At 48.7% G+C, this 70,579-nt stretch overlaps 1 protein-coding gene across 4 annotated transcripts; it reads left to right on the top strand.

The window, feature by feature from the left end:
- The first annotated feature begins 19,157 nt into the window (after nt 1–19,157).
- PDGFRA (platelet derived growth factor receptor alpha) lies at nt 19,158–69,409 on the top strand. Of its 4 annotated transcripts, none has more exons than XM_055340933.1 (23): nt 19,158–19,179; nt 32,460–32,520; nt 34,150–34,467; nt 37,668–37,928; nt 39,127–39,257; nt 40,860–41,031; nt 41,124–41,313; nt 44,848–44,963; nt 45,913–46,039; nt 47,087–47,280; nt 47,973–48,067; nt 48,284–48,416; nt 50,992–51,096; nt 51,597–51,707; nt 51,971–52,124; nt 53,016–53,182; nt 55,474–55,589; nt 56,088–56,210; nt 57,628–57,739; nt 59,054–59,153; nt 59,269–59,374; nt 60,659–60,900; nt 66,313–69,409. In XM_055340933.1, exons 2-23 carry the CDS (start codon nt 32,472–32,474, stop codon nt 66,458–66,460), a joined length of 3,270 nt encoding a protein of 1,089 aa, XP_055196908.1. In that variant the 5' UTR covers nt 19,158–19,179; nt 32,460–32,471; the 3' UTR covers nt 66,461–69,409. The 4 variants fall into 4 exon arrangements, with proteins under 4 accessions (XP_055196908.1, XP_055196900.1, XP_055196892.1 ...); XM_055340925.1 differs by lacking the exon at nt 19,158–19,179 and adding an exon at nt 22,586–22,813; XM_055340917.1 differs by lacking the exon at nt 19,158–19,179 and adding an exon at nt 25,714–25,831.
- Nucleotides 69,410–70,579: the final 1,170 nt, after the last annotated feature.

Raw genomic sequence — 70,579 nt, 5'->3', positions numbered from 1 at the left:
GACTGCTGACTAAATACGCTCACAAAAGTTTAACCAATAAAAGGCTGCTCTTGTGTCTTTTATGCCCTATTTGATCGAGTAAACCTTGACCGAATGCAAATCACTGTAATCACAGTTAATATGTATGAAACATTCAGTGTACGTCAGGCATTTTTCTAGACCCTTGATGCGTAGTAATTCATTTATTCCTCATAAGACCCCTATGAAACAGGTACTTGTTTTACAGATGAGGAAAATGGCTATAGAAAGCTTAAGTAATTTGTCCAAGGTCAGAGGACTAAATAAGTGGTAGAGTCAGGATTTGAACACACAAAGTCCAGCTGTAGAGGCCACACTCTTGACAACTCTGCTAATGTAGGAAATGTGGGAATAAGGAGACGAATCAACTCCTTTAAGGATAGTTCAATCCATTAGGATAGCCTGCACAAATTCTGCAAGCAATAACAGAGGCCTGACCTCTTTCCATTGGAATGCTCACTTGGGGCCAGCCCAGATTGGCCCGTGTGGGGCCACTGGGTTGTTTCTCTGTGTCCTGAGCTTGGTTTTCCCATTACGTACTATCACAGTCAACACTCTAGAGCTATTGACATTACTAACTAATTGCTTCCTCTAGTGTTGTCTACCCCCAATTAAACTCAAACTCCTTTAAGTTTGGGGGATAAATTTTTATTCTTCACTGCATGTTAGGTGATTAATAAATACTTTTGGGTTGATTAAGTGCTGGGAAAATGCTCAGCAAGAAAACAAATTCAAGTCCAACTTTCAATAAAATTGAGTTCAAAAGTTATCGTGTGTGTGTGTGTGTGTGTGTGTGTGTGTGTGTGTGTGTGTTTGCTTGCTTGTTGTTTTAGGACTTTTGGTGGCCAATTTGCACTTCATTTACATTTAATTCACTGTGAAAGTCGTGGTCTTTGATATTTGCCATATCTCTGATGGCCCATTAGAGGGCAAAGTGCTGGAGTAAACCATTAACATACAGGTGGGGAGGAGCTCACCTTTGGATTCCAGAGTCAGAGGTCAAGCGTCAGAAAGGTAGCCAGGAGTGCATCTTGGGGAATTGGAGATCAGTGTTAGCCATGATACTGTCCCAGACCGTGTGACAGGGGCAAATCATTTAAATTCCCCAAGCCTCAGTTTCCTATCCATTACAAGAAGCTAATCCTATGTGCCCTGTCTACTTCTCCAGGTTTTCTGTATCAACTGAGGCTCTGGTGAGCCAAAGATCAGGAGGTCACATAACTTGAAAGAGAGAAGGTGGTGGGAAAGGATAGTGATGAACTGTTTTGTGATTCATCTTCATTATATTCTGCATCAGAGACTTATTGTTTGCAACAAGGCAGCATAGAAACACTTCTGCTTGCTGTTTTCGATTCTGCAAGAGTTTGTACAGGAGGGTTAACTCATCTGGGTCAAGATCTGCTGAAGGACACCAAGTTAATGCCCTGTTTCAAGATTTCAAGCTTGAAATATTCATAACTGCTCCACTATTGTGGAACCGAGTAGTGAGAACGAGTGCATGCTGGCTACTCATAGCAGGGGTTGTAATAGTAGGTCTCCTACGGGGGGAGAATTTAAATGAGGGCAGAAGCATCATTCCACAATTTTCCTACCAGTTAATCAGTGGTTACATAAAGACCAACAGCAAATAAGTGCTACTCAGTCATCCACATTCTATTTCATATTTGCTGACGGCCACCAGAGCCCTTTCACCATCATGGGTAAGCATCAGAAACAATTACTGGGCTACCCAAGAAGAATTAGTATGATGTCACCTTGACTGCCCCCTTTGGAACTGGAAATCAGCGAATAAGGTTTAAGAGTGAGGTCTAGGCTCAAGTAAGGGGTATGAGAATGGTTGAAGCAAGGATCTATGAGTCCCTTGCCACCTCATGTTCTCCTCCTCTATTACCTCCTGCGATTCCATCTGTGAGTATGAAGGTGATGGACAGAGAGCTTGTCCACTGTCCAACCATCTGTCCTTTCTTCTCATGCCCAGAGAATAAGGAAGCCAAACAGCCTTGGCAAGAAGTGCCATGGGCAAGCTCCACCAGTGTGGAGATTGCCAAGAACGGTCCGGCTCAAGACACAGTTGAGCAGTCTTCCGCCCACCGCCTCCTCAGCAAAGAGAGGTGGTACCAAAGAAGAGAGAGGAGGAAGCCTCATAATTAGGAGCCATTCCAATGTTGAAATATGCCCACTGTCACTAACTACCTTGGAGCAGACGCCCAGGGAGAGATTGAGCTGTGTGTGTGTGTGTGTGTGTGTGTGTGTGTGTGTGTGTTTCCAGTCTAAGGAGAGAGGCTTCAGAAAACCACTTTGCACTTTGGGGGTGGGAGACACTTTGGCCCTCAGAAGACAGTTTATCAGACACAATGTAATTGTCTGAAAGTAAGCACTCTAAGTGAGATATGGGAGGAGGGTGGGGCAGAGGGGAGAAGAAAATAGTTGGGGGGAAGAATTCGTTTTGGTGATTGCAGCTTCCTGAATCACACTGATACCAAGCTCTGGGATCTTTCTAGGCAGGGCTGCTGAGTAGGGGAAAGAATTGCAGTAGGGACATTGCCCAGAGCAGTGGCTGAGATAGGAGACACATCCAGGAGTAGATTCTGGAGCACCCCCTCTCCAGCAAGATGCTGTTTGGGTTTGCACCCTCTGTATTTTTGAGCCTTTGGTGAGTCACTTCAAAGCGACCCCGATACACACCTGGTGCACCATTAAATGGTAAGAGGCAAGGAGCTGGGGAAGGTGGAAGCTGTTTGAGACTTCATCTCTCCAGGCCTCATCTTCAGCAATAGTGAAATAAATAATAATGATAATTCCTGACTGGCAATTCTACTCAGTGTTTACTGGAAGAGAATGAAAACACTGATTTGAAGAGCTATATACAGCCTCATGTTCATTACGACTTTATTACAATAGCCAAGGTACAGAAGCAACCAGTCTATAGACTAATGAATGGGTAAAGAAGATACAATACATATACAATGGAATATTACTCACCAGTCAAAAAGAATGAAATCTTGCCATTTGCAACAATATGGATGGAACTAGAGGGTATAATGCTAAGAGAAATAAGTCAGACAGGGAAGGAAAATTCCATATGATTTCATTTACATGTGGAGTTTAAAGAACAAAGCAAATGAACACACGAAACAGATTCGTAGATTCAGGAAACAAACTATTGGTTGGGGTGGGGAGGTGGTTTGGGGGAGCAGGGGAAACGGGGAATGGTATTAGAGGTATAAATTTCCACTTTTAAAATAAATAAGTCACAAGGATGTAACATACAGCAAAGGGGATATCATCAATAATATTGCAATAAGGACAGATAGTAACTAGACTTCTTTCGGGGATCATTTCATAATGTATAAAAACGTTGCATCACTATGATGCACATCTGAAACTAATGTAATAAAAAAATAAGAATCCCTACCTAATAATCTGCTGAGGGGAGGGATAAATAAAATAACATGTGTGAAGGATCTAGCATTAGTGTCTCTCATGTAGTAAGAATTCCATTATTGCCAGTAATTATTGTTTTACACAGTAACTTATTATTTGCATATATGCAAGGGACTCCCATTTGATTGTAAATCTCAAAAGGGCAGACTCTGAGCATACTCATCTTTGTTTTTGTTTTTTGTTTTTCTTTCAGGAGCTGAAAACCCCTTGGAGGCAAAGACCTTTGCTTATTCCTCTAGATATTTGTTCCTAGCAAAGGGCCTAGCTGGCTCATGGTAAGCAACGTAGTAACTACATTTGTTGAATGAATAAATGAATTAGTGCGTGAGCAAATGAATGGAGAAATGAAAAACACAGTATAGTGAAGAGAATGGAAACCTGAGAACAAAGGGTGATTCCATGTGCCTGTTATTTTTGCTTGAAGTTAATTCTCCGATCTCTGCTGGGATCTTGGCTGACATACATTTACTGGGGTTGACTAGATTATATAATTGCTGTTTTCTGTCTCGAACCACTGTGATTATGACTCAATGAGTGGATACATTTACGGTGCTATGTAAATAATAATTATTTTAATTATGGTTTGACCTGTACAATATATTCTAACAACGTAGCTGACTGTGCATTTGTGTATGTGTACTCTCGAGAGTGGTGGAAAAATCTCCTATTATGAAGGTACAAAGGAATCTCCCCTCCATGCACATGGTAATTTTAGAATTATAACATAGAGAAGTACAATGCCACTGTAATTATAGCAAGTTTGCAGAAAGAAATGGCTTTGAAATAGTATATAATCTAAGTGTGTTGTATTTAGATAATAGAAATTTTAATTTTATTGACGCTATTTTGTTTTTGGTGCCAGGAAAAAGGGGGGATGGCAATTTTTCAGGTCTCCTGTAAGACTACAAAAGTGCCTTCTAGGTTTAAGTGTGATGTAAGCGACACACCTTGTGTAGCATGCTCAGTCAAGTGCCTGGCATGTAGTATGTGCTCAGTAAGTATCAGATGTCATTATCTGGCAACTCCATATACGCAAGTAAGCATTTGATGTCAGTGATGCGTTGTATGCATTTTAAGAATGATCTCCAAGAGGAACTCAAATTTGATCCACGTGGTACCTGGTAGACCTTGATCAACCATAGCAAATGTTATTTTTGGCACCTGAAATGCACAAGGGACCATTTTAGACTCCTGATAGAGCGGAGAAAAGTTGGGGCCTGTGGGTAGGACACAAAGATGAATATCATAGGTACCTGCTTCTAAGGAATTTAAAATGGGATGAAAGAGGCATAATGTTCATAGGATAATAACAGAACCCTAACTGAGCACTTACTACCTGCCTGGCGGTACCTAGGAACTCTTACAATCTTCACACAGATGACATCAGTTGAGTAAGATGTCACAGACAGCAAGCACCTGACAAGATTCCAGTCTGGGCTGTCTGACCCCAGTCCACACTCCTGACTCCTCCCTTAGATTGTCCCTGCTAAGGGTCTGCACATAGCAGGCACACAAGTGTAATCTTCAGAAAGGGGTAAGAAAACCCCTATAGGAACATTCCAGCCAAGAGATTGGGAAGGTAGGTGTCTCTGAGGACCAGCTTTGAGTTGAATTTTGAAACACAGGGGAAGGGAATGTCAAGCAAGAGAGAATAGCGTCCTAGAGTCTCTGACAGTCCCCACCACACCCTGCAATTCTGGAGTCAATTCCTCCACTGGGCTCCTACATCAACTACAGTCCCCTGCTATACCCCACGTAGTACATTTGACTGCAATGGCCCCCATTAAATGTACACGCTGGAAATCTCTGTATCCTGAGCACCTAGGAGACCCTCCAGGGTTTTACTGCTGTGATCTACACCCCACTCCTCTTTTCCTGAAGTTAGATATTTTACACAACAAAATGACATTTGATTTTGCATACCACGTGCCCCCACAGAAACGCACATTTGTAGGGCATGAAGTTACGTTGACCACAAAGCTTGTTCCTGGACAGAGTCTTGTGGCTAAATCAGTAGGATTACTGGAGCCAAAGTAAACCTTTTAAATGCATATGTCACGGAGGACGAATGCCTTCCAATTATCTGGAAGTTAATAGGGCATTTTAGATGAAAATGACAATAAATCCTACTCTTGTTCTCATCTGTATTTTTCTATCCTACTCACACACAGAAACTCTCTAGGCCAGTAGGAAAGATACAGCAGCAGTTGTCAAGTGGGTGCTATTTGATGGAATAGACAACAGAGGAAAATCAGGTTAGCACAAGGGGGGGCTGAACGTATTTAAGAAATGCACAAAATTACCAACTTATAATAATTAATGCATTCTTAAAATTCTTGCCAGAAACATTACTTTTCACATTATCAAGTTCTGTCCAAATTGTTATTGAAATGGTGGACTATTTGAAGCATATTCTTTCTCACTCTAAAGTCATAGGCTTTAGGATCCGAGCCAGCTGACCCCAACGCCTACATCACCCCCTAGGAATGATTTAGGGCCTCAGAAAAGGGCAATCTTCTTGGAGGACATTAGAGTGCTTCCTGGGGATATGGAAGGTGACTTGATTATTAAAAAATTCATTTCCTAGGGGTGTCTGGATGGCTCAGTCAGTTGGGCGTCTGCCTTCGACTCAGGTCATGGTCTCAGGGTCCTGGGAACCAACCCCCCATTGGGCTCTCTGCTCAGCAGGGAGTCTGCTTCTCCTTCTCTCTCTGTGCTTATGCTCTCTCTCTTTCTCTCTCTCTCTCTCTCTAACAAATAAATAAAATCTTCAAAAAAAATTCATTTCCTGGAATACCCAGACCTTCCCCCAGGAACTACAACATTTCTTCCTTCAGAAAACCTCTTTGGATTAACTCTGATTCTGCTTTTTTCCCCAGAGAGTCCTTGCTCATAGACAAGCTCTGGGCTTCTTGTCTAAGCCGCTGCTTCATCCCTTAGTTTCTCTGTCCACTTCTGGCCAAGGGTTTTCCAGGTACCTAGGTAGAGAAACAAACAGAAGAAGAAAAAAAGAAAGAAAGAGAAATATGTAACCACAAACTGTGATAAAGTGCTGTGGGATTAGTTCCGTGAAGGGAAGTACAGGAGGGAGTGATTAGGGTTCTCCTCAGGACAGACTTAGCATCTGTTAAGTTGTTAAGAGATAGGAAGGGTGGGAGAGAAGGCGGGACAGAAGGAACTTTTCCCAGGCTAAGGAAGAGGTGTGTGCAGGTCCAGAGGTGGGAAAGAGCTTGACAGATTTTCCAACCAGTGTAGAAAGAGGAAGAGAGTGATAAAGGGTGACATTGGAGGGCTAGGCAGGGCCACCTTTAAGAGTCTGGATTTTGTTTTAAATTCACCTATAAGCCATTAAAGGTCATTAAGTAGGAAGAACATTGATCAGATTTATGAAAGCACACTGTCCGTGACAATGACTAAAATAAAAAAGATAGGGTGCCTGGGTGGCTTAGTCAGTTAATCATCTGCCTTGGGCTAAGGTCATGATCCTCGGGTCCTGGGATGGATCCCCACGTTGGGGGTCCCTGCTCAGTAGGGAGTCTGCTTCTCCCTCTCCCTCTGCCCTTCCCGCCCTCTTGTGTTCTCTCTCAAATAAATAAAATATTTAAAATAAGTAAATAGACAAAGAGTTGGCAAAGATACAAAGCAAATGGAACATTCACACATTGGTAATGAGAGCATAAATTGGTACAATTACTTGGGAAATTGGCAGTATGTACTAAAGCGTGCACATTGCATGACCCAGCAACTCCATTCCTAGGTATATTGCCAACAGAAGTGCATTCACAGGCTCACCAAAAGACAGGCATCAGGATGTTTATAGCAGTATTATTCTTGATCGCTAAAAGCTGGAAACTATTCACGTATCCAACAACAATAGAATGGTTAAATAAATTATGAATTCATACAATGGACTACTTCCCAGAAATTAGAATAAACAAACTGCAATTACAGGCAACATGTGGATGAATTTCATGAACAAAATGCTGACTGGAAGGAGTCAGACACAGAAGAGTACACCCTGTGTGATGCTATTTATCTATGATTCATATTGAATCTATGATTCAATTATAAAACTTTAAAGCAGGCAAATACCAATCTACAATGTTGGAAATTAGGACACTGGGTAACCTTGGAAGAGGCTCTTGTAGAAATGGCATGAGAAGATGTCTGGGATACTGGTCGTGTGTTCATTGTACATAAAATCACTGAATTATACACTATAGTTTGTGTTCTTTTTGTATATATGTTATATTTCAACAATATCTATTTGACTTACATAAAAAATATGTCTACATTTTAGAACGAGCACCCCGAGTGCTGTGTGGAGAATGATTGACAGTTGGCAAGAGTAGATGTAAAGAAGCAACTGGAAGGTGACTCCCGGTGAGAGGAACCTCTTGGCACCAGGGGGATTGGCACAGAGGAGAGGGAGAGGAAGGGATAGATTTTACATTTTCCTGGGAGGTAAAATCAATGAAACTTGTTAATGGCCTGAATATGGGGGGTAAGGGAGAAGGAAGAACAAAGAAGACATCTAGATGTGGGGCTTGGGGACTGAGAAGATGGTGGTATCATTACCCGAGATGGGAAATACGGGGGGCGAATCCATAGTTTGTAAATCAAGGCTTCCTAGCAGCTCCATTGGTACAAGGTTGATCTCAGGGGAAGTGGAGAAGGGCAAAATGACTCAGAACACCTACAGCCTTGCCAGACCTGAGATAGAGTCTGTGGACAGAAAAAGAGGGGACATTCTTATTCAGAATGAGAACATTCCTTCCTAGGATTTTACTGTCTGTCTCCAACTGCTCCCTACTCTCTTAGCTCTGGATCTTACAAGGTAACCTCTGCCACCAGGAAGGCAACAAAGATATCCTATTCTTTTTCTCACCAGAAAGTAGAAAGTTCCCATCTCCTCCCCTTAGGTCATAGATAACTGCCATTAAAGACTTTTTCTAGGAATAAAAGGAAAGGAAGCCAAATACGAACCAGAGAATGCCAAGAGAGGAGGAAAGTAGGAGTGCGTTCTGAGTTGTCTAGGGTCTGACCCAAACAATGTGGCACTGAGAGCCTGTAATGCTGAAGCTGCTGGACACAGGCAGAGGTGTCACATCAGGGCGAGGCTGGGGAGGCAGCCAGGACCCTTTATGGTGGGCTTACAGGCTGTGCCAAGGGTTCTGGAACTTTATCTGTTTGGAGTTGGGGTTAGCAATTGGGGGGCTGTGATCAGTCTGGAGGAGAGATGCTGAGGACTTGAATTGGGTGCTGGAGGCAAGAAGGGAGGAAAGGAGAAGAGGTGGGGCCAAGAAGATTGGAAGATCAATCTGAAGGTCTTAGGGAGGGACGCCTGGGGGGCTCAGCGGTTGAGCATCTGCCTTCAGCTCAGGGCATGATCCTGGAGACCTGGGATCAAGTCTCACATCAGGCTCCCTGCATGGAGCCTGCTTTTCTCTCTGCCTGTGTCTCTGCTTCTCTCTCTCTCTCCTCTCTCTCTCTCTCTCTCTCTCATAAATAAATAAATAAAATCTTAAAAAAAAATGAAGGTCTTAGGGATCGAACAGATTCAGATGGGGAAGGAGAGGGCTAGTCAAGGATAATGCCCACGCGTGAGGGACCCTCGGGACTGTGATGTCAACAAGTGAAAGAATACAGGACAGGATCTGGTTTAACATTTTTTTTATTTTATTTTTTTTATCTATTTACAATAGTCATACAGAGAGAGAGAGAGAGGCAGAGACATAGGCAGAGGGAGAAGCAGGCTCCATGCACAGGGAGCCCGACGTGGGACTCGATCCCGGGTCTCCAGGATCGCGCCCTGGGCCAAAGGCAGGCGCCAAACCGCTGCGCCACCCAGGGATCCCAGGATCTGGTTTAGAGGAGTGGCTTGAGATGGATCAGTTGAATCCTGACCTGGTCACAGCCTAAATCTTGCTTCCTACAAAAATCCCCATTGTTCCCACTGGGTCCAAGGGCCATTCCCAGGCGCTGAGTGACTGGTTGGCTGCATTTGTTCATATGCTAATGTTTGCTTCTTAACAAATAGATTTTAAACTTCTGGGAAATAGCTATTTCTTGTCATTTCTACAGTGTCTCTTCCTGGCCACCTAGCACCCAGCCTTGCACATATGTAATGTGCCTTTTGAATTTTGTGGCATTTATATAGCGTGAACCATAGTCCTAGGAAAAAAGGCATAGGAAACGTGAAAACCTACCCCACTCAGATTACAGGAGGAAAAACACACATTTTACTTCTGAGTTCCTTGATCCGCAACTCTAACCCCATTATCCTAACTGCAAAGAGCATGATGGTGGGGGGCGGGAGACCATTGCTGGGGGCTAGGAGGGCACCAGTCCCCCCACCCCGAGAATGATGGGGGCCAGGAGGGCACCCAGTCCCCCCACCCCGAGAATGATGGCTTGTCCAAGTCAGTATCAGTCCTATCCAGTGTCTGCGTCGCTGCCCTTACGCTCATGGCTGTGAGGGACACCGGATGAGCTTGCACATCCAGAAACACTCTTGGAAGGTGTAGAATGGCATAGGGGTATGAGCTCGTGGAAAATGGAAGAGAAAAACTGAAATTAATGGAGTGACCTGTACTTCCAGGGGTCGGTCTGGATTCAAAAGTATCCGAATAATTGCATTGTCTTTCATGTGTCCTTCAGGTCATATGTAGACATGACTGGCCTTTGTCCTCTGGATGGTAGGAAGTGACAGTGGCATGAGGATGAGCTCTCTGTCACAGCTTTAGAATGATTCTTACAATGGTCAGGGAGAGGGCCGTGCATATGAACCAAGTGTTGTGGCAAGTCTGCGCTCAAAGACCAAGTATTAAGCAGCACCCAGCTGACAAGCTCCTCCCTGGTCGACCAGGTGGGGTGGGAGCAGGGAACTCTTGAACAGCCAATTCCACTTTCTCAGATTTTATTGGTGGCTTGAGGGAAAGCAGACAACACTCGGGCAGATAAGACAAATAGATAACCACTATCTGAAGTGTGAGTCTGCAGTTTTAGATCGTCTTTTATTTGGAAATACATTCAATCTCATTTCAATGCCAGCACAAAACTTAAAGATTCAACTCCACAGTCATAGACAAATTATTATTATTTTTTTAAGATTGTCTTTCTTATTTATTTGAGAGTGAGAGAGAGGGAGAGTGTGCACGCTCACACATGCCCGAGCAGGGGTTGGGGCAGGGGCAGAGGCAGAGGGAGAAGCAGACTCCCAACTGAGCAGGGAGCCAGATGTCCTGGGCTCTATTCCAGGACCCTGAGATTATGACCCGAGCTGAAGGCAGATGCTTAACAGGCTGAGCCACACAGGCGCCTCAGACAAATCATTTTTTAAGTGTGGAGAATAAACATATAATGTGAAATTTTTACCTGCAATAATAAAGTAGTTCAGTAGGCTAGGTATTAGGTTACACCACATGAATTGCTGATGCTTACCCTGTTTGAGACCTACAGCAACAGCAGTTACATGTGCCAGAGTTGTCAAGGGGACTCCAGATTCCGTCATTGGAAAATCCAGATGGCTCACGCGGATCTTGGACAGAATTTATATATAAGTTATTCTTCACCTTTTGCATGGCTGACAGTCTGGTGTGTCTCTGATTATCACAAGTTATACTGAAATGTGTCTTAAAGTAGGCTTTTGTGTGTTTTTACAAATAAAACCATGCAATCGCACCCTTATTTAGCAGAAGATGGGATTGCAGTAGAGAATTAAATGCAGAGACTGGAAGTCATCATAATCTTGCCTGAATCCGACTAAAATGGAAAGAAGTGTTGGATCTCAATTATCAAAATTCTTCTGAAAGATGTGTCTGAAATTCTGTGTCAGTCGACTGTTATCTGTATCTGTCGTAACACGACCTGACCATAAAAGCATGCGTGTTGTAGTTGGATAAATCGCTCTGGCTCAATCGGCGTTACTGTTCCCCAGTGGAATAACACGGCTAACCAACAGTAATAATATCAGGTTGTTCACAGGGCTGCCATAGTAAACCATTTGATAAGAAATATTTTCCATGATGCCTGCCCGTTTTGGAGGGGGAATTCCATAGGAGAATCTGAGAAAATTCAATCTGGTAGCTCCACAGTGCAGGCCCGGCTGTCAAAATACTGGCTTTATGGTAATGAATGCCAAGTGTGCCGTGGTATTCCTTGCCAACAGGTAAAATTTATGTTGTAATGTTTGAGAATTCCAATGATCAATGCAGACTAAACGTTAGGATGCCCTGTTATTTGCTATGGGAGCCAATTCTAGGCATTTTTTAAAAAGATTTTATTTGTTTATTCATGAGAGACACAGGGTGGGGGGGGAGGCAGAGACACACACAGAGGGAGAAGCAGGCTCCATGCAGGGAGCCCGACGTGGGACTCGATCCTGGGTCTCCAGGATCACAGCCGGGGTCAAAGGCAGGTGCTAAACCGCTGAGCCATCCAGGGAATCCCCAATTCTAGGCATTTTGATGTGAGTTGAACTTCAGTTCAGGTCCTGAGTGATCTCTGTGAAGTCCCTGCCTTGGGGCCTTGAAAACTTCTCTAGAGTAGCCCAAGAGGCGAGGGCTATCGCCCCTGATGCTGGCGGACAGCATGGCCTCCTCTGTCTCCACTCTGGCCTCTATGCCTTTGCTTAAACCCTTCCCTCTGCAAGGAACCCATCTCTCCCCTTTCTACCGTGGGCAGTCTACTCATCGTGCTCGGGTCTTAGCTCAAACACTGCCCCCACAAAGTGTTCCCCAACCTGTGAGGTTGGGTAAAGCGCCCTGATCCTGTGCTTTCAGTGCTTTATGTTTCTGCCTCTACGTTCTCACCTATCACCAGACTTTTCGTGTGGACATGACCCAGCACAGAGCCTGACGTCTGGTGGGGGGTTGGCAACTGGCTGTATCTCCTTAGGGTTTAGTTTTAATTGCATCATGCGCCCTCCTCCCCTCCCCCTTGCCCTGACACACAAACCTAAGTGCTGTGAGGATGTCTCCAGGCAGGGTCAGACATTCAAGGCGAAGCTCAAGCCTACCCAGGGCAGCACTGGAACTGAACCCGTTTCTAGGGGTGCAACGGGAGTCTTAGGAAGGGGAGAGACCCTGACTTGGGTCCTCTCCAAGAACAGTTGGGAACACTCGGCTTCTTTTTACACACAAATGTTGGCTTGCTGAGTGGACTTAGATCCTGAGCTGGCCTCTTGCGTCCTCTAGTGGTTCAAAGTCACAGCCCGGCACAGGGAGAACTCCAGGACAGCTCAGCGGGTTTTATTCTTTCTTTAATCCGAGTTAACCATTTATTTAGACATCTCCCAGGCAGTGAAGTCATTTCATAAATACACTTGGGGAGGAACACAATAATTAACCACATTCACACACAATGAGGAACTTGTGATATCTTGTGGAATCCTTGAAGGGCCCTGAGTTCTTTATTTTGTAGTACAAACTCTTAATCGGCTTTCTGGGCCCAGTGGATAATTGAAAACGTGCTTTAATCGAAGGCAATCGTTCTGTCATTGTCAGCCTGTGAAACATTAGCTCGGGGAGCTGGATGACAGCACGCCTTCCTCTTATCTCCCTGAGACTGCCCCACCCTGAGGACCAGATCTGGTGTTGTCTTGGTTATATTCAAATTTTATGATAGGCAATCTCTGGGGAACCCGAGTAGTGTCTCCTTCGAACAAGGACAATCCCTTAGATGAGCATGTTCGATCATGCTGTGGTTCGATATCAGAACGTTACAGTTCCTTGGGGGGCACTAGAAACTGCCATTTCCAGAAACAGGAGGGTGCGCTTTGCTATCTTTGCAACTGCCGCAAACCCATACTTCTTGCGGGACCTAACTTTTTGAATGGCTTAAAATATAAAAGCCGAATGGGGGCGTGTGGGTGACTCAGTCAGTTAGGCGTCTGCCTTCGGCTCAGGTCCTGTTCCCAGGGTCCTGGGATCCAGCCCCACATTGGGCTCCCTGCACAGCAGGGAGTCTGCTTCTCCCTCTCCCTCTGCTTGTGCTCTCTCTCTCTTTCTGTCAAATAAATAAAATCTCTTTAAAATGTAGCAGAATATAGCTACTTCCCTCAGAATTGCTCACAGCTTTAAATATCACCTCCTCGGAGGACTATTCCTTGAGGATTTGGAGCAGCTCTGGCTTCCTGTGATAGCCTCCCGCATCACTGGATGATGGAGGAGCACTTGTCACATGTGCCAGTTAACCAGGGCCTGGGTTTGCTTTCCTTTGGTCTCCCCCCGCCCCCCAAAGCTGAGCCCCATAGTGCAGAGGTCTTGTTTGTTCCTCTACGACAGCATCCCCGAGTCTAGCACGATGCCTGGCACAGGGGGTGTCAGATAGACACTTGTCAACTGACCAACAGAATCCAGAGAGGTAAAAGCTAAGGGGGGGGGGGCTGATTTTGCTCCTTAGTTTAGGTCAATGAGGACCCCCTTCACTCGAATTCTGAGTGGAAAGAATTTATGCTGCAAGACTCAGTGATAGCTGAGTTGGGGGGTTGAGGTCAGCCCCCAGATGTCACATCTGCAGCTGCAGATGGAAGGCAGGGGGAGGAGAGACCTCCTGAAGCTTGCTTCAATGGGTGGGCCGGCCTCTCTCTGCCGAGGGCCAGGTGGGAGTTGCCCTAACCTCCCTGCAGGTTTACCTTCAGGAAGCTTTTATTATCTGGAAATGTGGGCATAAAGTTCAGCTTTCTGAAAGCGTATCTGTAGAGTCCTAAAAATCAAACAGGAATGGAAATATGTTGAGGACCTGGAGGCAGCAAAGAGAGAGGGCCAGAAGTGTGCAGACTGTGAGACTATCCTGAAGGGTAAGAGCAAGAATGTAATGAAGAATGAAAATAGGAGACCAGGAGAAAGGATGGGGGAAAGGGAGCTAATTCATACCCTGTCTCTTTGAGAGTCTCCTTTTCATTACTGACTATGCAAAGACAAATAAAGTTGAATAAGCACCATGCCTGAATTGAACATTGTAGCGCACACACACACACACACACACACACATTTGTGCTCAGATCCCCCCCCTTTTTTAAAGATTTTATTTATTTTTGTTTTTTTTTGTTTTTTTTATTATAAATTAATTTTTATTGGTGTTCAATTTACCAACATACAGAATAACACCCAGTGCTCATCCCGTCAAGTGTCCCCCTCCGTGCCCGTCACCCATTCACCCCCACCCCCCGCCCTCTTTATTTTTGAAAGAGAGAGAGCGCATGAGCAGAGGGAAGGGGCAGGCGAGGGGTAGGGGGAGAAGCAGACTCCCTGCTGAGCAAGGAGCCCCACGTAAGACTCAATCCCAGGACCCTGAGATCATGACCTGAGCCAAAGGCAGATGCTTAACCGGCTGAGCCACCCAGGCACCCAGGAATACTGTCCATGTGAGCAGGGCAGCAGGGAGACATCCAAGCCTTGGTGGGCTTGATGGGGATGTCACCCAGCTGTGATGTGTTTATGCTCTTCTATCCTCAGACAGTTTTCATTTTGGGGCAAAGGTGATTGTGTTTGAAGTTAGAATGGACAAATATGTTCGGATTTTGTTAGCACCAAGCTGGGCTGCCAAGAACAAAAAAATTCAAAATAAGAGACTTCATGAGAATGACTAATGATTTCATTTTTTCCAACATTTTCAAGAAGACAGTAAGTAGTCTTTCAGGGTGTTTGGAGCTTGGCAGGTCAGGGGGCCTTCCATGTATTGCACCATCATGCATGGTTTCCATTTTCAAGGTTGCCTCACAGTCTAAGATGGTTGCTGAAGCGCCAGTCATAGGTCTGCTTTCCATTTGGCAAAAAGACCAGGTCAAGAAGGATGTGCACTTTACTATTAAGGACATTTGCTGGCAGCTGCATCCACGACTTCTGCCGATATACCATTGACCAGAGCTTTTTCTTTATGACCAGATCTAGCTACAAGAAAGAAAAGTTGTGTCCCAGGAAGAAAAAAAAAATCAGAGGCTTAATTACGGGGAGAAGGAAGGGAGAATGATTACTAGGGGACAATATGTAATCTTTGTCACTGAAACCTTACTTTTTTTTTTTTTTTTTTTTTTTTTTTGTCCCTGAAAGTAAGCCCTGCCTCAATCTTTCCAGTGCATGGGTGCATGGTCAGGGGCCAGGAGTGAGGGGTAGAGAGCTAGTACTAGTGCTTGAGTACCCTTAGGACAAGGATCTGGCTTCAACCCCACTTGGGTCTTTGGGTGATTTGATTCCAAACGCGGATACAAATGTGTATTTAAGAGTGTGAATGACAGAAACAGTAATCTGGTAATAATTAAAGTTCTCATAAAGAATGTGTATCACCACTTGAACTCAAAACTACCCGATATGTCCGGCCACAATTTATAATGCTGAGCTTAGATGGTAAGTGTGGACAGCGCTTCACAATCAACTCCCATACAACCCATTGTATGGATTCAGAGATGACACCTGAATATTCAGGAGATAAAGATTCCTGGCTCTTCTTTCTCAGCCTCTTCTCTGTCCCCCGGGGCGGGGGGTGGGCGTGGGGTGGGGGTGGTAGTGAGGGTGGGGGTGGTGGTGGCGCAGAATGCCGCTTTACCCACAATTCTGTCCTGGATTTTCTCCTAGTTTGACTCTTGCCTTTGGAAGCGTTTTCCAACATATCATTTTAAGACCGGGCTCATCATTTTCCTCCCCAACTTTGTGTTCCTTGTGTCCCCCACCTGAGCACCAGCACCAGCGAGGGCCTAAACCTGGGACTCCATTCTCCCCGGGGGCTCCCATTCAGTGGGGAAGGGGAAGGGTGTGCACTCTACTTTCTCCTTTCAGATGCACTTTCTCCCAATCCCCGCCCCCCCTGCTGTGAGCCCTGGGGCCAAGGAGGCCTCCACCTCAGCCAGTTGAAACCAAGGTGGGGGGCCACCCTGCCTCCTGGCACCTTTCTCTAGGATCTGGCTTAAAATCCAACTCTGCTCCAGTCTTGTCCTTCCTTGAACCAATTGTGGAGCTTCCCTACAATGAAGTCCAGACTCAGCACAGCCTGGAAGGCCCCATGATCTGGCCTCCCTCTTGCTCCTCCCCATCTGGCTCTTTCCATGTTCCAGCCATTCCAAACTTTTTTTTCACTTCTGATGACCTTTCACTTCTGATGACCTCTCTCTCTCACCTCCAGGCTCCTGCACAGGAGATTCCACGCCAGCGAGACTATTATCTCTCTTAGGTTCAAAAAATGTCCCTCTCCTCTAAGAAGTCCCCTGCGATTCCCAAGTTGGGTTAGGCACCTCCTACATGATCCACATCACTGCACCCCTCTAAAATTTGAGTATAGCACTATGTAGTGCAACTGTATGTTTAACTGATTGATTGTTTAACCCGTCTGTAAACTCTATGCAGGCAGGGCTGTATCCTCACCACTTGGCACAGAATCTTGGGCATCGTAGGTTCAGCAAGGATGCCTTGTATTGAACTGGAGCACCTCCCAGCCCAGGCTGGAGATCCCAGTTGCACACATTCTGGAAAGTTTGGGAAGGTCCTGTGGCCCACGATTCAAGACTATGCCCGGTGTGCCTTCGCTAGCCATCTTCTTCTTAAGAGTCTCACAAAGCAATGATTGTTGCCCCAGTGGGTGTGCTCTCAACGCTCTGCAGTGAGGCTACAATGGGGGAAACTTGGATGGCCAGACAAAAATCTTCTAGCAACTTCCCTGAAGGCAAGGACCATATCCATTCTGCTCACTGCCGTATCACTAATGCCCATAGACCCAGACACGAGGCAGATGCTTAATGAATGTTTCTTGACTCAATGAATCACTCTCCAATGTTGAGAAGAAACTCTGATTGGCAGACACCATGAGTTTTTGATGAATTAAAAAATGGCAAAAGAGGGGAAGTCTGGTGGGGGAGGGTAGCCATGCCTGAGGTGCAGGCCTGGGGACACCTTGCTTTACCAGGTGCATCCTCTCAAAGTCAGGGCGTGTGGTGCACAGCCCCATAAGAGAACCTAACTGATCCCTACCCCAAACTCCACATGCTGAGGCCTCCTCAGCCTTCCTTCTTCCTGGCTCTTGTGTGGCGAGGCCAGGCAGGTCTTCTCATTTTCAATTCCTTTCTTTACCCTTCCTGGCTCTACCTCCTCCTGCCCTCTTGCCTGGGGCTCATTTTCTTTTCTTTCTTTTCTTTTCTTTCTTTTCTTTTCTTTTCTTTTCTTTTCTTTCTTTTCTTTCTTTCTTTTCTTTCTTTCTTTCTTTCTTTCTTTCTTTCTTTCTTTCTTCTTTCTTTCTTTTTTTTTTTTTTTAGAAGGGCCTGAGACTTTGGGGAGTGATCTCTCAGAATCCAGACACTGCTGCTCCCATCCTTACTTGAGAATATGAAAGAGAAAGCTAGACTGGCTTTCCCCCAGCACTTGAGGCCCATCCAAGGGAACTGGAGATGAATGTGACAGTGACAATGTCTGTGGAAAAGCCTGAAGAAATGAGAAAAGGATACCATTTATTTAGCTCTTTCCTGGGCTTCACATACCTCATCTCACCTGATCAGCACAACGATGGGGGGGGGGGGAGGGATGCAGACATCACAGGCATTCATGTAGGTGAGGAAACAAGTTCAGAAACATGACCTGTCTTGACCAGATCAAGCTGTACCTGGCTCCAGGACCCGGTGAGGCAGATGGAGGCACTGCTCTATGCAATTTCTTAACCCCTCTGACTTTGCTCACAACCTACAGGGTTGCCTTGGGGATTAAATAACACCCCGATTAAATAATGGGGCCCCTATTCAAATTTATGTGCTATGCTTAACGCAATTGTGGAACACAGGTCCCAGTGGCTTTCCACTTCACAACGCCTCGGCTGGATTTTTTTTTTTTTTAAACATCACAGAGCCTTGCTGTACTCCTGGGACTTCCACAGGACAAGGCCCTTTCTTCAGTCAGGCTGACCTACACGCAGCCAGCCCTCCCAAGCCACAGCTGTGTGTTGGAAAGCTGGCTGCTCAGGCCCCTAATAAAGAGCAGACCTCCCAATCTCTTCATTCCCTCTCCCTCCCCTCACGTAGGTTTTCAAATTAAAAGTAACCCAAAGCTAAATCCTTAAGAGAAGGCAAGGGGGGTAAGAGGCCCCAAATCCTGGGAGATGGAGAAAGCTTGGCTCTCTCAAACAGGATCCTGAAAATCCAGACCCAGAGGGAGTGCAGTCCTACCACATTTTTTCCCAATTCTGAGGATTGTGGGCCCACCTGGGCTGGGCCAGGCCCCAAAACAGAGTTCCCAGTCTCTGGTCCTCTGGGAGGTCTGTAAGCAGGCTGCGTGGTTAGGCACCCTAGGAGACCTTGCAGCTCTGGTCTCCAGCCACAGGGAATTGCTGCCTACCTCTCCTTGGACACAACTCCTGGGAAAGAAAGACCCAAGGAACCCAGAAGAGACGCTGCCCCCTTAGCTAGCCAGCAGCCGCCAAGGAAGAGGAGGTATGAGCGGAGTCCTGGACAGAGAACCGTCACCCCAAAGGCACACACTTAGCCAGTCCGGACCCCTTTGGAGAACCCTTCCTCCTGCGCTGCCAGGATTTGGGCCTCTGCATCCTGAACGTGCACAGAGGCTCAGAGCAAGTTTCCGAGTCTGGGCTGGGGCAGATCCGAGGCAAGGGCGGAGTCCGCCCGGCTCCCCTGCCCTCTCCGCGGGGACCCCACATCTGGGCGCCACATCCACACGCCTCCTCCGAGCCTTCCCTAGGAAGGTCCCTTTGCGAGGCCCAGGGAGGAGGCTCTTCCAGGCGCAGGCAAGTACGGAAGAGGTGGGGGGGGGGGAAGGGGTAGTTAGAGCCGCTTTCTTTCGCCAACCGCCAAACGGTTTGCATTTTCAAATTGTGAAGCTAGAGATGGGCCCCCACCCCATCAACTTCATCTTGGGGGGGGGGGCAAATATATCACAAGTTTGTTTCACTGCGACGTGCACAACGAAGGGCTTTGGTAACCGCTGCAACCCTAAGTCTTCTAAAGCAAAAGGACCTTCTGAATTCTCCAAGGAAAGCAGAATTGGGGGTGGAGCTGTAGAGCAGGGGAGTAGGGAGAGGAAACAAAAACCCCCAGCTCAGCGGGGAACGCCCCCCCCCCCAGCCAAAGGTGTGCGGCCGGAGCTGGGGCCCAGGGTGCAGAGCAGCGGGGGCCGCCGGGGCGAGCCCTGGAGCAGGCCGGGGTGCAGGAGGGGCGGAAATTTTGTTTTTGGGGGCCGTTTTGGCTTGGGTGTGCAAGGCTTGCGGGGCCCGCTCTTTGACGGCTGGCCCAGCTTCAGGGCTTTGATGCCCTTGCATCCACTTTTCTGTCGCTCGCGGGCCTAGACGAGCGAGGCCACCACGCCAGAACCGCCGTGCCCCCTGCGGCTGTCCCCAGACCTCTCGGCGCAGCCCCGAACTCCGGAGTTAGGCCTCCCACCCCGAGGGTCGCAGCCCCCAAGACTCGCGGTCTGGGGAGGAAAAAAAATCCTCCTTTTTAACCCCGTGAGGTTTGCTCAAGGGAGAAACGCAAGAGGTTAAGATACGAGGCGGGGTGCGGGCTGGGAGCTCCACGTCGGTGAAAGTCACTCCAGGGCGCGCACGGGTGGCCTGGTCCCCGGCGGTGCCAGGGGCCGGAGCCGGGGGTGGGGGTGCAGGGGGGTAGGGGTGGGTGGGTGAAGAAAGGACCTCGCAGTCCCCTTGGCCAGCGGCGCTTCCAGCCCCTGGCGATCCAGGACCACCCAGGACCCCGGGCGCGCAGGGAGCAATCTGGAAAGATCTTACAACAACAAGGGAAGAGCGCGGCTGCCCCCCCCCCCCCCGCCGCCCGGGCCCGCCAAGCCTCAGACCCGTCCTCTCCCGAAGGCTCGGACCGCGGCGGAGGGCGGACGGCAGGATTCAAACCCGCCTATGAGCCGTGGGAGGCGCGGGTGGGTGGTGGCTGCCGGGGCAGGACGGGTGTCGAGGCACGAACCGCCTCTTTCCAGGGCCTCCAGCCCCCAGGTGGCTCCCGACCACTGGGTTTATTTTGCTTTTGCAGGGGAGGCAGATGTTGACCTCGCTCCGTCTTTGCTCGGCCCAGACTCGGCGAAATCGTCCCCCGCCCCCCGCCCCCCCACCATTTGCTTCCCTGCGCCACCCCCCACCGGTGCGCTATCCCGGGAGTCAGCATCCCAGTCCTTTAAACCTTCTGGAATGTCACACATGGAAACCTTTAGCAAATGTTTGTTAATGATCATAACAAAGGCATCATTCAAATTAGGCAGGTAATTACTACCAGAAGGACAACTGGGTGCTCGCTTGCTCATCCATTCTCCATGCTTCCAAGTCGAGAGGAGTTACGACCCGAAGACACCCCCCTCCTCCAGCCCCCCCCCCCAGCCCAGCCTGCTTTTCAGGCCCCTTTAAGCATCTCTGAAATGAACTGTGAAGTTACCATTTGTGGGCGGGGAGCCCAGTGTTCAGGAGACCCCGGCGCGACTGGGCTGGCAGTTTCCCAGAGCAAAGCAGGCCTTCCTGGGTAGGCTTTCTACCTTGCCTCCTCGTCTTTGGGGTATTTGATATAAAAACTCAGATCTCAGCTTCTCTTTTTTAATAGCATGAAAGCCAGCCCCCGCCTTTTCCTATTATTCCGCACGCTGAATTTTTTTTTTTTTTTTGGTGGGGGGAGAGGGAGGTGTCGCGCGGGCCGGTTCATTATCTACAAACATTACGGTATCCTGTTAGCATTCCGAACAAGAGGCTGTTCATATATTTGCCTTCAATGATTTCCTGAAGGAACATGTGGAAGTAATAGTGAGCAGTGCAGTCACCCGGACTGAAGATGCACGAGAGGCGGGCGCGCAGAAGAGCTGGGGTGGGGTGGGGGGATGGGGCCCCTAGCCCAGCCCCGGGCGTCCTCCCGAGCCTGACACCCCAGGAGCCCATCCCGGGGCGGCACAAGACCCCACACTTTTCTGTGTGACCCTCCCCTGCCGGCTGCTCCTCGTCCCCCCTCCTGATGCGGGAGGAGCTGACGGCTGTCCGACGTTCCAGGCTCAACCTGGACGCCCTGGCCGTTCCGAGAGTGCGGAGGTGGAGTGGGGGTGGGGATCAAAAATGACCCCTTCCACCCCACTGGAGAAGGCGCTCCCCTCCCCCTCCGTCCCTCGCACGCCCCACTCGGCCTCCTAGCCCGGTTCCTGGAGCGTCAGCGCCCCCTTTCCTCCGCGAGAGGAATCGCGCCCTCCCGGTACCGTGTCTCGCCTCGCGCCGTGGGGCGGGGGGGGGGGGGCAGAGGATTTGGGGTTCAGCTCAAGCCCTAGGGCGTCAGTAAGCTGCGTGCTCCGTGGCGGGGGGCGGGGGGGGATGCGCGCGGAGGTGAACCTTCCCCGGGACGCCGAGGTGGCCAGGTTGGCCGCAGACGATTCCTCCCAACGCCCAACCCTGAGCCTTATTTCGTGTGCAGGATAGAAGCCAGGGCAACCTCGCCCAGGTCCCCCCACCCCACCCCATCCCCCCAAAACAAAGACGCGACAAGATAAGTGGCTCCGAGGGAGTAAAGGTCGTTCTGTCGGGGAACGTTCCAAACCTACGCAGACCCTCGAGTCTTTGCACCTTCTTTCAAACCCGTTTACAAGGCAACACAAAACAAAACCGAAAACAAAGACCATCATCTTCCTACTGGACCCAACGGTTTGCCTGATACCATTAAAAGAGTTAGCGACTACCCGGCACTTTCCCTTAAAAGACCCCCAAGTCGTAAAGACGCAACCGCTTGGGGACCTCTCCGGACGGCCCCCTAACCAACTAGCAGTTTCTACGGAAGGGACATTTCTCGATTCCAGATGTACAGTCCTCCGGGGCATGAACTGCAACTTCGCGAGTTCTGTTTCTTTCCAAGAGAATGCAAAGCAATGGGGCAGCGCAGGAGACTATCCCCCCAAATCAGGAGGCCGACTCATTCTGGAAGTGATGGGCAGTTGGTATTTTCACGGACCTCTTTCCCGGCAGAGCATCGACACCTCCCCCCTTCCACCACCCCCACCCCATCTGGTCTGCTCCTCCCCGCCCCCCCAGTTGTTGTCGAAGTCTGGGGGTTGGGGCCGGACCCCCTGATTGCGTAAGAGCGAGGAGCGAAGGCGCAATCTGGACGCGTGGAGGCTCAGAGCGCACGGAGTTCGGGAGAAACTTTTATTTTGAAGAGGCCAAGGAGGGGGGCGCTTCATTTCCTGACAGCTATTTACTTAGAGCAAATGATTAGTTTTAGAAGGATGGACTATAACATTGAATCAATTACAAAACGCGGTTTTTGAGCGCATTACAGTTGGAGCTAGAGAGAGAAAAAACAGAGAAGGGGACTACAGGAGAGCGGACTGGAAGCCGTGGACACTTTTTGCTCCCTATGTAGGATTTTCATTACGAATTGACATAGGAGGAGAAGGTAAGAAAGGAGAAAAAAGTAATGATTTTTTTGTTTCTAAGAGAAGTCCTTGATCAGGCCCCTCTGGGCTGGAAGTGAAGGAACTTCACTCAAACTTTGGGCGATGAGAAAAAAAAAAAAAAGGAGTGGAATTCCAGCTGTGTGTCCAGAGAGTCATTTATTTTGAATAAACCTCACTTGGAGGAAAGATAACCATAGAGTTAGAAAGTCTAGGGATTAAAAAAAAAAAGAAAGAAAGAAAGAAAAGAAAAAGCACACATTTTCCAGGCCTATTTTTAAAAGCAGTGTTTTTCTAGCAAGTCCATAGCCTCCCGAAGAAATTGTTTTAGGCTTACATTTTTGAGGTTTCTTTTTGGGGCTGGGGGGGGTGGTGGTATTCGTGTATACCGGGACGAGCACCAAGTAATGCTGGGAGTGGGGGCAGAGGTGTTTGCCCTCTTCTTGGCAGTAGGTCCTGGAAGGCGACAGGTTTTTAATGAGTATTTTCATTCCTCGCCCGCGGTTTGGCGGGACCGCGCTGCAGCCGGCGGTGTGGAGCGCGGCGGGGGCCCTGGGGTGGGGGGAGCGGGGCGCCGAGTGGGGCGCGCGCCGGGCTGCGAGGAGAGGAGGCGTGAAGGGCTCGGCTGGAGCCGGGCCGGACCTGGGGTGCCAGCCGGGGGCGCTTGGCGCCGGCCGAGGGCGCGTAATTACTGGACGGCGCAGCGCCGGGTGCGAGCCGGGGCCAGACACAGCACCGCGGCGGCGGCTGCGAGACGCGCGGAGGGGGCGCGGGCGTGGGCGAGGGGTGGGGGTGGGCGGGGGTGGGTGGGGGGACACCCCGGCGGTGTGCGTGCGGGATCCGCGGGGCGGGAGCGCGAGCGGGCGCCGGTCCCGCAGCGCGCGGGGGTCGTGCGCCCCTGTGCGGGGGCGCGGGCGGGCGGCGGGCGGTCTGGGGTAATGACAAACACATTTGGCCCGGAGTGAAGGAGTCGTCGTCGCCTCGCATTCCAGAGAGTGGGATTTGAGGAATTTCGAACCGCGCTCCGAGGGGCCCTCATTGTGCGCTGGGGTCCCCACCTCCACTCGTCTCCGCGCGCGCCCCCTTTCCTCGGTGGAATCGTTTTGGTTTTTGCTTTTTTTTTTTTCTTACACCCCCCCCCCTTTGCAAAGTCCGGGACTCCTCTGCTGCCCGGTCCCGGCCACAGGAAGGAAAGAAGGAAGATCGCCAGAAAAGTGTACAACTTCTCTTGGGGGAAGTTAGGGACGCCTCGGAACGGAGAAACTGGGTCCCTAGGTAAGAGGAAGATGGTAGGCGAACCGTGCTCCCCACCTCCCGCCGGGCACCTGAGCTCAGGTCCGCACCCCCCCACCCCGCTCGCGTGTCCCTTTCCTCGAGGGGATGCGTGGCACTCGCCGCCCGCGCTCGCCTTGCGCTGCTCAGGGCCGCAGTGCCCGGGTCTGCCCCACTCTCTGCGCCGGCCTCCTGGGCGGCTTTGGGGGGGGGTCCCCTCCTCGCGCCCCTCCCTCCTTCTCCGACCATCCCCGTGGAAATCGGCTCTTGCTTGTGAGATTAACTTCTCCCCCGGCAGCGCCGGGTGGGGGTGGGGGGTCACCGGCGGCGTCCACTTGGCTCGGAAGCAACTGGGCTCAGCGGTTCTGGTCGGAAAGGGTCGCAGCCGGCTGGGAGCCAGAGGGACCCGAGGACGGCCGCCCTAGGGGCCGGGGGCCGGGGGCGGGGGCGGGGGCGGGGGCCGGGCCGCCCGGCCAGGTGTGCGGGAGCTGCAGCGTCCTGGCCAAGCCCTCGGAGCGGGAGAGGCGCTGGCTGGCTGTGGGTTGGCCGTGCGCCCTCCCAGCGGCCGGAGCGCCGGTCCCTCTCCCTGCTTCCCTAACCCTGCTAAGACCTCGGGCTTGCAGAGCGGGCGCCTGGGAGGGCGGCCCTCCCTCCACCTCCCAGGGTGAGGCCGACCCGCGCCGAGCGGGAGCCTGGATGGCCTTTAGCGGGTCCGGACTGCCCCGAGCCCGGCCCAGCTGCCTGGAAAAGCCCCGGGCTGCGCCCTGTGGGAAATGGCTTTTTGGCTCCGCAGCCGAATTGCTCAACGTTTTGGAGCGACTCGTCTCGCCGCAGTCGCTCCCGAGCAGAACTAAGGCAGCTTTTTTAGGGCCGGGGACCTCCGGGGCACACGGGCACGACAGCCAGGCGCACGGCTCCCGGGACCCACACCCCCGAGCGCGGCGCGCGTCCGGGCTGCTGGAGGGAGGGACAGGCGCTGCCGGCTGGCGCACCTCGCCCGCACCCCTGGTGGCTCTGGTTTTAACACCCCCCCACCCCTTTACCCGCGTCTGACCCGCTCCCACTCGGACCCTGGCGCCTCTGCTTCGCATCCCTTCCCAGTTTTCCTTTCCCCCTTCCACTATCTTGGTTTTCCTCCCTCCACTATCCCGCCTGCCTCGCTCCCGCCAGGCGCCAGGCGAGGGCCCGTCCTTTCTCGCCTTGACACCCCGCGCTGTCCCTGCTCCGAGGCTCCCACACAGTCTGGTTTTTGGTTCGACCCAAGCGTAGCTCGAGTGAGTCCCCACAGCGGGGATGAGGGTGGGGTCGGGAGGCAGAAGGAGGAGGTCGGGGTGGGCGTAGGGGGGGAGGCTCCGGGAAGGAGAGGGTGGGTGACCCTCGGCCCTCGCACCAGCCCTTAGGGGGACCGAGAGGGACCCAAAGCAGAACCCCGGCTCCCGGCCCCAGGGCTGCTTTCTTCCCGGGACGCGGACTGGGGAGGGGTGCAGGGGGAGGAGCATCGGGCCGGGCTTTCCAGCTGCAAACGCGTCTGGCGCCGAGGCGGGCCCGTTCTGTGCCTCCTGGGGACCGGCCGTGGGCGGCGCGCAGCGCCTGGACGCGTCCTGCGGACGTGGTGGCCAGCGCCTTCCTGCACACCCCGCAGGGCGGGACGCCCTCTGGCCTGCGGGGAGCTGCGACCGGGTTGCATGTTGCCGATGGACGAGCGGCAGTTCTGGGGGGGAAGCCAAAGCCTGCTCGGGGACCGAAAGGTGCGGCTCTCCGCGTCCCTGGAGTGTCCCCAGCCGTCGGGGTGCGGGGGGGGGGGAGGCCCCGCGCGGTTCGCGGGCTGCGGCCAAGTGGCTGGTCCCCCCTGCGCTCTGGCCTGGGCTTTGCCGGTCCACGCCGCTGGCCGAAGCGGCTCTGCGGCGTTTCCTTTTGTTTTAACCTGAAGAGGGGACCCGGAATCGGCTGGGAAGAGATTGGGGCAGCTCAAGGGGTCCTCGGGTTTGGGGCGCTCCCTGCCCAGCCAGCTGCAGCCCTCCCGTGCCCCGAGGCAGGAGGCGAGGGCGCGAGGGTGCGCTGGGCGGCGGGGCGCAGCAGGGAGACCCCGGCAGCGGGGGGGGGGGGGTCGCAGCCTGCGCGCCCCGGGCCTTGCCCCGCCGCGGTGCCGCTTGCGCGCCCGTAGGAGGCGCTGGCGCGCGCCTGTAACCCTAAACCCCCGGCCCGCGTCCCTCCGCCCGGCCCGGCCCCCTCCCGGGTCTCCGCCGAAGACAATGCGAACGCGGAGCGCCGTGCCCGGGGCGCCGCGGCCGCTGCAGCCCAGGCCGGGAGGGCGGCCCTGGTTAGGGGCGCCACTGCACGAGCGGGCGGCCGTGGCCAGCGGCCCGGAGACGCCCACCGGGAAGGGACGGGGCCGGCGCGGGTTCGCGGCCCTGGGGCGGAGGGGGGGGGCGGCGGGGCAGGAGGCGGGGCCTCGCGGGCCCGCCCCCGCCAAGGTGGTGGAGCTGCGGGGCCCCGCTGCGCTGTCGGGGGCCCGGAGCCGAGCGCGCGAGCCGGTAAGATCCGCGGGGCTGCCGCGCCCTCTGGCGGCCTTCGGGGGCGCGCGCCGCGGGCTCTGCGCAGGGCTGGGGCGCTGCGTGGGGCGCGGGGGACCGGCCCCGGGGTCGCCTCAGCGGCCGCGGGGGGCCTCGGGGAGACGCGTGCGGGCACGGGTGGGTGGCTCGGGAGGCGCTGGGGGGCTGCGGGGATGGACTGGGGGCGTCGTGGTGCCCGAGCGGGGGACGGGCGGAGGGGGAGGGCCTCGGGCGCCTTTGGGGGTGGCCGCCGACCCCTGGCGAGGGTCGCCCCTGGGCTGCCTGGTGTGCGAGCCCGCGCTATTGGGCAACGGGAACAGTCGTTTCCAACCAGCCAGCGGTTCCCGGCGGCGCGGGTGACGCGGGGGTGACAATGGCCTGCGAACAGGTCGGGCCCCAGGTCGCCCCCCCCCCCCGCCGGCGCGGCCCCAGGTGGCTTCCCTCCTGCAGGTGGGCGCCGTCCCCGGGGCGGGGAGGCCGCGCGGGAAACAAAGCCCGGGGCCGACCCTCCGACCTCCTCTCCGGGGCTCCCCCGGGTGCGCGCGCCGCCCTCGGGGCTCCCCCCGCGGACCCGCTCGCCGCGACGGGCCTGTGGCTGCCCCCCGCCGAGTTCTCCCGGGGTCCCCAGGACGGTTAAGCGTTTGGGGCAACAGCGTCGTCGCCCTGTGGCTTCCATTCCGTGGGGTCCGAACTGAGGTCACCCCGAAGCCTGAAAGTACGATCCAAGGGAGGAAGAGATTGGAAGCTAAGATTTGGGACATTTAGCGCAGAGGTCTGAGAGCTGCATCCGCGGCTCCGCGGACCCCGGGACGCACGTCCTTGGACCAACACTGGCACCTGCTGGCCGCGCCGGGGAACTGCAACGACCCTCCGCGGGACCCGGCTTCGCGGAGATTCTAAAAAGCGCGTCGTGTCGTGGCGCGAGGAGGATGCCTTTTCTGCCCGGCAGGACCAAGTGGAGGATGATGGCAGGTTCCGTTTTTACGCTAAAGCTGCCAGGATCGTTGGGCCGATCGCATTTATTTTGTGGACCTTTGTGCCGGGTTGTGCGGCCGAGCTCGTTCTTTGCAACCGTGTAAGGAGGGAAGCGCAGACCTGCCGCCCCAGTCAGGGCCCGTCTGCCAAGAACCCCGGGCGGACACCTGCGGATATGGCTTTGTGAGTCCACGCTCTGTAGCTGGGGAGCTGGCCTGGTGACCTAGAGTTCAAGAGCACGCCCAGGGTTGTCTCCCTAGGAGTCACACCAGTTTGGTGACAATCCGAAAGGTAGTGTCATTTTAGTCTTCCGTGGCTAAACGTCTGGTGCAGGAAGAGCAGAAAGGTTTACGAGCTCGGATTGTCCCATGAAATGCTCCCATGTGAAAAAAAAAAAAACAAACAAAACAAAACTCCAGCCACCACCCATCCCTGGAATGTCTGATGGAGCTCAGGGAGAGATCAAAACAACACAGCAGCCTGTGGTGGGGGGCAGATCCTGGGAAACACACCCTCCGGGAAGTCGCCACCCGTGTAGGCCGGCGTTGGGACTGCAGGGGGGTTAAGTTAGGAGACTGAGTGGAACGTTTTGTCACAGGGAGAAAGCAGGGTATGTAATTTTCACAGTTAGAATTAACTTCGAGCTGACATTTAACCGAACCTCGGAAATCTGAATCTTGGAGTTGTCGGTGGCTTTGGGGACTGTGAGAGAGTCTCCCGTGGCCTCTAATCAGGCCAGGGCGGGGTGAAATCCAACCTTCAGCGGCTCCGCGTGCCTGCGTCGAGCAGTTGGCAATCGAGAAGCTGGCTCCCCTGGCTCCCCGGCCTTCGGAGAAGGCCAGCGTGCTCTCACTTCTGCAAAAAGTGCCCAAGCTCCGTTTCCTCTCTAGCTTCCTTGCCATGTTGTCTTTGGGTATGAAGTTGCCCTTCATGGCTCTTCACTTCGGGGTGCGGGGCCGGGGGTGGCAACCCATTAAGAACACTGGCTGCAAACAGACTTCTTTTTCTGTTGTGCGTGACCGTAAACATTGGTTCACGTCAACAGGGCCTTGGTCATTCGTCAGGCCTTCGTTGAACCTGAGTCGAGACCTCCCTCTCCAACATGCAGGTGACGAGGGGCAGGTCGGAAGGCCTCCCCGGCTGGGCCTTGACTTTCTCCGTAAGAAGCAGTTGAAGAAGTTACTCTCACATCCCCGTCATCCGAAACGTCTCAGGGGGTGCCTGGGTGGCTCAGTGGGTTGACCGTCGGACTCTTGATTTCGGCTCAGATCATAATCTCGGGGTTGGGAGATCGAGCCCTGCAGCGGGCTCCGTGCTGAGCACAGGGTCTGCTTGGGATTCTCTCTCCTTCTCCTTCTGCTCTCCCCCCCCCTTTCTCTTTCTCTCTCAAGTAAATAAAATCTTCATAAAACATCTTAGATTCTGCAGGGAAAGAGTCCATCTGAAAACCAGCGGCTGCGGTTTCCAAAGCACTTTGGACTCAACTGTAATACAGTCTTTATAACAATGCGGTGAGGCGAGCCAGGGAGTCAGGCGTTATTAGTCCTCCTTTCTAGAAGAAGAACTGGGGGTTCAGAGAGATGGACTAAGCGTCCCATAGGGCATGAGCCTCGTCCAAAGCGGTTTCCATCATACTTTGGAGAGAAGGGATGAAAAAGTCAAGAAAATGCCAGGGAGGGGGCCACAGGTCACTTGCCTCGGAGAATGTGGCAGTTATCTTTTTCCTGATTGTTTTTTTTTAAAGATCTTATTTATTTATTCATGATAGACACAGAGAGAAAGAGAGAGAGAGGCAGAGACACAGGTAGAGGGAGAGAAGCAGGCTCCACGCAGGGAAACCGACCTGGGACTCGATCCCGGGTCCCCAGGATCACACCCTGGGCCGAAGGCGGCGCTAAACCGCTGAGCCACCGGGGCTGCCCCCTGATTGTTTCTCTAACTCTGTTGCTGCGTTTTTTGCGTTGTGGTCTTGGGGACTGAGGCTGAAACCCAGCTTGTCGCTGGCACGAGAGGACACGATCATGATTTAAAAAAAAAAAAAAAAAGAAAGAAAACCGATTTGGATGACGTCCGTGGCTCTCCTTGCAGAGTGATTCGCTCTCGTGGGCTCACGGCGTGCAGGGTGGCCCTGAACCTGTAACCTCAGCCCCTTCTGTTTGCACATCTGACTTTTGGGATGGGGGCTACCGAGTAAGGGTGAGCGTTTATGACCCCCGAGCAGAGAAGCCCCCCAGAAAAGCCAGGGCTCCTCGAGATCCCCACGACGTGGCCAACGGGCAGGGGGGCTTCCCTCCTCCCCTGTTGTTTCCCTGTAGGGCCAACGCCGTGCGATGATTCCCGAGTACATTGTCCCGAGTACGTGTCCAAGTAGGGACAGGAGACCTCACCAGCACGCCTCGGTTTCCAGCCAGGGAACTCCCCTTATCAGAGAAGGGAGCTGGACATCTCAGGCAAACACATGCTGATTCGCAGTCTCTGCATCATTATCGCTGGCTCTGAGGCCCTGTTTTCGTTGCCCACTTTGTGTGTCAGTAAATAATCCTCCCTGGCAGCAGGTCCCCCGTATCTGCGCGCACAGAAGGAAATCTGGCGGGGCTGGCCCAGGGCAGAGCGCTCCTCAGAGCCTGCCCTGTAAAAGCAGCCGAGCCCTTCTCTTAAAGCTCGGGAATGCTTTAAAGATGCATCGTTGGCAAGCCCCGCTGAAGAAATACAGGATATAAATGTGATAAAAACCCAAGACATCAAGCTGGCTCTGGAGGGCTCCTTTGAAGTTGGCTAAGTGGATTATCAGTGGGAGGCTGATATTTATATGTACAAACACACAGGCCGTTACTGCTAATTGTGGTAAATCAGGCCTGGGGCCCGCTGTGCCCGTCGCCACAGCAGTGAGGAAACCCTGCAACCCGCCCCCCCTCACCCCACACTCTCTCCCGGCCCCGGGGGCACATGCCAGGAGCCTCAGAAGCCCTGGCGAGCCAGCATTGTGCAAATTGCATTTGGGTTCACAGCACTGCCATTGTACTCCTCTCTCCCGGTGGTGAGCAGAGAAGGGCAGCGGGGCCCCATTTGCATTAGGAAATAGTGCAGGGCAGGGGAGGGAGGGGGCATGCAAGGCTGAGGCCCTGACCTCCCCTTGAGGGGGACCATATGGTGAACTGGAGAGAGCATGGCTTTTGCATCACACAGACTTCGTGTCAGAATTCTGGCTTCCTCGCCTGCTGTGTGACTTGGGGTGACTTGCTAACCGTCTCTGAGCCTCGGCTGCCACTGCTCGAGATCAGCTATGTCTCGGGGTGTTGGGGAACAGACGTGGGATCCGCGGGGAAAACTTTGGCCTGTTAGTTCACACTGGTTTCTCATCCCTGCCTTGGAGAAAACAGAATTACCATTTCTCCCCCCTTGCCCAACCCTCGTGCCTCCCTGGGGCCCCTCATTGTGCCTTCCGCTCTTTCTTCCTCCTCGAATTCAAGGAAGCAGGAATCCGATTCGTGCATATGGGCCAACTTGCCACCTTAAAGCAAAAATGCACCACCAGGGGCGGAACACGGGCACACACACACTTTTTTGTTGCGTTTTCTTGGTGTGTTTTAGGCCAATGTGCTCAGGACTCACGAACGCACATCTTAGTTTCCAAAGCTAGTGGTGAAACCAATGAAATCCACGGATTTCTTCGGTTGCATGCGTGAGGGTTTTGAGTAAGTTGGGGACCCAGGGCATCCCGGGGCCAAGGCTTAGGTGATTTTTTATGGGGTATCCTAAAGCTTGCACCCCTGCAAGCCAATAAAACTGGGGTGCTTAGCAGCGTCCACACCTGCAAGCCGGTGCGCGGGTCTTTCATTGACTTCAGTGAGATCGCGTTGACTAAAGGGGCCTTTTCAGAGGATTGACCAGAACAGACTGTTTCGTGGCTTCGCCCTGGAGGCTCCTTGGGTCCGCCTGTACGCACCCTGTTTGTCTCAGGACACTCGGTTTGGGTTTTGGTCTCTCTCCCCAGCTCTCTGCCCATCTTCAGATTTTGTGGCAGGAGAGCGGAGTGGAAGACTCGGTTTCTCCAGGTCTCTACCGGACCCCCCGGGTGGCCTAGGGTGTCCCGGGACCACGGACCTGCAGGCCCACTTTCCTCCCTGTGTCCTCCCCCTGCTTTGTTCTCTGCTGCTCCGTCCACGGCCAGCCCTGGGCTCCCCGGGCCCTGCCCAGCGCAGCCGTGGGTGCAGCGGGCCCAGGCCCAGCCTGCCCGTGCATTTGCAAGAGTGACTTGCACTAAGTGACAGTGCTTGGTGGGACTTTCAGAAACTCCAGATCAGAATGGCTTAAGGTCACTAAATAAAATCAAGAGATGGTGGAAAAAAAAAAATGAAGCTATTTGTTGTAGCCCAAGCATCTTCGCCAAAGGTCGTGGAGGATGTGAACTTGGTGTGCTCTCTGTGTGGCAAAACACAAAGCAAATGACAACCTGTTTCGGGGTGAAAACAGCTCCAGTTGAATAAGTAAAGATGCGTGCTTGTTTTTCACGTTCTTAATTTCAAATGGTTTAAAAGGTAACGGTTCTCCTGTACTCTTGGATGCCTCCTGAGACCATGAAAGCCAGACTTTTTGGAATTGGAAAGCTGCATGCAATCCAAGAGGGTTTCAGCCTCACATGGCTCTGGTCAGGATCTTGGGGTCCCATTGGGCTCCGGGATTCTTTTTTTGAGGTATCTTACTGCTTGAACCCCAAATCTTCAACCGAGGTGTGTTTGACTGAAATGACGCTGTTAACATTTTCCGTATCGCGAAGCATGAAAAGAATGAGGCTCACCTGTTGTTTTATTGGCTAACATCGCTTCTGTTTGACTTTTGATTTTTCCAGTTTTCCGGAACTATGGGAACTTCCCTTCTGGCACTCCTGATCTTAGGCTGTCTCCTCGCAGGTATGGATCCCAATACCCTCTGAGTTCACTCTTCTGGGGGAAGCCTTGCCTTCTCAGTTCTGTGCTCCGGTGTGTGTTCCCTGTACTCTGCAAACAAAGTCTAAAGGAGTGAGAGGAAGTCGGAAAACTGAGAAGTTATCTAGAATGACCACAAACCTTCCGTTCCCTTTGCCCTTTGGCACTAATTCCGACTCGAAGAAGAATGCTCACCAGTGGCATTTTTAGTGTATGTGTAATCCTGGCACTGAAACGTGGTCGGAATAATAGCCAAAGTTTACCCATCGCTCTTTTCTTTTTCCCGGGACATGGATTTCCAGAGACATTCGAGAGTGTTCGAAGGAAATAAACGGTGGAAAAATTCATGTCCCGGGAATCATAGCTGTCTTAAGTGGAAGATGCTTAAATTGCTGGAAAACCCTAGACCCTTTTCCCTTGGAATCTAGTTGATAGAATATTTGACTCTTGAGTAATCTTACTAGTGTTTTTCTACCAGGGGGATACTACTTGGACCATTTGTGGAAATATTTATTGGTATTTTTGAGTTTTCATCCAGATGTTTATATGTCACAGATGCTCCCCAGGAACCCCATGGTTTTCTGGTTTGAGGAGCTGACTTAGGTCTGTTAGGGCTTACTTTTATGGGCATGTCAGCAAGGGCAGTGGTTTGGTAGTTCCAAAGTCCACCAAGTCTGTCCCGCCTGCAGGAGCTTAGTGACCACAGACGGACTTAGGACTTTGGCCTTCAGCTGTGCAGGAGTCGTAGCGGGTGCATGGTAAAGTGGGCTGGGATTCCCACGTTGGGCTCCAAAGGAGATTAGAGACCCCGGATTAAAAATTAAGTTATAATATATCTCTTTTGTCGCTTTTACAGGCAGGGAAAGCTGGACTGAAATTTTAGTTTCTAAGATGATCCTGGAGGCTTCACTCTGGGGCTTTAAGGCATCCTTACTTTTAAAATTAAAATCCAGGGGCGCTCGGCCAGCCCAGGCGGTAGAGCACACGACTCTTAATCTCAGGGTCATGAGTTCAAGCCCCACGCTGGGTAGGGAGCCTACTTAAAAATAAATAAAGAAATTAAATTAAATTAAAATCCATTATCATCCTGCTTTGGTTTCTGGGAAGCCAGTGGAGAGAAGGCATGCCGCGGTGTTGCAAGAAACGGAAAAGACGCGATTCTTGGGCACCAGTCTGCTCTGTGCTTCGTTCAGTCTCCCCGCCCCCGTTTGCATCCCATCTCTTACCACGGGAGGCATCGGCAGGGAATGTGGGCAATAAAGAACCCACATGCGCTCGCGTCTGTGCCCTCTTGGGATATTTGATGGTCACACATGAGAGTCTGAAACATGGAATTGGATGGAATCAGGCGTTCTCTCTCCATCTGAGTGTTGGGAGGGGTGACTCTCGGGGCTTGGGGGGTGGGGGGGCTTTTGAGGCCTTTGGAACATTTGCTGCTCTCAGCAGATGCAGCCCCTGTTACAATGGGGGGCCTTTCACGGGCATCCAGGCTAACGGATTTTTGCGCAAAAACGGTCATTGTTCACGTAAGCTGCTGCTGCTGCCTCTCTCGGCTCGCTGGGTGAGACTGTCCTTTCTGGCTGCACCCTATTCAGAGCATGTTTCTTTTTCCAGGGCCCAGCCTAATCCTCTGCCAGCTTTCATTACCCTCGATCCTTCCAAATGAAAATGAAAAGGTCGTGCAGCTGAATTCATCCTTTTCTCTGAGATGCTTTGGGGAGAGTGAAGTGAGTTGGCATTACCCCACGTCTGAAGAAGAGAACCCCAATGTGGAGATCAGAAATGAGGAGAACAACAGTGGCCTTTTTGTGACCGTGCTGGAAGTGGTCAATGCGTCGGCGGCGCACACGGGGCTGTACACTTGCTATTACAACCACACTCAGACAGACGAAAACGAGATCGAAGGCAGGCACATCTACATCTATGTGCCAGGTGAGCTGGGGGGGGTCCCCTGGCCCAAGCTGATTGTCCCCCCTCTCCCGTCGACTCTGTTACCGTTTGGAGGAATGTAAAAATAAGACGCGTGTATTGGAGAAAATGTGAGAAATATAAGAGAGGGCCCAACAGTAAATCGAGCTCGCCTGGGATCCCATTAGCAAGACCTATGTATTGGTAACGTTTTGGAGCCGTATTATTTTTTTTAAAGATTTTATTTATTTACTCATGAGAGATACACACACACACACACACACACACACACAGAGGCAGGGACACAGGCAGAGGGAGAAGCAGGCTCCATGCAGGGAACCCAACGTGGGACTCGATCCTGGGACCCCTGGGCCGAAGGCAGATGCTCAACTACTGAGCCCCCCGGGTGCCCCTTAGAAATCATTTTTATCATGGCACGTTTTATTGGCATTGTGCAGAAGCTCTGGAGTGTACTAATTTCTGTTCAGTTCAACCAAGTTTGACGAGTATTTGCTGTTTGCTTATTTGTATCAGGCACTATGCTAAGTGTTGGGGACCCGAAAAATTAATTAGGTAGGTCCTATCTGGGAGCTGCTTATAGTTTATCTTAATAGGTTCCCAAATAACCATACTCTTCTTCAGATGGCATGAAATATGTATTCTTGATTAATTAGGGGGCTTTTTTTTCTTTTTAATTAAAATTTGGGGGCAAGTTCCGTACTGTGTGAGAAGCGGATGCCAAGATAGGAGTAAGATAGGATGAAGCACACCAGGGTTTGATTGCGGGGGCAAGCCTGTGAGAGGACGTGGGCGGGGATCCAGCAGAACCTGGGAGCACTGGCTGCCTGGATTGTCAGTGTGACCTTGAATGGAGGAGGGAGGGATAGAAGGTGGAGTAGATGAGTCCTAGAACTCTGTGTCAAGGAGGTCTGGGAGTCCTGCTGCCTAAGGAGCCCCAGTGTCACACAGTCCTTGGCTGGTGGCACCTCTGGAGGGTGTGGCCTTGGGGGGTGATGGATTTCAGAGCCTGCCTCTAGAGGGGAGGACGGTGTGGTGCTTTCTCCCGGCAGCTCAGCTAGTCAGCTAGGCTTAGCCACCAGCTTGGGGTTCATTTGGTGTAGCACCCACCGAGCATTCCCTGCGTACTCCTTGCAATGATCTAAGTCTACATCTGTACCTGTATCTATATCTGAATCTGTATCTTTGTCTATATCTGTCTCTATTTTTTTTTCAGATTTTATTTATTTATTCATGAGAGACACACACACACACACAGAGAGAAAGGCAGAGACACAGGCAGAGGGAGAAGCAGGCTCCATGCAGGGAGCCTGATGTGGGACTCAATCCCAGTGCCCCAGGATCACGCCTTGGGCCGAAGGCAGGTGCTCAACCGCTGAACCACCCAGACGTCCCTGTCTCTCTCTGTATCTAAATCCATATCATCTCTGGGCAGCCCCAGTGGCACAGAGGTTTAGCGCCACCTGTGGCCCGGGGCGTGATCCTGGGGACCCGGGATCGAGTCCCACGTCGGGCTCCCTGCACGGAGCCCGCTTCTCCCTCTGCCTGTGTCTCTGCCTCTCTCTCTCTATCTTTCTCTCTCTCTGCCTTTATGAATAAATAAATAAAATCTTAAAAAAAACACTTAAAAATATAAATCCATATCATCTCTGTGTGTATCCATGTATATCTGTATTTATCTATATCTGTGTACTTTGGTTTCTACCGAGGAACGCTGTTTAATGAAGGGCCATGAAGTTATTTAAACATTGCAGAGATGGTGCTTAATGGTAGGGACGACTTGCATGTTAAAGGAAGCCCTGGCCGATGTGTTACGGATATCAAACTGTATGTTTTAGCCTGAAGTGAATTCGTAGCTTTGTTTGCCCAAATCTTTACCAACAGAGTCCAAGGATTTGGAACTCTGAACACAAATTCAAGTAATGGCAATCTTCGTGCATAAATGGAAAAGGGCTATAGCTAGAGTAGTTGGCTTAACACAAACAAGCACAGACCTCCTGATAACGCTTGCCATCCTGTTTTGGCAGCGGCGAGGTAAGGGGGTCTCTGAAGCATGTCTTCCTATCTTTTGCCTTTTCCTTGTAAATATTTGTAAATCAGCCACTCTTCTTGTCCTCTGTAACTGTGGGTGCCCCGGGGATCTAGACCCTTTTCATTCTCTCATGACATTCTTATCTATCTGAACCCTCCTTCCAAACAATACAAAATTTTTTTTTAAAAGGGGAGGCATTTAGGGTGTCACCCCAGCTTTGTTCATACATAAATGCCTCCTGCCTTGAAGAGAACGGTAGGAACATTGGCTTGTTAAAGGTATATGAGGTCTGGTGTTTTGATTGTCTTGAGACTGTCAAAAATTCTTGTTCTTCCCCTTTTCCCAGCACAAGCATCATCGGAGTAGGCTCTGCACTGCTGTCAGAGATCTTTTATTTGTAGCCATGGAGAGTAAGGGGCCCTTTGGAAACTGCTTCAGATTCTCTCTCTCTCTCTCTTTTTTTTTGAAAGATTTCATTTATTTATTCATGAGATCCACAGAGAGAGGGAGAGGGAGGGAGAGAGAGGCAGACACACAGGCAGAGGGAGAAGCAGGCTCCATGCAGGGAGTCCGACTTGGGACTCAATCCCGGGACTCCAGGATCATGCCCTGGGCCGAAGGCAGGCGCTAAACCGCTGAGCCACCCAGGGACCCCCGGCTTGAGACTCTCAATACTGATTACTGTGGTAGCTTCCATAGCTGGCTTTCTTTTGGAAACAAAATTCTCAGGCTATGGAACTTTGTAATTCTATTTATTACTTGACAGATTATTTTTTAATAGGTTTCTGTACTACTTTTCAGTAATATGGACTCTAGGCAATAGGAATTTTTGAAATTATGAATATTTTTTCTTGTTTTGAAAAGATTTGATTATTGATCATGTTTTTTAGTAGTGCTTAAATATTGATATCAGTCTCTGGCTGATACTTATATTCATCACCAGTCTTTTTTTTTTTTTTTTGTACTAGGGTACAGGCATTTTGGTGTTGTTCATACCTTAAAATAGCCTTCTAGTGCTTACGAAGATTAATGTCAGCGTGGTGACAATTCTGGATATATGTGAGGTCATCATTCATGCCTAATATGATTAATGCCCGTGCGATACTTTTTCTGAATATATGTGTAAAGGTGAAATCAATGCATAATGTGTTTTTCTTTCTTTTCTAAACCACAGACCCAGATGTTGCCTTCGTACCTCTAGGAATGACAGATTATTTAGTCATCGTGGAGGATGATGACTCTGCCATCATACCTTGTCGCACAACTGATCCCGAGACTCCGGTCACCTTACTCAGCAATGACGGGGTGGTACATGCGTCCTATGACAGCAGACAGGGCTTTAATGGGACCTTCAGCGTTGGGCCGTATATCTGTGAAGCCACCGTCAGGGGCAAGAAGTTCCAGACCATCCCATTTAATGTTTATGCTTTAAAAGGTACTTTTGCCTTCTCTCTCCTTTAAGTAAGACTTAAAGGCAAAAGAATTAGATGTACATAGAATTTTTGTTTTTAAGTCCTTGCCCCTGGTGATAGGGAGACTCTGAATATTTGGGGATTTAGGACCTCACCTTTACCATACAATGTTAGGCTGCCCTCTGTGGCTTTAAAAACACTAAGCTTAGCATTACTAAAGGCAAATGCTTCTTTACCCCTGTAAGATTTCATATTTCATCAGTGGACTTCGAAATACTCTAAGGAATTCGTTTCTTGCATATAAGCCTCTTACTGTTGTATCCACATTCCTGACTACAGAGGCCCTGAAGACAAACACACACCTGTGGGGGTTGGATGCCTCAATTAACTTTAGTAACTTAAGAAAAGTGATTTTGATTTTGAGAACAGCTTGTTATAGTCCTTCCTTTGATGTGAGTGGCTAACGTGAATGGGAAAGTATAATACATATTTGGGTCAGCAGACTTACTAAACACTCACGGGCAGGTAGGCAGCCGCAGAATGCCACTGAACACTTGGTAAGGGCTTCTTTTGTGCCAGCACTGTGCTCGGTTCTAGAAAAGTGCTGAGAATAGCTGGGTAGCAGGTGGGAGAGAGAAGGAGAGAAATAGGAGGGTAGCAGCAGAGTGCCCAGAGCAGTGCTGCTCAGTAAAGTTTGGTTAATTAAATGAATAAATCCATCCATAAAGGTGATTACGGGAGGCGAGCCATCATTAACCCACATGCTCAGGAATGTGGTGTTCTGTTGAACTGGAAGTTAGTTTCACCATTGTTGCCATTTTGTGTGTAGATATTTGTGTGTGTGTGTGTGCTATTTTAGAACTATGTGCTAAATTATGTATGCCAACACAAAATCACAGTTTCTGAGACTTTACAAATTTTGTCTTGATCACAGTGGTTTGAAGATTATTTTTCTATGGGGCAGCGTGGTGGCTCAGTTGGTGAAACATCTCACTCTTGACTTGGGCTCAGGCTGTGATCTCAGGGTTGTGAGATTGAGCCCTGTATCGGGGCTTAAGATTTTTCTCTCTCTCCGTCTGCCCCTCCCATCAAAACAAAACCAACAAAAAACTTAAAAAAATTATTTTTTAGGGTTTTAAAAAAGAAAGCAAACCCAAACCCTATAAGGTTCTAACTATACTACAGATATTGAGGCCCTTGTGTTTTTCTTCTTTCAAATAGCAACGTCAGAACTTGATCTAGAAATGGAAGCTCTTAAAACTGTGTATAAGTCAGGGGAGACGATTGTGGTCACCTGCGCCGTCTTTAACAACGAGGTGGTGGACCTTCAATGGACCTACCCTGGAGAGGTGGTAGGTACCTTCAAGGCTTCTGGTGGCATGGAGCGGAGCACAGGAGGGCTCAAAAGATCTGTCACTACAGGGCGTGACACCGAGCTGCTCCAGAGCTCAGCTCCCCGTCTCTGCAGTGAGCCAATTTGCCTAGATGACTTTATGGCTCTTTGGGCAATGGGAGAGGTTGAGAGGCTTGCTGGACCAGGACCTTCAGAATGTCTAAAGCTTGGGCAGTACGGGTGGCTCAGCGGTTTAGCGCCACCTTCAGCCCAGGGTGTGATCCTGGAGCCCCGGGATCGAGTCCTGCATCGGGCTCCCTGCATGGAGCCTGCTTCTCCCTCTGCCTCTCTCTCTGTGTCTCCTATGAATAAATAAAATCTTTAAAAAAATTTTTTTAAAAAAGAATGTCTAAAGCTTGAACACTGAGCCTTCTTTTTCAGAAGTCGGAAAGAAATAGAAAGGTTTTGTACATGTGGGCTTTAAAAAATATATATATATATTTATAATTTTTTCCTTTCATTCCTATTTTGCAAATTTCTGCTCCCTGCTCTTTGTTGGCATCTGACAGCTTCTTTCTTTTTATCCATTTTTCTCCCCTGTGCTCTTGGTGCCCCCCTTCGTTTCTCTCTGGGGCATCGATTGGAGGTTGGGCATCTTCACACATGACCTTATAGAGCTCATGCATTGAAGAGACATTCATAGTCCGACGTGTGTACATCTTCCCTGAAATATGAGGCAGTTTGGTCTTATTGTTCATATTTGATTGCCCTTAAGCCTTAAAACATAAGCATTTCTTCTCATTTATTGGAAATAGACATTTTCCCCCCAAATCACAGTATATGCTATTTGGCCCCCAAAATATATAATCAGAGTATTGTTTTATAAAACAAAGTTTCCATCAGATGACCAAAATAATGCAGGTTTATTGTCCTAATGTTATCAAATTTAAAGAAACAAAGGAAAAGTCACTTCCTAGGACATCACCGTTAATATTTCAGGAAGATAAATCCTTTCAACACTTTGTATACAAAATAAATGTGACCGTTAATAGGTATCATACTTTTAAATAGTACTTTGTCACATCCTTTTTCCTTTGGCAGTATAGCACAAACACCTTATTATGTCATCGAATATCCTTTTAAAACATGATTTTCTAAGGAGTTAGCTTAAAATTTTTTTAAAATTAGATTTTTTAAAAATTTATTTTAAAGATTTTATTTATTTATTCATGAGAGACACAGAGAGAGAGGCAGAGACACAGGCAGAGTGAGAAGCAGGCTCCATGCAGGGAGCCTGATGTGGGACTTGATCCTGGGTCTCCAGGATCACTCCCTGGGCTGAAGGTGGCTCTAAACCACTGAGCCACCCAGGCTTCCCCCAGATTTTTTTTTTTAAGAGCACTTTTAGGTTCGTAGAGAAATTGAGTGGCCAGTGCAGAGATTTCCCATTAGCCTCTGCCCTGTGCATGCATTATCAACAGCCCCTGGGGTGGGGGTGGGGACATTACAATCTAGGAATTTATATTGGCACCTCATCCCCACCCACGGTCCACAGTTTATGTGAGCTTTTGCTTTTAGGAGCTAGCTTTTTCAAGTTGGTTTTCCTCCCCTTCTGCTGTAGAAAGGCAAAGGCATCACCATGTTGGAGGAAATAAAGGTCCCGTCCATCAAACTGGTGTACACTCTGACGGTCCCCGAGGCCACGGTGAAAGATAGTGGAGATTATGAATGTGCTGCCCGCCAGGCCACCAAGGAGGTCAAAGAGATGAAGAAAGTCACCATTTCTGTCCATGGTACATTCTGCTTTCTAAAATGTCAGTCGTCCCTGCTGCTCGGGATCCACTGTGTGGCCATCATTACTTAATGGAAACTCTTCCCCGTACAGAGAAAGGGTTCATTGAAATCAAACCCAACTTCAGCCAGTTGGAAGCTGTTGACCTACACGAAGTCAAGCATTTCGTGGTGGACGTGCAGGCCTACCCACCTCCCAGGATATCCTGGCTGAAGGACAACCTGACTCTGATTGAAAATCTCACGGAGATCACCACTGACATAGAAAGGACTCAGGAAATCAGGTAAAAAAAAGACACCCTTCTCAAGTGTGCCTTTCCTTTTTACTGTGTCTCTCTAGGTGGACTGAGGTTTATGCATGTCTTACAGCACAGGCCAAGAATCAATCTAGAAAATGAGCAATCTGATACAGGGGATACTTGAAATCAGGTACCTTTAATGGTAACGTTGCCATGTAATGCCATGTTGATAACTATTTCACGATAGAATAAGAAGAAAGAACTAAAGAGCTCTGTTCCCAGTGAGAGACAGTTTCCTGCATCCAGGAAGGGGTGGAGGAAAGAAAGTAAAATTGGACCCACTTGGACTGAATAGAGTCCATGACATCCACTATCTGTATGGCAAGTACACATGTATGGTGACCCCAGTTCCAAGGCAATTATCGCGTAAGCCTACGTGAAACACAACCTCATCGGTTTAATTCACAACACATTTGCCCCCATGAGGCCTCCACAGGAAAGAAGAGTAGTATCTGGTTAGATGGATGATGTTTGGAGAAAATGCACAATGAATAGTTTGGTTCCCCTTCCTCTCATGAGACCATTGGCAGCTCTCATCTCTTAACTAGGGTTGATGTAAGTCACCTCGGCCTCAGTTTCCCCGTCTGTAATGTGGGGTTAATAATACCATATGTCCTTCGAAGGTAAGGAATTGGACCAGATAATATTTCGAGGTTTCTTGCAGTTTTATGCTCTGATTAGAATCCCAGAGCACCCAATCCCTGGGTGGCGCAGTGGTTTGGCGCCTGCCTTTGGCCCAGGGTGTGATCCTGAAGACCCGGGATCGAATCCCACATCGGGCTCCTGGTGCATGGAGCCTGCTTCCCCCTCTGCCTGTGTCTCTGCCTCTCTCTCTCTCTCTCTCTCTCTCTCTATCATAAATAAATAAAAATTTATTAAAAAAAAGAATCCCAGAGCAGAGGGTGCATCTTGAGCGGCTAAGTTCTCCGGGCCTGCGCCCTCATCAGAAACCGTCCCAGAGAGACACGTGTCAGTCCTCTCCTTCTCACTTTCAGGAAAGAGGGACAGAGCCTCTCTCATCAGCTCACTTAACCTTGGGATTTGTTTGCTTCTTTCTGAACTAAGTCCCGTGTGTAGTTGAGAAGTAGTATCTGAGAAAATGGAATTTTATAGTCTCTGTAGAAGAGTGGTATAAAAGGCGTCGGGTTCTGAATCTGGAAGGCTTTTCTGAAGACACGAGATGAAGGTGTGCAAAGAGGTGGGCAGTGCCAAACTTACAGTTAGGTTGTGAGGCCAGAGAGGAATGGGATAATCCTGGTCCAGCTAACACTTGGGATGCTTGTGTGAGCCCCGTACGCAAGCCATAATCAATAGTAATGACAAGATGAAGTTCGCCAGCTGAGAGGTTCTGGAGAGCTGCCTGGGCAGGTGATTCAGGAGTTCCTCTAGCACAGATTCTTCTAGTTCCCATTGTGGGATAGGGAACATAAGGATGAATATGACAGACAAGTGGATGTGGCTTCTTGAAGCTTAGAACTAGTGGATCTGCCAGTTTTCTTGGCTGAGCAAGTGTAGACAATGAATGGCAGAGGGTCGTTTGGTGACCAGTAGCCGAGGGTGCCTGTGGGGACTGGCTAAGAAAGCCCGGGCCTGAAGCATGTCCAGTGTGGTGCAGCAGAGGAGAAAGCAGCCCCCTGCCCTCTCATTACACAGGCCGGTACCTGGCATGTTGGGCTAGAAGACTCTACATTTCCAGGGTACTTTTGAGCCTTCAAAATTCTTTCACAGAAGTCAATCGGAGAAGGACAAACATATGGTCTCATTCATTTGGGGAATATAAAAAATAGTGAAAGGGAATAAAGGGGAAAGGAGAAAAAATGAGTGGGAAATATCAGAAAGGGAGACAGAACATGAGAGACTCCTAACTCTGGGAAACGAACTAGGGGTGGTGGAAGGGGAGGTGGGTGGGGGGTGGGGGTGACTGGGTGATGGGCAATGAGGGGGGCACTTGATGGGATGAAGCACTGGGTGTTATTCTATATGTTGGCAAATTGAACACCAATAAAAAAAATAAATCTGTAAGTAAAAAATAAATAAATAAATAAATAATAAATAAACATAAAAAAAACAAACAAAAAACCCAAAGTGCTTTCACACTTATAATTTCATTTAGTTAATTCTGAAAAGGACACTGTGCTATTGCATTTGGTTATCCCACGCGAGATATAAGAAAGCTGAGGCATGGAGAAATGCAGTCACGCCCAAGCTCTTCCCTTCCATCCCATTGCTTTTCCGCGCTATGATGATTTTTTTTTTTTATAAAGAAGGGCAATCAAATGGGCAAATACCTTATTGGTGGACCCACACAAACACCCAGAGCCAAATGCCATGTATAATCCATGGAAGAAATCTTTAGGGGAGATTTAATAAAGTATGAAGAAATAGATTTTTCTAATTTATTTTATTATTATTTTTTTAAAAAGATCTTATTTATTTATTTGAGACTGAGAGAGAGAGAAAGAGCAAGAGAGAGACCATGAGCAGGGAGGAGAGGGAGAGGGAGAAGCAGACTTCCCCCTGAGTAGGGAGCCGATGCAGGACTTGATCCCAGGACCCTGAGATCATGACCTGAGCTGAGGGCAGACACTTAACCGACCGAGCCACCCAGGTGCCCTAATTTATTTTTTTTTAAGTAGGTGATGGAATCTTATGCTTTATAAATATTTAAGCATCAAGAGGGTGTGTTGTGAGAAGCCTCGCTCGATTCCTGCCACCGTTTACCCCAATCTCCTTGCCTCCTCAGGTGGAGGGAAATACTTTTATTAGTTTCATTAGATTCTTCTGAAACCTTCCAGAATTTCTTTAAGCAAATACCAACAAGTAGGAATGTTAACATCCTGGCGACCTCTCCGTGTCAGTTTGTAGACTGTGTCTTCATTCTTTCTAACAATGGTGTCCCATCCTTTGACTGAACCACCTAAATGGTGCATATTTAGGGGAAACAAGTATTTTTAAAAAGGGAAAAACCAAGATTTTTTTTTTTTAAAGGAAAGTTGGTGAGATGTGTCTACTTTCATTCAGAAGTCAGTCCTTACTAGGACTGTTTGCTGTTCTGGCCACATAAGCTGTCTCATCTCGAGATGTCTAGTCTTCTGTTTAAGAATTAAGTATTTAGGGACGCCTGGGGGGCTCAGCGGTTGAGCCTCTGCTTTCGGCTCAGGGTGTGATCCTGGGTCCTGGGATCGAGTCCCACGTCGGGCTCCCTGTGAGGAGCCTGCTCCTCCCTCTGCCTGTGTCTCTCATGAATAAATAAAATCTTAAAAAAAAAAAGAATTAAATGTTTACAATTCAGGCCTTCAACATGTAGAAAGTGCATTGAAAATCTCAGAAAAGTGATGGTATGGACAAGAAAAAGGTGTTTCTACTTTTTACAAAAACAATTAAAAAAAACAAAATTTATTTATTTATTTATTTATTTATTTAAAAAAAAAACAAAATTTAAAGTGAACATGGTAACAACTTGAACGATTGGCATCCCTTGGGCTATGACTTGCTGAAACAAAGCCCCGTTCTTTTCAGGTATCGAAGCAAATTAAAGCTGATCCGTGCTAAGGAGGAGGACAGTGGCCATTACACTATCGTCGTTCAAAATGAGGATGACGTCAAGACCTATACTTTCGAACTCTTAACTCAAGGTGTGTAAGGGAGTATAAAGGTAATGTCAGCTCGGTGATGAAGTGAAGGAGTGTCCCCCAAGGAGAGCCTGGCACTTTTCTCCCAGGGCTTGGAGAGAAAAGCAACACTTTATGGGGAGAAGCAGTGGGTGTCGATGTCACGCGTCAAGGAGAACTTTGTTAATAAATTCACATCATTCTGGGAAGTTCCAGGTTGCTCTGAAGCAGTCTGGGGAATTCCTAGGTTACAACACCACCTGCTTCTCAGTCTGGCACCTCCAGTTCTTGGAAGAGTAAAGTGATGGTTTTTTGGTCCAAATGACCTTAGGTTGTTCCAGAGTTTTGGCCTTTTATTCTTAGCTTCCCTCATAGGCTTTGGACAGCGGCCCTTACCCTTACCAGGAGCGAGTGCCCCAGTCTGTCTGCATTCAGGTCCAGCACCTGTTCCCTGGGTACCCACCATGCGCCCGGGACTGTGTTAGGTGGACTCGTTTGACCCTCACAGTAAATCTGTGTGATACAAGTATTAGCATATTTCTAACTTATTTGATCATGGATTAAAAAAAAATCTTTAAAACCTAGTCGCATTCCGCAGATGCACTTTGGTAAATGCTGCTTTAGATTATACTCTAGCTGAATCCATTAGTTGAACCCCAAGCTGCAATACAATTTTAAGAGCCTCCTTGCCTTTCAAGCCAAATAACCACAGGGGCTTTTTGCTTTTCTCGCTCCAGATTTAGAACACCACAGGATACAAATCCCTAAACACTGAAACTGTGAAAATGCTCTTAACCAAGTGGGTCTGCCCAAACTGGAGCATTATTATTATGCACATAATTGCTCTCGACCCCTCCTGGGGAGATTACTTGCTCGGAAGGTCCGAATGCTACGTGGACACGTTCTGAGCTTGTAGTTCACAGGAGTTCTGGGACACAGACCCTTCAGTTCTGATTTCTTTCACCTCTGACAGTTCCCTCGTCTATTCTGGACTTGGTCGATGACCACCACGGCTCTACTGGGGGACAGACCGTGAGATGCATCGCTGAAGGGACACCTCTTCCTGACATCGAGTGGATGATTTGCAAGGATATTAAGAAGTACGGAAACGAGAGTTTTCTTTTTCATTCGTGGTCAGAATGTTTCTTCCTTGGTACAAAGAACTTCAAGTGCATTTTCTTTCTTTTGCTGGCCCTTCTTTTGTATTTGTGATTCTTATGGGGCCAAAGTCTCATAAACTACGGGCGAGGGTTCTAAACACGGGCCTGCTGTGCAGGCGTGCATGGTATGTGTGCATGAGCACTTGTGTGGTCATGAAGAGTTGCAAGGAGAAGGTCCATGGTTCTTGCCAGATTCAGAGGACTGCAACTATAAGAGGATTTTCACTACCCTGGCCCACTTGACCTTATATTTCTTACGCAGTGAGCTTTATTTGGTAGCGAGACTGGCATGTGAACATAAATGACAATATTGCCCACGTGACCCCTTGTCTCACTTGCCTACCTGCTGTTTGGAGGGAGTTAACTCACCAGTCCTCCTTTACCCCCATTTGTCAACCTTCTCTGGTGGGCACTTGAGTGACACGCTCATGCTTCCACCCCTGTGTTCAGAAGCCTCAGTTGTTTCTTCTGGAGGCTGAGAGTCCTAGACCTTCCCCTTCTTGGGGCTGAAGGACCAGACCTGGATCTTGACAGGAGCTGGAGTCTAGGTCTCGTAACTCAGCCAGGGGATCACTCCAACCTTAGTGACACCTTAGGGGCTCTCGACAGACAGTGCAGGTGGGGAGAAAAGGAGGGAGCCAGGCTTTTCCAAGGGGTGGGAGCTTGGGATAGTTAAACATTCTTGAAGTGGATCTGTTCAGTTTGCTCATGGGTTCAAGGCTTGGCATTGGCAGTTATATTTGATTGAATTATTTCTACCTTGCCTGTTTCATAAACTGTTAACTTTCAATTATCTACATACAGGTTATGCTCTATGGAGTGTGTACAAGCAGGTTTCAATGTTAATATGCACAGAAAGTCAACCTGTAGCACCCCCAAGATGTAGGCAAGGCCAGAACTGCTTGCCACCATAGATGATTCTCACTGCTTCGCTCACCTCCGTTATCCTGATAACTGGCTCTATATTTCTGTCTTCTTTCTCTCCAGATGTAATAATGAAACCTCCTGGGCGATTTTGGCCAACAATATCTCAAACATTATCACGGAGGTCCATCCCCGAGACAGGAGTACTGTGGAGGGCCGGGTGACCTTCACCAGAGTGGAGGAGACCATCGCCGTTCGATGTCTGGCCAAGAATCTCCTTGGGGCCGAGAGCCGAGAGCTGAAGCTGGTGGCTCCCAGTGAGTTGCTCCTAGCCATTGGCCAAGCCCTTCCTCCCTCAGGCAGAACCTTGAATCCCGGATGGGGTCCCAGAGGCAGAAACTTGGCTCTGAATGCTCTTGAAGGGCCTTCTCGGGGCATCCACGTGGGAGCCCTTTCTTTCAGATTCTGACCCCGAGCTGCACCTTGCACAGGCATCCTAGGCATTTTGCTTGTCTAACAGGATAGCTACTCAGTCTCTTTAGTGTGAGAGTGGGAATGGATGATGGGGAAGGAGGATCTTCGGCCTTGTTGCTCTTTACAACTGTCGAGACAGGTTGGCTTCTTTAAAAAAAATTAATGAAGCCCAAAGTAATATAAACAAAATGCAACCTTTCAAAATAAACTGAACCCCTGTGGCTCTCAACCTCCTTTATCAATCTTTACATTCCAGTCCACGTTCTGTCTAGAAGGTTAATGTTGCAGCACCTTTAGGGCCAGTATTGCATTTCCCTGATTGAGTTTTGTCCCTTTCTCTTCTAAGGGAAGAGCTGGAGTAGTTTCGCATATATAGATGATTGAGAGGTGGAATTGCCCATCCTTAAAACAAGCCAGGCAGCCTTGCTGCTTTTCCACCAGCAGTGAGAGATTTCCGGCCCAGACACAACTACGTGGCCTTCTGGGCCTCCTGCATGTCTGAGCAAATTCCTCATCAGGCCTCTTTCTCCTTCAGCGCTGCGTTCTGAACTCACGGTGGCAGCTGCAGTCCTGGTCCTATTGGTGATTGTGATCATCTCACTTATCGTCCTGGTTGTCATTTGGAAACAGGTAGGTCTTTTCCTCAAAGAACTAAAAATCTTCGAGGCCAATAATAAGAAGAAGAGCAAGCAACCCAGTTCAGTGCTTGGGCAGAGAGAAGGCGCTCAGTAATTCTGTGCTGAATGAATATGTCGATGGGACTATGTCTGGTCACTTTGCTGGGGTCAAGCTTTGGTGCATCTGGGCTTTGATAATTCACCAGTTACCTGTCCTGGTCATTTATAGAAACCGAGGTATGAAATTCGTTGGAGGGTCATTGAATCCATCAGCCCTGATGGACATGAATATATTTACGTGGACCCAATGCAGCTGCCTTATGACTCAAGATGGGAGTTTCCAAGAGATGGACTTGTGCTTGGTAAGCGCCTACTGGGGTGATCTCTCAAGACTCCCCTTTGATTTGTACATAACTTTACTTTTTATAACCTTGTGCAGGAATAAGGGATCTGAGCTTGTGTTTGGTTAAGAGCTAGGCAATAGAAATTGGCTTTCAGAAATATTTTTGTGTCTTGAAACGGAGTTAATTGCATCACTGCAGTGGTTTTTTAAAAAAATCTCGTTCCAGGGGTGCTTGGGCGGCTTAGTCGGTTAAACATCTGATTTCGACTCAGGTCATGATCTTGAGGTCCTGGGATCGAGCCCCGCGTCAGGCTCCGCCCTCAGCCTACTTGTCCCTTTGCCCCTCTCCCCCTTGTGCTCTCTCAAATAAATAAATAAATAAATAAATAAATAAATAAATAAATAAAATCTTAAAAAAAAATCTCGTTCCATAACCTTTCTGTTAAGGTTAAGGAAAATTTTGGGGATCCCTGGGTGGTGCAGCGGTTTGGCGCCTGCCTTTGGCCCAGGGTGCGATCCTGGAGACCCGGGATCGAATCCCACGTCGGGCTCCCTGCATGGAGCCTGCTTCTCCCTCTGCCTGTGTCTCTGCTTCTCTCTCTCTCTGTGTGTGACTATCATGAATAAATACATAAAATATTTAAAAAAAAAGGTTAAGGAATATTTTGTAAGAGAAGAGAATGTGAAGAGGTCCTGCCATAGATACTCATTGAAATGGCTTTGCTTTGGGAGTGACACAAATTGATGAGATGAATTTCTGTGACTCAAAAGGAACCGAATGACGACAGCCACAAATGGTATTTTAATCCAGTGCATTCTGAGGATGTATTAGATGCTTCTTAAAATACGTATATTTAGAATATAAAAATACAGGTACTTTTCAAAGCAAGACATGTAAAAATAATATCCGGCCAACTTATCACAAACTTTTTAAATATTTCAATCTTGGGTGGAGACTCAGTACATGAGTCCAAGGAATTTTTTTAAAAATCACATTCTGAATGAATGAAAACAGGACAAAGACCCCAAACAGATGAACGTAGGGAAAATAAAATAAGGCGAACATAGAGAGGGAGGCAAACCGTCAGAGACTTTTAACTCTAGGAAACAAACTGAGGGTCGCTGGAGGAGAGGTGGCTGGGGCACGGGGTAACTGGGTGATGGGCATTAAGCAGGGTGCGTGATGTAATGAGTGCGGGGTGTCGTATGCAACTGATGAATCCTTGAACTCTACCTCTGAAGCTAATAATACGCTATATGTTAACTAAATTGAATTTAAATAAAACATTTTTTTTTAAAAAGACAAACGAAAGAGCTAGAGGTAGTGTCACTGGGCATATGCCAACGGTGTGTCCTTTGGAGGATGCCAGTTTAATTATCCACTTGTCTCATTCCAAGGTTAGGTCTTAAAGAGTTACATAAACCGGCAAGATGTCCTAGCTACTTCCAATTTCAACTACTTGTATCTCTCACCCTCCTCACCAGTCCCACCCTTACCCCCACCCCTGATTTTACAAAAAGGGATGAGGAACTTAAAGTGGGAAGATGTGGGGGGCGAATCCCTAATGGGCTAAGCAGCATTTGTGTGTCTCTGGGCTCCCGTGTGCCGAGCTGCTAGGGCAGCAGCACCTTCGCAGGTAGAGCTTCCCGCCCGCAGTGCGCACATGCACTCAGAGGCAGTGCTGGCCGCTAGCCCCTTAGGAGCTGAGTCGTTCCCCGGCTTGCCTCGGCCTGGTGAGACTGATATGCTGGGAAACATCCCTTTGACATTGTGAGCTATCTAAAGTTGGGTGGGAAATGAACTAGGGGTGGTGGAAGTCGAGGAGGGCGGGGGGTGGGGGTGAATGGGTGACGGGCACGGAGGGGGACACTTGACGGGATGAGCACTGGGTGTTATTCTGTATGTTGGTAAATTGAACACCAATAAAAATTAATTTATAAAAAAAAAAAAAAAAAAAAAAAAAAAAAAAAATAAATAAAGTGGGGTCAACAGCTTCCACTTCCTTCTGTGGCTTCCAGCTGGGAGCAAAGCATGTGCTCCCCAGGGCGCAGTCTTTGGTGTTGCAGCCTTTGGTGTTGCTGGTCCTTCCGACAAGCGTGCAGCAAGGACATTGGCCCGGGGCTCCCTTCATCACTCCTTGGAATCCGGGATGTCTCGAATACCAAAGCATTTCCAGTGGATAAGGACTTATTGATGCAAAAGATGCCTCTGCTTGCATGTGGAGAACTGAAGGGTAGAGAAGCAGGGGGTTTGGGGTGAGAACCACAGGAAGCAAGTGCCTGGGAGCCTGCGGTGCGGGGTGCGGCCTGGCACTTGAGCTGGGAGACAGCTCACACCAGGGAGGGATGCACCCTCCTTACCCCTGCCAGGGTTTTCCTTCCCACTTGCAAATGATATTTGACAAAAGCAATTGTCCTAATTTCCTTCCCTGTGGGCTCAGTTCTGGTTCTTGACATGATGACTTGGAGGAGTTATTAGGCTTACTCCATTCTGGGAGAACAGCCCCGCTGTGTCCCCGCCAGTGCTGGCTGTGGTCAATAAAACCGAGGGGACACCACTGTCTGCCTGTGTTAATGGCTCTGATTGCTCACAGGTCGGATCCTGGGATCTGGTGCATTTGGGAAAGTGGTTGAAGGAACTGCCTATGGATTAAGCCGCTCCCAGCCGGTCATGAAAGTCGCGGTGAAGATGCTGAAACGTAAGTGCCCCAACCCCCCGGGATTTTTTTTGAAAACAGAGGTTATGAGCACTGGGTGTTATTCTGTATGTTGGCAAATTGAACACCAATAAAAAATAAATTTATTATTAAAAACCAAAACCAAACAAACAAAAGAGAAAACAGAGGTTAGTAGAGTGAATTGCTCAAAATCACACGGCCAGTAAATGCCAAGTTGAGGACCACATCTTGGTTCTTTCGATTCTAGGTTTTAGGTGGATTTAGACTCTTCTCTCAGTTGGATTATTTCGATTCTTTTTTGCGGCCTGTATGTTGGAACATGAAGAGTTGTCATTTTTTGGTGACTTCTTTTTACCCTGAAGACTAGGCGTTCGTTATTAGAGCCTAGACCAAGTCACTGTGTGTTTCGCTTTTGGACCCTTGGTAAATAAAATGATACCCAGTCAGAGGGTGAGCCATGTTATTGGCTTTTTCTGGGAAAGAAATCACTTGAACTGATGCGTGATTTATTTCTTCAACAGCCACAGCCAGATCCAGTGAAAAACAAGCTCTCATGTCGGAACTCAAGATAATGACTCACCTGGGGCCGCATTTGAACATTGTGAACTTGCTGGGAGCCTGTACCAAGTCAGGTAGGCTTCCTGCCCTGGGAGTGAGGATTTTTATAGAAGACCTATCGTTGTGAGGACTGTCCAGGCTCTTTAAAATTCTTACTCTCAACCTCCAAACATGCCAGCAAATATAAGTCCCTTGAATGGCGTTGCCCGGATGCTGCTGAATTGATGGAAGCTCCTCGTTTTTGAGCAACATCTCCTGCCGGTGCAAACATAGCATTTCATAACTTTTCTGTTCTTGATTCTCATACCCATTTCTTCACTGGTTTTGGTTCCCACAGGGCCCATTTACATCATCACCGAGTACTGCTTCTATGGGGATTTGGTCAACTATTTGCATAAGAATAGGGATAGCTTCCTGAGCCGCCACCCGGAGAAGCCAAAGAAAGAGTTGGACATTTTTGGATTGAACCCTGCTGATGATAGCACACGGAGGTGGGTGCAGGGGGACACGTTGCTGCGAATCATTGGCTTACAAGCCTCACCAGTGGAGAGCACCCATGTCTTGGTGGAACCCATGTCTGCAGATCCAGGGCCAGTAGGCAGCAGGATTTAGCATCTAGCCACCCAGCCCGTCATCCCCTGACACCACCAGTTCATACCTGTCTGTAGGTGTTTTGGACCAGATACCATGGCGGGGTGGTGGGAGGTGTGTGCGGTGCTTGCTGAAAGGTTGGAGTAGAAGCAAGAGTTGGAATCATCCTGGGAGCCATTTTGCTGTTAAAAAGTGGTCCACTTAAGACCTGCAAAATGCGGCTCTGGCCAGGGATGCCCCAGTGCTGCTATCTTGTGAGAAACTGTCTGAGGATCTCCAAGTTTGAGATTCTGGTCTTTGCTGAGCCTGGGCCTATAAATCAGGCCAGCGGTGGTAGTCCCAACTGCAGGAACCTATATGTGGCTGTGAAGGTCTGTGTGGATATAAAGTTCTGTAGGATCAGAAAGTACAAGTCCACTTTATATTGAACTACTCGATGGACACCACCAAACTGGCCCTAAGTTTATTGAGTAGCAGGAAACGTCTGCCCAAGCCGTGTGGTCCTGTGGCCCAGGTTTGTGGCCTGTGAATTGAAAAGCAGAGCAAGAATAAGGAAGACCCCCTGAGTTGAGATGAGCCATGTATTTCTGTGATTATTGGTTAATGCTCATCTCAGCTCGACTACCCCACGTGAAAGGCACCCCTTGGTTGTGCCTTTGCTCACCCCCTGCTGCCACCATACCTACCGCACCGCCTTGGACACTGTGGGCACCCAGTCGTCGTCTACTGAATGTGAAATGGCCACTCCGGAGGGGCGCCCTGAATCAGGTTTCTTCTTCTGTTTTTTACAGTTACGTTATTTTATCTTTTGAAAACAACGGTGACTACATGGACATGAAGCAAGCTGACACCACACAGTATGTCCCCATGCTGGAAAGGAAAGAGGTTTCTAAGTACTCGGACATCCAGAGATCGCTGTATGATCGTCCAGCCTCGTACAAGAAGAAATCTATGTTAGGTAAAAACGTCAGTGTCCACTCTTTGCATCTTCCAGGGGTTTAATATGTTACAGATTTCCCCTGCTACCTGGAAGTTTGGTTTATGCCACTCTGCTTTTAGGAAACACCTACATAAGTACTGGTTTTCACTCATGAAAGAAGTCCAAGAAGGATTTTTTTTCCCCCAATAGTAATTGCTTTCCTTGCTTTACATCATTTTGGCTTATAAAGGGTTTTATAGGAATGCTCTACTTTCAGACAGTGGTGGGAACCTATATCTAAAATACTCAGAGGAAGGGGCGCCTGGGTAGCTCCGTCAATTAAGCATCTGACTCTTGATCTCTGCCCAGGTCTTGATCTCAGGGTCCTGAGTTTAAGCCCTGTGTTGGGCTCCATTCTGGGCATGGAGCCTCCTTTTTTAAAAAAAATACACTCAGAGGAAGGTGAGCGGGCATGCTGAGCCAGGCCGTGGTCCCTGAATGCATGTCTGCACAACTGGGTCTGTGACATGTTTTAAGAAGTTTGTGGCCTGTGAATTGAAGAGGAAAAAGAATAAAGACCTAATAATGCAGTGTATTTTCATATTTTAAATGTAATCCTTTTAAAGGATTGTTTACCCTGATATAATTATCTTCCTTTTTTGGTGTTAACATGTCTTTTTTTTTTTTTTTCCAATGGAAGTGTGGTGATCATTGATTTTTTTCCCCCCTCAGTGCCTTTATTGGCAAAATTAAAAGATGGCTGCCTTATATTGGTTTCTGATACTATTCTTAAAATTTTAATTATATAAGTCTTTGGTACCTATGAGTTCAGTAGCCCTGGCTTTTAGCTTTTTTAATATCTACTTCGTGATAGAAACTGGGAAGTAGACAATTTGAGGTTCTGTTTTTTTTTTTCAGAATATTTATTATTATTTTTTTTAATAAATTAAATTTTTATTGGTGAGGTTCTGTTTTTCTGACAAGAGTGTTGGGTGTTTCTATTGAATGTTTGGAGGAAGGTCTGTCTGGTTTTTCAAAACAGATGAACATGTGGCAGGGTTGCATTGATTTATAAACTCCAGGGAGCCTAGCTGATGCCCATAGCAGATGGACCACCCCTCTTCTGAGGGGGCGGGGGTGGCCCTTCCATGTTCTCCTCTGATCCCAGACTCCCAGCAGGGAAGGGGTCTGACGTTGACGCATCTTGTGGTTTTGTGTTATTGGGCCTGAGCCCTCCCATTAGTCAATGCAAAAAAAGTGTTGGGCTGCCACGGAAATTATTTTAGAAATCACTGATATGCTCAGAATGCTTGCGAGGTTCTTAAGTGAAAGGTACAATCTGTTAAAAAAGAATGTGCTTGTTTTGCAAAGCTCGGGACACAAGAATATTTTCCATTGCTGCACTTCCAAGTTCCATTCACTCCTCATTGCCAAATGGGTAAACTTCCAAGCCCTTTTAAAAGAGTAGCCAATGAGAGCTGTCGGAACCAGTGCTTCCTCTCCCCTCCCGCATTGTTAAAAATAGTTTACATCGCTTCCCAGGCTGGACCTGGCTCCAGATGTCAGGGGAACCTGATTCATGCTCAGCCTGGGCCCTGTTGGCAGGCAGACCACTGCTTTCTGGCCTTCTCCTAGCTGGCTGGAAAAATGTGAATGGCTGCAGCTACTCTTCACTTGCCTGAAAATTTTTAAAAAGAAATGAGAAGTGCTGGCCTAGATTACCTCCTTCCTCGAAAACCCTGGGACCTTTCCAGGCGGGACTAACTAGGGAAAGTGGACAAGTTACAAAAGGAACTAAATGCAAAGTCATTGGCACTGACCTTTAAGATGGCTACCTCTAGTCTGACTGGGGCCTGATTTTATTCAGGAAATGAGCCAAACACCATGAAGGTGGCTATAAAAAGAAAAAAAAAAAAGGAATTCCTAGAAGCTACTTTTTCAAAGGGAACCTCATGTATATTCATCATGGAAGATTGTGTGTATGTGTGCGTGTGTGTGTGTGTGTTAGGGAGGTGGCCGAGGTAACTTGCTAACTAGGGCTGAAAAAAGAAATTTGGGAGGCAAACAACAAAACATGTGTGAGAACCCACTAGACTGGTACTTGTGGATGTATGTGTGTATACGCCAGATACGTATTTCCGCGGATAGATTTCTTTTTAATGGTAGCACGTCTGCATGGCTGACGCACCCACCTGTGAGGTCTGGAATCACCATTGGAACATCATCTTAGACCAGTTCTTTGGACGAGCCTGTGCAACCTGACAAGTGGCCTGGTGGGGCATGTTTCACACCATCCTTCAGGGCCAACACGCTTAATTCCTTTTCTGCAGACTCTGAAGTCAAAAACCTCCTTTCGGATGATAACTCAGAAGGCCTTACCTTGTTGGATTTGTTGAGCTTCACCTATCAAGTTGCGCGAGGAATGGAGTTTTTGGCTTCGAAAAATGTAAGTGTGTTCACAGAACAGAGTCCTCTGTAGACGCAGGCCCCAGGCCCGAGTGAGGGGGCGTGCAAGGTCTCCAAGAGGCCAGTAACCATGGTTGCTTCTCTCTTCCTTTTCCCCGGAGCGTAGTGGGGAGGCTGAGGTCCTCAAGTGTCTGCTCTAGAGCCTTTTTTTTTTTTTTTAGATATGCTATGTTTTTATTTATCTGTTTCAGCGGATGAAAGTTGTATCCAAGTTGTTTACACTCTTAAGCTATTATGAATAATGATGTCAGGTCTACAAAATTGGTACATGAATGGCCATAAGTTTTCATATTTCTTGGGTTCTCCCTCTGGGTTGGGAGGAGAGCCTGGAGGAGGTGAGCTCACAAAGGTCCCAGGACAGCCTCCCTAAGTGGGCCCCGCAGCTCCCAGCACCATGATGAAGTGGCCAACCCTGCAGGGCTGACGTTGATCTAGCGGCAGATGGACAGACTCTGTTTTTTCTTCCCTTTCCATGCAGTGTGTCCACCGGGACCTGGCTGCTCGAAACGTCCTCCTGGCACAAGGGAAAATCGTGAAGATCTGTGACTTCGGCCTGGCCAGAGACATCATGCATGATTCAAACTATGTGTCTAAAGGCAGTGTAGGTGCTCTCTCCCCTCACCTGACAAGCCCACCTTTCCTCACTGAATTCCTCAAACTAGGTGTCCAAACTGGCTATTCAGTGTCCATATTTTTAATGTGGAGTCCATGAAATTCATGAATGGGCTCCAGGGAGCCAGTAGGAAAAGCACAGGCTCAGGGGCCAGACCGCTTGGCTGTGAGTACTGGCTCCAACCCTTACGAATGTGGAGATTTGGGGCAAGTGGCTTGACCATTCTGTACCTCAGTTTCCCTATCAGCAGCAGGCACTGATAATCTCCTGGATGGCCATGGGTGACTCAGTGACTTTAACGTGAAGTGCTTAGAACAGGGCCTGGAACCTACAAGCACTCGGCAAGCGTTAGCTCTTAATCGTATGTGCCCGTGTGTGCGCCTTCATTTCCAAAGAGAGCATCTCTAACTTTTATCAACTTTGCAAATGGCATCTCTGAGCCCTAACGCATAGAGAGCATTTGCATGAATAAATCTTGGAGATATTCCTGGAGATATTCATTCTAAATTAACACGCGAGCTCTGCTTCCCACCCCTTCCACCCCTGAGTGGATGCGGTAACTCAGAATACATTTGCCACCTGTAGGTACGATTCCAAGTCACCCCACTGCACTGGCCGTGACGCCTCTCAGGGTTGCTGCATCCACCCCCCAGAAGGCCACTGGTCTGTGTCCAGCCTCCCTGGGTTTTGTGTGCTGTGCGGCCACGGCCTGTAGCTTTAGGCACCTCGAACAGATCAGTGGACTTTGGTGAAGACACACTGTCACCTGCTCAGGCAGCCGATGACTGTGATCTCGCCAGCCCTCCCAGAGGCCCGAAGGATGCGCATGTGGTCACTTCACGTGTTGGCCTCACGTAGGTTTTCCACCGCGGCTGGCACCAGCCTCGCGAAAGAGGCTGCAAAATTATGAAATGACTATTTCTTAAAGTTCGAAAATGTGGTTGGTTCTCGGATCCCTGGGTGCGCTTTTAATCTTGTTCCTGGGAACACCTGCAAATAGGAGAGAGGCCCATGCAGGGCTCTCGCTTTCTGGGTAAAACACTCAGGATTAAATATTTTCGGATGTTAGTCCTTGCGAGGCCATAAGACGCAACGTCGCCCATCTCATTCATCAGGCATTGATTGAGCACCCACTAGGTGCCAGGCACTCTTCTGAGTGCAGAGAGGGTAGCACCGAACCAAAAACACCAAGATTTCGTGGGCAGGGTTCTTTTTTTTTTAATTTATTTTTTTATTGGTGTTCAATTTGCCAACATATAGAATAACACCCAGGGCTCATCCCATCAAGCGTGGGCAGGGTTCTTAGTGCAAGTTATTATTGGTCCAAAGAGAACCCCCACTATTTCTGCGGCTGTAGCTCAGCCGAGGGTATGCCGGGATTCATGTCCTCCCTCTTTCCATGCAGACCTTTCTCCCCGTGAAGTGGATGGCTCCCGAGAGCATCTTCGACAACCTCTACACCACGCTGAGTGACGTCTGGTCCTACGGCATTCTGCTCTGGGAGATCTTTTCCCTTGGTACGGGCCTGACATCTCTGCTCATGTGGGTTGTTCTGGAACAATACTGGAAGGAAAACACTGTTCTCGAAGCTCCGGGGTATAAATGATGTTAAGATCCGTGCTGTGAGTCGGGTGTGCTGCAGCTGATTGAAACCACTTGCTGCTTTTTCACCTGGGGCTTTGGGTTAAGTAGGGTTCCCCAGTGGAGAGCTGCCTCCCCCTTGCTTTGTGGGGATCGATGCTCAGGTGAAAAGTAGTATGGCGAGGGACAGGACATGGCTGGCCCTCCTGGCCATTGCTTGGGAGGAGAGGAACCTTCTGGTCATCCAGTTATACCAGGGCCCAAAGGGCACAGGTACCCCTGTGTGCCACGTGAGGGCCCTGAGGCAGGAGCCATTCATGACCCTGACCTCAGATAGTTCGGCTGGTGGGGAACTACCTCCATGTAGCAGTGAACTGTGGGGTGCTGATTTAAAAGTGGGCAAGAAAGGAGAAAGGAGTCCTGTGGTTTTGGAAGGCTTTAGAGAGGAACCTAAGCTTGATTTGGCCTTGGCCATAGAAATCGAAATGTTTCGTGAATTCTGTTGCCTTAATGTGGTAGGAAAGGCTTTCTTCCCTGCCTCCCCTCCTTTTTCGATTCTAGTTCTCTCTCCTGCTTGGACGTCACTCTGGATCATCCCAGTGTGAGACTTGACTGAGTCTCACAGTCTATTAAAAGCAGAGAATTATCAGGGCGCCTGGGTGGCTCGGTTGGTTTAAGCGTCTGCCTTTGGCTCAGGTCATGGTCCCGGGGTCCTGGGATCGATCCCCGCATCAGGCTGTCTGATCAGCGGGGAATCGGCTTCTCCCTCTTGTTCTGTGTGTGTACACTCTCTCTCTCCCAAGTAAATAGATCTTTTTTTTTTTTTTTTTTTTAAGGCAGAGCATTATCTAGATCTTTCAAGCCCCAACTCGGACTTTTGCTCTAGTTATTTGAACACTTTTGGTGAAAATGATTTTTCTTTTTTGCCTTCAATGGTTCAGAATTTCTCCTGCTCTTCTATTTTGCTTTGTGTATGCGGATCCAATAGAAACATTGAAAAAAACCACACTTGTGCTTTTTCCTAAAGATGTAGAAGTTTAGCCTAGGGTGTCGGGACTTGACCAACATTAAGCCTTAGTTACATTGAAGACTTAGGGGAATCCTGTGAAGTCACGGAGATAACACTTAATTTTCTCAAAAGAACTGGAACTTCAGGTGGGGATCCCCAAATGTTTTCTATAGGTTCACCCTGAGTGTTTCCTCAGTGTACCACAGGCTTGTAAATCCTGGTGGTTTTCTCTGGTTTTCAGGCGGCACACCCTACCCTGGCATGATGGTGGATTCTACTTTCTACAATAAGATCAAGAGTGGATACCGAATGGCCAAGCCTGACCATGCCACCAGTGAAGTGTGAGCCCCCTCCCCACCTCACGGGCCTTGTGTTCATGCCCAGTGGGTCCCTGGCTTGGGTGGGGGGTGCTTGATACTCCTCCCTGTGCCCACTCTGATTTCTGTGCCCCTGCAGCTATGAGATCATGGTGAAGTGCTGGCACAGTGAGCCGGAGAAGAGACCCTCCTTTTACCACCTGAGTGAGATCGTGGAGAATCTGCTGCCTGGACAATATAAGAAGGTTTGTCCGGGCCCCTCAAAGATGGGTGGAGAGGAATGGGCAAAGGGGGATGAGTCAACAGCTGGTAGTTATACAAGTGAGCAGCGTCCTTCAACACTGTTTTGAAGGAACATTTTCAGAGGAGGAGAAAGAGTGATCCAGGGGCCAGGGCTTCATGGAGCGCTCCCCAGGCCCCTGGTAGCAGTGATGTATGAAAACCCTCCCCTTTCTGCAGGGCTCCCCTTTCATCTCAAGTGTGCAACACCTGTAAGCACTTTATTCTCCAGATGTTTGAGTATCTGAAGCTACTGTGCAGTTAAAAGTCTCAGGGCATCCACAGCCATTAAATCGCTAATTTGAATGCACTTAAATCCATGTGAAATTGGCTTTTACCAGCTGACTGGAAGGAACAACCTCAGCTGTTATCTGTGGCTCCAGCTGGTTTTTTTTTTTTTGTGGAATAGGAAGCATTGTTCAAAGGAACAAATGTAATTTCATGGAACCAAGCAGGATATGTTAATGAGTGAAACAACTTTCTGCTGAGACGCTGTGCAGGAACCCCAGACATAGTTGTATAATAAACCCAATTTCTGAGGTTCAGATTAGTCACTCTGTAGAGTCGTCGTATTTATTGCTTCTCCTGCTTCTCAAAAAGAAGGTCGCGTGCTGAACTGGGAGTTAAATACTTTTGTCTGTTGGTTATTTCACTGCCCATTACAGCTCCTGTAAGTGAGGCAATGAGGAAGCAGAAGGAAATTATGGCAGGTCAGTCAGACACTCTGGCTGGGTTAAGTAAGACGTGTTGGTGGCTGGAGCCTGGACCTGTTGTTGAAAATGGGGTCTTTTTAGGTCAAAAGTCTCTAAGTTTTTAGTTAGATTTCCCCAAGATTTAGGGATCAGGAAGGTTTTAGGGATGGTGCTCCCAGTGGAAGTCCTTGTCACCTCTTATTGGGATCCGTCCAAGCCCTGGAGAGTCTATTGAATGGGGACCAGAAGGGTCCATGCTAGTCCCAGAGAAGGGAGTAGGTGTGTGTGTGAGGGGGAGTGGGGGGCACAGTCCTAGCTACTGACTCAGAGAAGGGGCTCATTGAATCTTAAGGTGAATGAGAGAGCTCATTGGCAGGATGGCATCGGTGGCCCTTTCCTAGGTCAGAGGCCTCTAGGGACAGTTGACCTCTGGGCCTCCTTCAGTTGTCTAAGCCCCTTTATCTGGGAGGCTGTGTGGAGACACAGGTGGTTAAATGGTCGTCGGTTCTGAGCGTTCCTTTCGCAGTTCGGGTGACCATGTGACGTGCATGTCTGCAGAGTTACGAGAAGATTCACCTGGACTTCCTGAAGAGCGACCACCCCGCCGTGGCGCGTATGCGCGTGGACTCGGACAACGCCTACATCGGTGTCACCTACAAAAACGAGGAGGACAAGCTGAAGGACTGGGAGGGCAGCCTGGACGAGCAGAGGCTGAGCGCCGACAGCGGCTACATCATCCCCCTGCCCGACATCGACCCGGTGCCCGAGGAGGAAGACCTGGGCAAGAGGAACAGACACAGGTAGGGCTGCCCGCTGAGCTGCCCCCCACTTCCCAGCACCCTGGTGGTGAGGCCCTGAGGCTGGTCCCCAGGTGCATCTGTGCAGGGCAGCCAGTCGCAGAAGCCCCGAGGCGGGCCCCCAGGTGCATCTGTGCAGGGCGGCCAGTCGCAGAGGCCCCGAGCCCGGTCCCCCAGGTACATCTGTGCAGGGCGGCCAGTTGCAGAGGCCCTGAGGCTGGTTCCCAGGTGCATCTGTGCAGGGCGGCCAGTTGCAGAGGTCCTGAGGGGTCTGTTTCCCAAAGGATCCTAAAGCGGGCCCTTGGGGCTGGGGGTGGGGGGTGGGGTGCTGTAGAGCAGTCAGGGACGTGCTTCCCTGATAGAGGGTCTTTGACCTGAGTCCTCAGGAGGTTTGATCAAACCGCCACAGCAGCCCTGAATATTGAGATACCCTAAGCCTCTGTCATTGTTTTCTACATGAGTCCTGGAACCGAGGAGAAGGCCGAGAGAGAGGCTAAACTGGGCTTTTCCATGCTGTGCCAGTGGCTCTAACCCCAAGTTCAGATCACCTGGGGAGGCTTGAGAGCTGGTCTACAAAATTCATCCAGACCAACAAGTTAGGATCTCTGGGAATGGATCCCAGGTGCCTTCTGCTGATTTGTTCCTTCTTTTTATCTCTGGATAATGGAAGGTTTCACACATGTCTGGTTCAGGTCGAATAGTGAACTGTCAATTAATCTGTCACCCAACTTGAGCATTTAGGAGCTCAGGGCCAGACTGCGTGAATAGCATACCTACTCGGCTACTACTCTCCTTGGATTATTTTGAAGCAAATCCTAGACATCATATCATTTCATCCATAAATACTCCATTAACGTGCCTCTAAAAGATAAAGCCTCTATTTAAAAAAAGTAACTGGAGTTATTAGGTTATTAAAAATAACTACAATACTGTTACTTTCCCCCACCAGTTGACAATAAATCATTAGGAGCATCAGATATTCAGTGCTCTGATTTCCCTATCTCATAAATATGGTTTTGCATTTGTTTTGTTCTAATTGAGACCCAAGTAGGAGTCACACATGGCATTTAATTGCTGTGTCCCTATATATTTGTCCTGCACCTTCGTACCCCCTTGCATGTATTTGTGAAGAAACCGGGGCATTTGCCCGTAATGTTCCTACGTTCAGAATCTTGCTGATTGCCCCCTGTCGTGTGTCTTCCCACGTGCTTTGTCTCCTGTATTGGCTGTAAGCTGGGAGGCTAGAGGCTTGCTGTGGCTTAGGTTAGATTGTTGGCAAGTGTGCTTCAAAGATGGTGCTGTGTGTGTCCATCGGAAATTACACACTGTCCAGTTGACTGCCTCTGTGACATTAACAGCCATTGGCGACCATTGCCTGGATCCATTAATTTATTACCAAGGTGATGCTAACATCCAGCTAGGACCAGAGCCATGAGCTCCCACAGTCTCCTCATGAAAGGGGCATCCCAGGCTCCCACCGTCTTTGCGTAGGCCTTGAACAGAGGCAGGGGAAAGTGATCATAGTGGTCCTTGGTTCCAGGTCCAAGATGCATAGGAGTCTCCCTCTCTCTTTTTTTCCCTTCTTCATTCAGGATACTCTGGTCCCTTCTTCCTCAGTCATTTGGTTAGCTACATATAGTTATTTAGGCAAAAGCACATGGCATTACCAATTTGGAGCCTTGTGATTGTGACATTCCTTTGCTGTTGGTATGAACCAGGTATGAATTGGTATGAATTTAAAAAGTATAATTGTGGGTTTTTTTTTTTTTTTTGCGTGTGTTTGGAATGTGTGGTGAGAATTGGAGGTTGGGCAGAGTGCCCTGACTTAACTTTTGCTCAGGACGATTTCAAAAATATGTTTATATTCTTTTGGCAAAATGTTTCTCTGAGCTTTGGGTATGTGTGGTCGCCCTCCACCCCAGATCTGCCATCCAGTTTGGTTATTTTGTATGTGGGGGCTCTGAATAATAGAGCAGTTATAAAAAGGTTTTGCTTCTAAGTTAAGTTAGAAAGTTGTATTGATGAACAACATAAGAAAGGTGCCCAGAACTTTTTTTGGGGTACACGAAGCTGAGCTGGAGAATTTGACATCTGTTACATGGAGAGAACCATTCTAGCTGATAGTTGTTGTATTAGATAATTAAAACTTCTGCAAGGGTGATAATGTTTGATCTTCAAATTGTACAAAGTATGTCCCAAATGACTATCCCAGGTCAGGTGAGACTGTGGCCCTGACAGGTGGGCTGAACGTGGTGAGCGTCTTGATCAGCTTAGGCTGCTGTTACACAGTATCATAGATTTTGGGGGTTTAAACAGTAGAAATTTATTTGCTCGCAGTTCTGGAGGCTGGAAGTCCAAGATCAAGGTGTCGGCAGGTTTGATTTTTTTTTCCTGAGGCCTCTTTCCTTGGCTTGCAGATGGCCATCTTCTTAATGTGTCCTCACATGGTCTTTTTCTGTGTGTACATCACAGATGTCTCTTCCTTTTACAAGAACACCAGTCCGATTGGGTAAGAGCCCCACTTTAACGACCTCACTTAACTTTAATTACCTCCTAAAAGGCCTGTCTTCAAATATAATCACAATGGGGATTAGGGCTTCAACATGTGAATTTTAGGGGGTGGGGTGGGATACAGTTCAGTCCATCATGGAGGTGGGTGGATCCCAGAGTTGGGATGCTCTGGGTCTAGGAAGGGGTAGTGGTCCCATGGAATCCTCTCCCTGGGCTCAGGAGGCTTGGCCTTGGGAGGGGAGTGGGCATGAGAAAGACCTGTCCTTGCTTACTATAGACGGTTTGGGGGTGCTAGGTCAGTAACTTTTGGAAGCCAGGCCCTGGGCCACAAGATGGCCATGGTAGTTTGGGAATCAGAGGTAAGCCTAGTCATCAGCTCCAGGACCACCATGAAGCCTGGCAAGCAGCAAGGATGATCTGGTGCTGAGTCTCCGTGAAGTTAGCTTCCCCCATGCCCACACCCCGGCCTTCTCTCTGTGAGGGAGCCTGGCAGAGAGGAGCATGCCAGGCTCAGGAGGGTCAGTACAAGGGGGCAACTGCCTTGTAGGACTCAGCAGTTCATTCAAATCACAGTGGCCAAAGAAGGCTCCTAAATGCAGGTCCTAGCTGGCTTGGGGTCCATACCCAAGGGTCGACTCAGGCCTCCAGCTACTGGCCAGGGCCCGAGGAACCAGGTATGGTATGTCTGGCCTCCCAGGGAGAGGGCTTGTCAGGACCACATGGTTCTCAAGACCAGTCCAGTGGACTGTGGTTCGCAGTGAGATTCTAGGACCAGGGTGTAAGTCGGGGGGCAGGGTGGAGTACAAAGCAGGAAGGGAGACAAAAGCTCGGTCACAGGGAAGGGCCCAGTCTGTGGGGTTGGGAAAGGAAACTCCAGTGTGGTAACCCTACAGGTTCTAAGAGCTCTCCAGGCCGCAGGATGGCAGCAGACTATTTCCCATGGGCATCTACCTGTTGGGCTCAGTCCCCTGGCTGGCCCTCCGGGCGGAAAACAGCTGGCAGGGTTGACAGCCCCCTGTTGGGCATGCATGTGAGCCTCCTTCTCCGGCTGGCCAGCCGGAGGGGTGGGTTACCTGTTAGGTCAGCAGCCTCGTGGTGAGGACAGACTGTCCTGCCTGTCAGCAGATACCCTGCTGGGAGCAAAGAGATAGATGCAGACATCTTGCAGTCCAAGGCAGGATGAGGATAAGACCATTCAGAGACGGGAAGACGGACAGGGAATCCTTACAGCCTAGAGACTAGGGAAAATTATTTTTCTAAAAATCTTTGTGAGAAATTTTAAGTGTCCAGAAGATGGAGAGACTACTCCATCTACCATTTAGATTTAGTAGTTGCTAACATTTTGCCACATTTGGTTTACCTGGCCGTGTAATGTCCGGTTATGCCTATTTTATGTATGTACGTAACACATACTACGTATTTAATAACATGTAACGTGTAGGAGTGTGTATGTACCACACACATACACACTCATACGTTTTTTTTCTTGCTAAAACATTTGAAACTCCTGGGCACCTCAATGGCTCAGTCAGTTGAACGTCTGCCTTCAGCTTGGGTCGTGATCTCAGCGTTCTGGGATCGAGCCCCACATCGGGCTCCCTGCTCAGTGGGGAGTCTGCTTCTCCTTGTCCCTCAGCCCCTCCCTCTGCTCATGTGTTCTCTCTCTCTCTCTCTTATTGTCAAATAAGTAAATAAGTCTTTAAAAAATGTTTTTGAAACTCCAGCAAACATCTCCTAAGAATAAGGATACTCTGGGCGCCTGGGTGGCTCAGTCGGTTGAATGTCTACCTTTGGCTCTGGTCATGATCCTCAGGGTCCTGGGATCCAGCCCCACATCAGGCTCTCTGGTCAGCAGGGAGTCTGCTTCTCCCTCTTTTTCGGCACCCCCCCTCCCTCGCACGCGCTGTCAAATAAAAAACTAAAATCTTTAATAAGAAAACGATAAGGATACTCTCCTATATAATCATAATGGCATGATCACATGTAAGAACATTAGCACCTACTTCCTGTTATTGTCTGCTATCCGGACCCTAGTCAAGTAGTTGACTAATAATAGTAATAATAATGATAGCTAATGTTTATTGGGCACTTAGTATGTTCTAGGCACTGTGCTCAGTGCTTTATGGTTATTACCTTATTTGATCAGCCTGACAAATGGGAATATTGTCACACACTATTGTCATCCCAATTCTGTAGGGCAGGGAACAAGTTCAGTGGGGGTTAAGTGACTTGTGTGACTCCCACAGCTGCTCAGTGGTGGATGATTCCAGACCCCAGGCTTTTCGACTCTAGAACGTTGTTCCTTTCAGCCTCTGCTCTAGTGGGTAAGAGCCTTCACCGGGTGTTCAGGAGCGAGGCTGGGGGAGTTGGGGGGGCGTTGGATGTAAAGAGGAGGGTGAGGACGGCATTCCCGGGGAGTGGGCTCAGATCCTGAGAACACTGTTTGGACACTCAGGGGTTTCAGGGACAGCAGGTGACTGCCCAGTTGTAGTCACAGCTGATTTCAGCCCTCTGTGCTCTTCCTTCCCCCATTCTCTCCCCATCAGGCACTGGTTACTCTCTTTTCCACTAGGACCAAGTAGGGACAGTAGAAATTGTCCCAGCCTGTTAGCAACTCTGCTGGAAGATTTGAGAGAAGAGAAGGGAGACCAAGGTGTGGAGATGACCTGTGGATCTTGAGTTTGCACGGGGTCTACTGTGACATGACACCTTATGAGTAGCTGCCTGGCTTGGAGGCACAGTCTTGCCAGATTGGGTGGCTTTAGGTCGAATGCCAAAGGGTCTTGCAGGAAGAGCTCCTTCACCTTTGGGTGGGTGGGTGGGTGGGGGCCACCCTTGCCACCCAACCACAGTCTCGTTGGTCTGTACGTGGGCTTACCCTTTCCTATCCTCTCCCTCCTCCAGCTCGCAGACCTCAGAAGAAAGCGCTATCGAGACAGGTTCCAGCAGCTCTACCTTCATCAAGAGAGAGGACGAAACCATCGAGGACATCGACATGATGGACGACATTGGCATAGACTCCTCAGACCTGGTAGAGGACAGCTTCCTGTGACTGCCAGATGCGAGGTGGGGAGGTACCTTCCACTCCTGGAGCCACCTTGGATCCCTTTAAGAAAACCACTTTATTGCAATGCAAAGTTTGGGAGGAGGACTTGGGTGAGGTGTAAAGAGAAGTTCCCAGCCAAGGGCCTCAGGGAGCCTGTGAACTGTGGATGGATGGCATGTTTCGAAATGAACTTTTTCAGTGTTGCCTCTTGCAATGCTTCCGTAGCATCTCAGCAGCGTGTGAAGTTTGGAGACAGATGGACAAGGAGGTGATAGGCCACACAGAAGGTGAACTTTGTGTTTCAAGGGCATTGGTGAGATTCCAACATACACGACTTCTATTGTGAGAAAACTCCATTGTAATTATGTAAATAACTCTAACTGAGGATGTGTTTAGATTTGTATTAACTGTCTTCTCTGGACTTCTAAAGAGACCACTCAACTCATCCATGTACTTCCTGCTTGAAACCTGGTATCAGCTGCTGCTGAACTCCTCTATGAAGTACATGCAAAACCACTTTTGAACCTTAAAAGGTACTGGTACTATAGCATTTTCCTTTTTTTTTAGTGTTAAAGAGAAAAAGAATAATAATTAACCAACCTTGTTTACTAGATTTGGGTCCTTTAGAAGCCCACCAACTCATTTTCATATTGTAATCTACGTGTATAATACTACTGTTATCAGTAATGCTAAATGTGTAATGTGTAACACGTTTTCCCTACAGAGAAAGCACAATTTAAAAAAAAAAATTCTTACTAAGTAGGCGACAAGTTTGACAGTTTTTGACATTTATATCAAATAACTGATGTTTCTCTATAAAATATGGTAATAGCTTTAGTGGATTAAATTTAGTCGAACATAGAGAACAAAGTAAAGGTAGTGTCTTCCAGGAAGTCAGTGTTTTTAACTGTGTACTGACTAGGTTCACTAATCCGTTGTACTAAAAACAATTAACTGCCCTCTGAAGTGATGGGATTTGAAAGAAACAAAACCCCTAAATCCTAAATGTTCTCAGTGTAAAGGCGTAAGCCTATGCCTAATGTGACTTCTCATGTTATTACCCAGTGGAAAAATAATCAGCAGCAAAAAGACTGAATTTGCAGAGGTCATTTTCATGCCTGGTGATGACTCTGGTGTAGCTCAACATCTATATTTTTAAAATTTTATGACCCCTAAGAGTCCGAAGGATGCCCCTTTCTTTCATCTCCTACCCCACAGAGAAATAGTTTGAAACTGTGAGAACATACAGGCATTGTTTAGTGAAGGCTGCCTCTGCGTTAGCCTGGATCCTTGGTTCCCAAATGTAGTAGTAGCCAGGATCACCAAATTCTAGGTCCCCATCCTAGAGCTTCTGAATTACTGAGTCTGGCCAGGAGCAGGAACCTGTATTTTTATAAACTCCTTGGCTGTTGTGATTAGCCACGTTTGGGGAACACCAGCTTAGGTTACAGGAAGTTGCCATGGGAAACAGATAATTAGAAATTTGGAACTGGGCTAGAAGTCAACCATGCAGGAAGCCTACTATTTAAATCTTTGACTTTGGGTCAGTGACATTTAATGCCCTATACCTAGCAATTGTTGCCCTTAATTTAACTTTCCAGCCTTAGCTGAGGCTGCAAAAGCTAAATCTTGGTTTGGCAGAGCTTCCAAAATAAAGACACCGCTTACCACTGCATGGGGCAACTGAACTTGCCCCCCACCCCACCCCCCACCCATGGCATGTACGAAAATGAGGCAATTCAGTGTCCCATGTCTCTGTATAACCAGATCGATATTTGGGTGAAAAAAAGATTTGAAAGTTTTGCTGAAATTTTGGGGTGAGATGGCAGGACAGATTGTCACATTCATCCAAACCGTCAAACTGATTGGTGTGGGTTCATTGGCATTCTTTGCAATACCGCTTAATTGCTGACACCGAATGAAAGAAACATGGGCTGTGATTACTGCAATCACTGTACGTGCTCCTGGCAGGTGATGCGTTGGAGGATGTAGCAGCAGTAACAAGGTACTTGACTACCTACTGGTGCCATCTCAATGCAAGCCCCAACTTTCTTATCCCCCTTTTTCATACTAAGTGTGAAGACTGAGCCAGATTGGCCAATTAAAAAAGAAAATCTGACTAGGTTCTGTAGAGCCAATTAGACTTGAAATACATTTGTGTTTCTAGAATCACCGCTCAAGCATTCTGTTTGTCGCTCACTGTCTCTTGTATAAGACTTCTTATGTCGGTGCTTTGCATTTTTGATGTTCCTTTGAGTTTTGCGTGACATCATGAAGCTGAATGAAAATTCTCACACAAACAGGTCCCAGTCCTAATGAATACAACCATCTGAGTTTGTGTGTGACTACATTTTTTTTTTAAACAGTGTTTTCAGTGTATCACAGATTTGTTTCCTTTTTGGCCTCCTGCAAAGTCCCCAGATGAAAATTTGCCAATCCTTCCTGCTTTCTATCTTTATGAAGACAATCAAAGATGGCCTGAGAAACACAATTTGTGACTTTTTTTAAACGGTCAATGATGTCCTTAAAATGTGGTCTGCCAATCTGTACAAATGGTCCTATTTTTGTGAAGAGGGACGTGAGATAAAATGATGTTATACATCAATATGTATATATGTATTTCTATATAGACTTAGAGAATACTGCCAAAACATTTATGACAAGCTGTATCACTGCCTTTGTTTATATTTTTTTGACTGTGATATTCCCCACAGGCACATTAACTGTTGCACTTTTGAATGTCCAAAATTTATATTTTAGAAAAATAAAGAGAAAAATACGTTAAGTGTTTCCAAAACAGTGGTGTGGTGAATGTGTGAGAAGTAACTCAATAGGTAGGGTCTACTGATAAAAAAAAAAAAATGTATTACAAAATGCCCCGTTCGTGTTTTTGTTTTAAAACATGTAAATGAAGATCTTTATATTTCAATAAATGATATATATAATTTAAAGTTATGCTAAGGTTCCAGCACTTTTGTTTTTAGCTGAATCACATACACTAAAGCCATTCGATTCAATTTGCTTTCTTAGCAACATTTCAGTAGGACTCTTGATCATGGTTTTGATGAAACCAATAGGAAATTTAGGATTTAAACATTATTTGAGCTAGTTAAGTTTTCAGGCACAGTATTTGACTTAAAGATGACTGGCGTGTGGCTCATCTTCGATCCCACTGTTAGTTTGTTTTAGTAGCATTGTATTGCATGGGAAGCATTTACTGTCTACAACATTCAAACACTGTAGATGTGCATAATATAAAAGATTCCAGTCTTTTTTTCACTCTTCTTCCCTTGTCTCTGTGCTGATTCCCAGAGGGAAGACTATCTTACAGTTCCTTTTCTCTGCCTCTGCTTCTATACGTATTTATACATGTCTGTTTTTGCTTCATATTTTACCTAAATGGGTAAACATGTTGGATGTGGGATCACCTCTGTTTTTGCTTCATATTTTACCTAAATGGGGTTCACTTTTTTAAATTAAGATTTTTTTAAAATTTTTATTTATTTATGATAGTCACAGAGAGAGAGAAAGAGAGGCAGAGACACAGGCAGAGGGAGAAGCAGGCTCCATGCTCTGGGAGCCCTACGTGGGATTCGATCCCGGGTCTCCAGGATCGCGCCCTGGGCCAAAGGCAGGCGCCAAACTGCTGCGCCACCCAGGGATCCCTTAAATTAAGATTTTATTATTATTTTTTATTTTAGGAAGAGAGCATGAGAGAGCATGCATGCATGAGCGGTGTGGGAGGGGGGCAAGAGGGAGAGAGAATCTCCAGCAGACTGTCTGCTGGGTGCTGAGCCCAATCCCATAGCCCTGAGATCATGATCTGAGTCAACATCAAGAGTCAGATGCTTAACCCATTGAGCCACCCAGGTGCCTCCATAATGCTTTGTAAAGTACCTACCCTTTTTTCCTTTTTTAGAAATAGATTTTTATGTCCTAGAGTAGTTTCAGGTTCACAGCAAAATTGGATGGAGGGTACGGAGGTTTCTTCTCTGCTCCCTGCCCCCACACATGAACACCCCCCTCTCCCAACCAACTCCATTATAAGCATCTCCTAGAGTGGCACTTTGTTACAATTGATGAACCTATACTGACACCTCATTCTCAGAGTCTATGTTGCTTTTC

This window comes from Nyctereutes procyonoides, unplaced genomic scaffold (genome assembly GCF_905146905.1).
Source record: "Nyctereutes procyonoides isolate TBG_1078 unplaced genomic scaffold, NYPRO_anot_genome, whole genome shotgun sequence".
Taxonomy (NCBI): domain Eukaryota; kingdom Metazoa; phylum Chordata; class Mammalia; order Carnivora; family Canidae; genus Nyctereutes; species Nyctereutes procyonoides.
Note: the sequence above shows the minus strand (reverse complement) of the source record. Positions and strands in the feature narration are given on the sequence as shown.

What these genes read in the sequence shown, in the direction of transcription:
- PDGFRA (XM_055340917.1), top strand. Translation starts at nt 25,769, where the DNA reads ATGTTGCCGATGGACGAGCGGCAGTTCTGGGGGGGAAGCCAAAGCCTG. An exon ending in CTTAGGCTGTCTCCTCGCAG is followed by an intron (nt 32,521 to 34,149) that starts GTATGGATCCCA and finishes TTCTTTTTCCAG; the next exon opens with GGCCCAGCCTAATCCTCTGC. An exon ending in TAATGTTTATGCTTTAAAAG is followed by an intron (nt 37,929 to 39,126) that starts GTACTTTTGCCT and finishes TCTTTCAAATAG; the next exon opens with CAACGTCAGAACTTGATCTA.